The 72089-nt window shown below is 35.9% G+C and overlaps 3 protein-coding genes across 3 annotated transcripts; 2 read left to right on the forward strand and 1 right to left on the reverse strand.

Annotated features, from left to right (window-relative positions):
* Positions 1-2424: 2424 nt before the first annotated feature.
* LOC149077065 (ras-related protein Rap1-like) lies at positions 2425-11394 on the forward strand. Its single transcript, XM_089242648.1, has 2 exons — positions 2425-2565; positions 9970-11394. Exon 2 carries the CDS (start codon positions 10184-10186, stop codon positions 10880-10882), a length of 699 nt encoding a protein of 232 aa, XP_089098774.1. The 5' UTR covers positions 2425-2565; positions 9970-10183; the 3' UTR covers positions 10883-11394.
* Positions 11395-35528: 24134 nt separating this feature from the next.
* On the forward strand, positions 35529-36311 carry LOC149077066 (ras-related protein Rap1-like). Its single transcript, XM_089242649.1, has one exon. The coding sequence runs from the start codon at positions 35529-35531 to the stop codon at positions 36225-36227; it is 699 nt and encodes a 232-aa protein (XP_089098775.1). The 3' UTR covers positions 36228-36311.
* Positions 36312-48890: 12579 nt separating this feature from the next.
* LOC149077067 (transmembrane protein 184B-like) lies at positions 48891-64577 on the reverse strand. The gene is made up of 10 exons (XM_089244800.1): positions 64286-64577; positions 61901-62098; positions 58789-58951; positions 56843-56933; positions 55673-55748; positions 55166-55257; positions 54660-54829; positions 53943-54187; positions 51921-52237; positions 48891-49015 (listed from the first exon to the last, which is right to left on the reverse strand). The coding sequence occupies exons 2-9, from the start codon at positions 62093-62095 to the stop codon at positions 51971-51973; spliced, it is 1299 nt and encodes a 432-aa protein (XP_089100926.1). The 5' UTR covers positions 62096-62098; positions 64286-64577; the 3' UTR covers positions 48891-49015; positions 51921-51970.
* Between the last annotated feature and the right edge of the window lie 7512 nt (positions 64578-72089).

A 72089-nucleotide genomic window follows, 5' to 3' on the forward strand; every position in this document is an offset into this window, starting at 1 on the left:
GCTTGTTTTAAGCTTTCACCAACGCGCATAGAATTTCTTTATGTTGGTATTACAGTAGAACTTGGATAGTTCGAATTTTGGATAATTCAAACTTTTACGAACTCTCCTTGGATTTTCTATTTAGTTTAACGATACAATTTCTTGTTCAATTTGAATTTCTTACTAGTATTTTTGATAATTCGAAATTGGAGAGGAAAAACAATCACGATTTTCGTATGAGCAAATAGATGAGATATATTCACAAGTAATCACTTTTCTCGACCAATTCGCTCAACCTTCATTATCTAGGGCAGTGTTTGCCAAAGCGGGCAATATCACCCCCTAATGGGCGATGGAATGGGGCCAGGGGGACGATAGAAGCTACATAAGTATAACATAGGATCCTGTGGGTACGTTTGTGTCGGGGGCGATGAGACAAAAAAATTTCTAAAGAAGAGGGCGATGGAACAAAAAGTTTCGGAAACAATGATCTAGGGAGTATTGGCTGGCTGCCTGACCCCAACTCAATAAATAGTAAATCTTTAGAAATAAAAGTTAAAAAAAATTGCTGGCGTTTCCGAAGTTAAGCGTGCAATTCGGTCTGTTTTTTTCCGAACTCAGTTTCTCTGGCTCGAACAGCCCTGCTAAACATTCTGTCCACTGAGTAACGTATGAGGAATTGTCGGGTTATTTATGACAACTTGTAATAAAAAACGGAAATTTTTTCTTTTAGAAACGGCACCCTTTGCATGTCAAAATGTACGTCAGAATTTAATTATTTCCATTTTGATTTAATTATTTTAATTTTTACTTTTTAATTTACATTATTATTTAACGACTCAATCCGGAAAAAAATTGCCGGTTTTCATGATCGGAAACCGGCAAAACCACATAAACTAAATTAGCGTCTTTTACGCATTAAGGATTATCCGTGCTGAATTAGTCCGCCAAAAGTGTTTTGATGACCCGTGGGCAGTTTCAGAAACAACTGTCCGTATAGAAAGAATTCAAAATGCTAATTTCTAAATTTTTAATTTTTTATGATAATTTAATGCTTATTGAATTGCTCATCCCAAATGAAACGAAACAGAGCACCACTTTACATGAATTGTATTGCTCAACTTCTGGAAATTTTGTGCACGCGATCAAGGAATTGTACAATGATACCGATTCCATAAATGGAATTATGTAGCAGCTAAGACCAACTATACATACGCATATTATTCTTATGTAATGATTGACTTGCGATTTGTAGCCATTCAACGGATCCAGTATACAGGGTATTCTATAATTCCCCTCTCGCCGCATTCTACTGGTGAGCCGTTGATACAAAAGGCATATTTCCAACTGGAAAAAAATTTCAAATAATAATAGTATAATAGTATAAATATAATAATATTAAAATGCATTAACTTTTTATGCGGTCATCATGTCCTCAAAAACGCAATTACAAAGTTGTTGCCTCGTCTCTCCTGAGGCCAATAAAAAAACACTTCACGTTTATAAGTGCAATATTCACTGAGAAATTCGAAATCAAAAATTGGGAGATAACAAAAACGGACAGCACTTCTTTCTCTTATTCATACTATTCTTTCCCGATTTAATCCATTTTTCGAAATCGAATATCTCAGTGAATATTGGACTTAGAAACGTGCAATTTTTTTTTGTTGGCCTCAGAAACGGGGCAACCATGTAATTTGTTTTTGAGGACATGGTAACCTTACCTTCTAAATTTTTTTTTTGGGGCGCGGTAGCCCAGGTCGATAAAATACTCGCTTAAAGTACCAAAGGATGTTTAGAGGAGTCGCGAGTTCGATACCCGGTTCATCCTTGTCAGAAAACTTTCCTGACACAAGGTACAACAGAAACGGCGACGTGATCGCAGGAAAAATTGCTACCGCAATGAGTCAACCTGAAACCAAGCCTGACGTTCCTAATCGGCAATAAATTGTAGGTCCCGGTCTGATTAGCCCTCGCATGCAGAAAATGACAGTGGTGCGGTTCAAATGACCTGAATTTCTTTTAATAACTGCACAACCCCTTGCAACATGAATCATGCATCTGAGTTCTCAACGCGGTATTTCGGTACCTTTTTCTAATTGCAACTAGCTCTAGGATCAACGATTCGCCAGTAAAATGCGGAGAGGGTAATTATGGAATCACCCTATAGATAAATTGGACAATTCGGAATTTTTCAGTTCTCTCGAGCTTCAAATTAACCAAGTTCAACTGTTTTTAATTTGCATTGAAAAATAACGGTGGAGTATTTTCTTTTCCAAGAAAATGTTCTACTCGACTCGCGAGCTTATCTTCGGGCAAAAAGTGTCGATAAAATAAATCTCTCGAGTCCGCTTGGCGGTCGCCAAGATGATGCCAATCAGGTTATCCATTATAGGCTCCGTCACTTTACTTTATTGCTCATAAGTTAGTGTCAAGTGCGTTCGAACAACAATAAGTACGGCAGACGTGTTGCTTTGTTTTATGCTGGTGCCCCGAGATACGTGTTGAACTCTCTCGATACTCTTTCTATTACATCGCATAATTTCTATATTACATCGCATAACCCCTAAATAAGATTTAAGGAAGGTGAGATATTTGTTTTTGTTTAGCATGAAAAATTTATTTTGAAGAATCAGTTTTTGATTTTATCAATTGGACTTATGCATTGAATTCAGAAATGATCTATTGTATTCTTTAGAATAATTGATAAAAGGTTTTCGTTAGCTGTCAGTAAATGACACCCACAGGAAACCGTTATAAATTAAATCTTTTGTTCGCTCATTTTTTGAATCTTGATATTGCATCAACATGTCGAACATAGTCTTTGTTGATTAGTTATTTTTTCTTCTGTTCATACTACCACTGGAAATATTTTTAAATATTTTATATATATATAATGATACTCTGAAAATAATATTCTACATGTAAGCATAATGTGCAAACTCAATATTTTTTCATTAATGGACTGAATGGTAATAAAAATATCATATCTCTATGAATAAATATTTGTTGTTTAGTGCTTACATATGGATGTCGCTCACGCCGAACAGCAAATTTTGACAAAATTTCTGCGTCCGTAACAAATAGTCAAAAAAAATAGTCATTTCTTATGTAGTTCGGTGTACTGAACACGAATTTGACACAAAAAGCGTGATTACCTACGGTTTTCTGTGAAATTGCTAACATTTAATACACAAATAATAGCACAATATGTTACATTGAAACACAGCATATAGGAAAATAAATGAATGCACGGAAATATATAAAAACCCAGATATACAGAAACTTCACCAATATATAGGGACACAACATTAATATACATAAAAAAAAACACAAATACATAGAAAGGCAAAAAAAACACATACAAATTTATTATCACACAATACTTCATTTATCGGCGCCTGGCACGTATTTCGTTTTGCATTGCGTTTGTATTGCACATAGGAAGAATCTTTAAAATTCGAAGTACTAAAGCATGGATAACCAAGCGGAGATCGAGATGTAGTTCGGAAAGAAAATTCACATTCTTCCGTGTGGGAATCGAACCACCAATCCCTCACTGTCCGTGCGAGTGTTCTAACCATTGAACTACAGAGGGCAGACGTTTTTATTCCATATGTATGAATGCTGAACGGGACAGTGAGATTGGTGGTTCGATTCCTCACAGAGGAATGTGAATTTTCTTTCAGAACTACATCTCGATCTCCGCTTGGTTATCCAGGCTTTGTATGAACAGCGGAGAGTGACATCATTTCTCTCTATCTTTACAATTGTCCAACAGTAGTCGAGATTAACCATTTTGGTACCCCACCTGGTAATGTTGTATTATGTCCTTATACCACTTTTTACCAATACAATAACCATGGGAGGAGATGCAGGGGGAGGGGGTGTATTCCCCTCGTCAAAGGTTGGAGTCAACCGATCTAATGTTTGTGTATATATGCATTGACATCATCATCGAGGGCCCCCCCCCCCAGACTTCCAAGTCTATCTCCGCCTATGACAATAACGCTCGTGTGAAACACCTTTTAACTGTTAACAGGGTAATATCTCAAAAACAAGAAGCCAATAAAACTTTTCTTCTTAGTAATATTCGTGTTCAGTTGATCAAAATCATTCAGAATTGTATATTTTTATGTCGGACACAGTTTTGTTGTTCGGTGGCACTGCTTGTGTGAAGCACTTTTTTTAATACTTTACATGATACTGTAATATCTCCAAAACGAGAACCGATAAAAGTTTTTCATGGGAAATATTCGTGTGCAGCAAGACAAAACCATTCGGAGCGGTATATTTTCATGTATACTTTCATTGTTGTTCAGTGTTATCAGGTAATTTGATTTAGAATTTAAAATTTTCCCCAGTAGCGAAACTTAATTTGAGGCGAGGTTTTTGTCCAGATTTATCAAATGACCTCGAATGGAAAATGTATGATCTCCCCAATGAAAATAACTATCTGAATTTCTCTTTTTGAAAATTTTCCATTGTAATTAGTCGGGGAACAAAGTTCTTGACAGAAATAAATGATAGATGGCGCCAGACGAGCTGCTGTAGTCGTTTTTACAGGCTAATTTGCATAATCGCGGTAGTTTTGTTTTGATTTATATTAGAGTGTGTTCTGGGGTAGTACACAAAATTTCGTTAGTTGTTTGCAATAACTCGATAAATGGGTTCAACATCAATTAACTGACTCGATGATAGAGAAGCGTGTTTAGATTTGCCTATTACAGCAAAAAGGGAGGATAACGATCCGTTTCTCGATCGCATAATCACCTGAGATGAGAAGTGGATGATATGGACATTCCCCTCGACAATCTAACTGGAGCGAGGGCACCTCACCCAGCGTACCCTGTGCGAGGTCAAAAAAAAGGTCGCCAGGACGATAAAAGTGATAAATGCAGGAAAATTTTCTTAGATGACTGGTGATTATTCATAAAATAATTAAGGGATATTCACCGATTTACCCTTTTACCCAGGGGCGGATTAAACGAGGGTGCAAAGGGTGCGGTGCACCCTGGCGGCAGCTTAGGCTTTCGTTGGACACAAAATGAAAAAAAAAATTTCCATCATTAAAAATTTACATGATATATCACGCTTTTGAACCATACGTTGACAACGGAGGTGCTGAGCAAACTTGAGGGGAAAAGATAGGGCCTGGGACCGTAATACCAGGAGCAAAAAACAAAAATGTACTTTATCACAAGGGGCAAGTGTGCCTTTTGGTGCTATCAAACAGTAATTTTTCCTGAACAGTCAAATAAACGCAAAGGACATAATTCGGCCCCGGCATAATCGACATAATTCACTTGCCCCGGGAGAAGTTATTTTCTGAGGGGCCCGGGCCGTGTCCGGGTGGGCCAGTGCGTTAAGACGCCACACGGAAATTTTTGAACGCCTCTTGAGAGCATTTTTTTAAATTAAAACTACAAAAGGTACCTCTACTACAAATAGTTTGAGATAAAGGCCGCAATAACTCTATACTTCGTACGTATGTAGCAATAGATTATGTATAATCCCCATAAGTCAATTTTATTGTATTCACTGCAATATGATAATTACTGTGAAAAAGCCAACATTAAGGTACATCTCGATCATAGTATCTCGATCTTTTTTTTTCGTAAACACATTTCATAACAATTTAATTAAAAACTAAGAGCATTGCAGAATAAATGTTTCTAAATAAATTATTTTGATGACTTTTTTGACAAGAAGTTAAGCAAATTATAAGCATTATTTGATGAATGCTATTTTGACTTATCCACTTCGATGGATTGCGCTTTTATAAGTCGATTCCCGTTTTAACGAATACCGTTATAGCGAAAATCTCGTTTTAACGAAAACTTTCCTAATCCCCCAGATATGTTCACATAGGAACAATGTAAAAATCTGGAATTCCTTTGTAACGAAATATCTTCTCTGGTATCTTCGAATTCGTTATAACGACACAACTCTATATGTACTATATTACATTCACTGCAGCATGATATATATTGCGATAAAAGGGGCAGTTTTCACCATTTTTTGTTTAAATTTCGTTTTTGTGAAATTCTTGAAATAATTTTTTTGAAAAGTTTCATACAAAAATAAAAATAAATTCAAATTTGATAAATTTTGATAAATTTCAAATAATTTTGCATGGAAAGTTATAAGGATTGATGAGGTTTAGGCTATATAAGGTGAAATGGTTTGATTTATCGATCATTGATTGATTGCTTGCGAACTCAAATTTAGTTGAAAATTGACGAGTATGTGAGTTGATGATCATTCAAACGGGTATGTAGATTGACAGGCATCTAAATGAGAATCCGAACTCACAAGTATCTTAATGAGTATAAGAATAAGTGACTGTTATTAAAAGGATTAAACTCCCCTAGAGGGATGTTCACGAGGTGTAAGATCAGAGATACTGTTTATAGGCAATGGAAATGGAATTAACCAATTTTCTATTTTAAGAGACGTTCGGGAAAATTGAATGAGGAATCTTTGTTTTTAAAATACGAGTTTTCGTTAGGAAAGAATTTATATTTATAATTCTCTTTTATCATTTCTTATTATTTAATTTCTTCGGTGAAAGTTTCCACGAGTAACAAGTTAAATAATATTTGTAACGAGAATCTCTCTGGTCGAAGCACTCTTTGGAACGACGACGTGGGTGGCACATGTTCTTCTAACTCAACACCATTTTTCCATCAGTACCGATTTTGGTACTTTAATGGACCGCATGCACTCCCGCTTCTTTCATTGATAATGCTATTATAGGGGATTTTCTTCAAAGTAGATGAGATAAAATACTTGAACACGTAAAATCATTTTTTAATAATATTCACCGAGTGTGTCACATTAAGTAAGCATTTAGTATTCGTTGGCAGTATATTTGTTACGCGGTAAATGTGATAATCCGGTTATTGTGCATAAATTTATCCTACCGGCGATTACGCGTGATAGGGCGCATTAGTGTGACGTCATGACCGGCAGCGCTGATTCCAAACAAACATGAGCTGAGCGAGATTATAAAGGGAAACGCCGTAGGACATAGATGAGAATCTGTATAAATTATTTTTCTAAAAAAAAAATATGATTAAATAAGACTTGCGAGAGCTTCTGAAATGAAAACTTCAAACTCTCGTGAAGTGAACATGCAATGTTAAAAATATAATAATAATAGTTCGTCTATAATTAGCTAAGAGTTTTTTTATTTCTCGCATGCTATCCTTTCACGTGCGTTTAGCTTAGTAGCCATGCTTTTGATTCCTGCATTAAGTCATGGATTCAATCATGGAATTATTGATTGAATCGAATTGAAGAAATAATTGAATATTGAATTATTGAAAAAAATAATTTTAAGAATTATTGAAAAAAAATAATTTTAAGAATTATTGAAAAAAATAATTTTAAGAATTATTGAAAAAAATAATTTTAGGATAAATGAAAATTTACAATTAATGAAAAAATAGTCACAGAATTACTGAAAGCAATAATTGCAGAACTACTGATAGAAATCAGAATTATTGAGAATAACTTAGGAATTGTCAAGAGTAATTTCAGAATTGTTAAAAGTAATAATTTATAAAAAATTAAGTTTTTGAAGGAAGTAATTTCATAATTGATGAAAATTTTGAAATTAATGGTTCCGAATAATCGGGACAAATTTCTGATTTGATAAAAGAAATAAATGATCAAAAATTATTTGAAAATAAACAAAAATTCAAATTTAATGAAAGATATACAGTGGAACCTCCTCTAACGGACACTCCCCGTTATCGGGCACTTTTCTGATTCCCGGTTCCATAGAATAGCGATTTAATAGGTATTTCACTCCTCGTTAGGGGACACTCTCGATAATCGACAGTAAAAACAGGAAAACTCCAATTTATCAACTTTGGGTGATAAATCGTGAATTTATCACACTCAAAAAGATGTCCCAAGCTCGTGTTGGTGAATATGATAAATCATCAATTAATTACTTAATTAACTGAATGCTCCGGGATAGTGAATTCGAATGGTGATGTGTTGATTGTGTTTGTTGATACCTTTGTAACATTATAAGACTGATAATGTTATGAGAATGTTTTTATCTTCTTCACACTTATTTTAATTTAATTTGATTTTCATTGCAAAATATATGTTTAGTACACGTATCATGTACGGGTTAAAATAATTAATTGGTTTAATGAAGCGATGAAAGTTTATAATATACCATACAAAGGTCATAAATTTTTCTTATTTATCAGACTTTCTAACTTCATCTGGGAATTACACATAATCGCCGGTAAAAGTGATAAAAATGCAGTGAAATTTAATCAAACTTTCTTTGTCGAGACGATTTTTGATTATGCATAACCACCGGTGTAATCACTTTTGCAGTAATGAAAATGCATAGAAACCAATAGCACAGAAGCCAAAACGGCGTGTAAATGAAGAAGACGCATAAATCATGTTAAATGGTATATCGTTGCTGCCCGTAAGCGGACAAAATTTTTGGTTCCATGGGTGTCCATTATCGAGAGGTTCTACTTCATATTCAGAGCAATTAGGCCAAACACACGTGAACAGATAGCATGCGAGAAATAAAAAAACTCTCGTATCTAATTAGAGACGAAATATTATTATTATATTTCTAACACTTCATGTTCACGAGAGTTTGAAATTTCGATTTCAAGAGCTCGCAAGTCTTATTTAATCTTATTTTTTTTAGAAAAATAATTTATACACAGGCTCATCTTTATGTCCTATATTGCGTTTTTCTTTATAATCTCCTCAGCTTATGTTTGGAATCAGCACTGTCGGTCGTAACGTCACCACTAATGCGCCCTATAGGCTACCCAAGCGTTATCGTTGATGAATTTGATTAATTCTAGAAAAAAAATATCACTTTTAACTGGCAATTACGCGTAATACCGGCAGTTATGTGTAAGGTTTCACTGTACACAGAATGTGATATTCCGTGACATCCGAAACATTAAAAATTGAGATCGAAATAATACTGTGAAACTCCCTGCAGGCAGTGCCGTCTTAACGCATGGGCCCACCCGGGCACCTCAAGAGAAAAGAGGGCCTCACAAAAATGAGATTTGAAATTTTTTTGAATTTACCTTGTAGGGCCTCAAAAAAACCACTTGGCCTGGGGGCCCATGATGCTCTTAAAACGGCCCTGCCTGCAGGACCACCTCTATTTAGAACCGCTTTTATTTGGGTCCTTTCGGAATTTCCTTCTATAAGTTATAGCAAATCCGATAACTATGCGTAATAAACCAATTATTGTGTTATAATCGTCAACTACATGGTACGTTTAATAAATTTTCTTAAATTTATCACTTTTATCAGCGATTATGCAACATTCCCAATCGTTGTTGGTAAATATGATAAATCGTACCAAATTCATCACATTTGCTGGTTATTACGCATATTCGTCATTTCGTAGTGGTAAATATGATATATTAGTCCCATTGACGTAAGATTTATTATTTAGATAACCGTACTCGTGAGCCAGAATTTGAACCGAACATCATGAACTCTGATTCAACGAATTTTTCGGAAGATCCCCAAAATAGCTCCTATAATTAACTCTTATTTGACGAATTTTGATATCAAACCTCAATATAACAAAATCGAATTTAACAAATTTTACGATCGTACATCGATACAATGAATTCTCATGTTAATTTAAATGCTTTTTGAAGGGTAATAACTAAAACTTTCTCGGAAAGAAAGTTTTTGTGCCCCTCCAAATACCAAACCAGCATACGCCCCGTTGGGTATTATGTCTAATCACACCGGTAGACGTGATAAATTTATCAAACTTACCCCCAGAAGATTGTTTCAATTATGCATAATAAACGATTTATCACATTTACCATAACATATTTTTCACTTCAGAGTCTAGACTAAACTTTTTCATGTCATTAATTTTGAAAAAGTGTTTAAATCTACAGGAAAAATATGCACGGAAGTACTTTTTAACGTAATTTGATTTTTTTTTTATATTTATAGGTTATATTCGTGTTGAAGAAACCAAAGATGTGAAATACTGTTTTCTCAGAAACAGTTCTGATAGGAGGATATCCAGTTCTGGAAAGACATTTGAAGATTGCAATAGTTGCAGCTTCGTAACGATATTGAAATAGTGTTTTTTACCTCTCATCTCAAGATTGACGTCTACGTTTCGCATTTCTCCATTTCCGAAGCGTTAGGGGAGCCGTCCAAAATGCCCGGTTGTGTGGCACGCTTAAGTTTGCCTATAGGCGATTGCAAGAGCGGCATCAAAGTCAGCCGGCATCCACGGCTCGTGCTGCTCGGAAGTGCAGGCGTCGGCAAGACGTCGATAGTACAGCAGTTCTTGTACGACCGTTTCCCGAACAGACACGTACCGACCGTCGAAGAGATGCACTGCGGCGAGTACGAAGTCGAAGGAGATCGATTGGTCTTGGACATATTGGACACGACCGGTTATTACGAGTTCCCGGCCATGAGGCGATTGGCCATCAGCACTGCGAAAGCGATCCTGCTGGTGTACGCGATCGACGACAAGCAGTCTTTCGAAGAAGTCCGTTCATTACGGGAGCAGATCTTGGAGATACGGCAAGATCCCGTGCCCATAGTTGTGGTCGGAAACAAATGTGATCTGGGCGAAGATGATGGTGAAGAAGGCAGCCGCAGGGCCGTCAGCAAAGAAATGGCCGAGATAGTGGTCACTATTGACTGGGAGTGCGGGTTCGTAGAAGCGTCGGCAAAAACCGGTGAGAACATCATCGAGATCTTTAAGGCTGTTCTCAATCAGGCCCACATAAAATACGCTCTTGGAAGGGCCGTCGAGAAACGACGCAAATCGCTCCCGGCCCATCCTACTTGTGAAAAGATCAAAGACTCTCTCGAATACAAGAGAAACAGCTGCGTCATACAGTGAAGTCACCGGTGACAGTTCAGTGACATTCGTTTATCACTAACTTATATAATTCTCCGTTATTTTACGAGAATCAAATTGATTCAGTGATTTCTGTGGCACTTTACGTAAAATAGTGTCAAACTTGGTTATATAATGACATCGAAGATTTCGTGAAATTTTGTCTCTGTAAGGGGCCATACAAGTATTATGCCAGCACAATTTAGGCTAATTTTAATACCCTCCTCCCCTTTGTCAGCAAAAGTAAGCTAGCTGGCTTCCTAGACTACTACTTCTTAACCGTACATGCACTTCGTACACCAAAGGTGCTCAACTTTTTTGAGGAGGGCGGGGCACTTGAGTTTCTGTGCCTTGAGCCACCCAGGTGATCTAAAAATGCGCTGTGGGCCACTTGAGTCATCTGGAAATGTCACCGAGCATATGAGTGATGTCGAAGTAGAATTTTCACACCAAAATGAAAGATGAGCACCCACAGGCATAAACCACTTCAAATGCCTCCCACTTTGAAATCTGAAAAAAAAACTCTGTACCATTTTTACTTGTTTTTATTATATTTACCTGTGTAGTTCGTATTTTATATATATATATATGTATTCTTTCTGTATTATACTTATAGTGGCGCCTGTGTCTTAAAATTTTTTTTCGCAAGAAGCGAAATAATTCATTTGGAGAGATATGAACATGTAAATTTACAAAGTAATTTATGAAAAACGAATATGCACGAGTGTGTACTTAAATAATTATTTACTTTGGTCTGACTTTACTGTAACACATATATTGTTAACTATATAAACCACCACTATTATTCTTCTACAGCTAAAAAATGCAGCATGAAATACAAGGAAACATAGGTACAAAAACTAGTTCAGTCATTTGATATTCCTATAAATACAAAATATTAGTTATGGTGAAAGTGATAATGCTGTAATTATTTCTAATTGCCAGTAATTATTAAAAATGAATAATAACTGGCAATTGCAAATAATTAACGAAATTCATAAAACTTATCAAGATCCTTTTCTTTAAGAGACACCCCCTCCCAACATATATTTTGTTTATAATATTGAGTTATCGCATTTACTGGTTTGCCCCACATATATTTATGAGCCCTTCCTAAAACATACCAGGATAATAACCACGCGAGTGCAAAATGATAAGCATATAGAGTTGGTACATTAATTTAACGTGTGTATATTGTATTCATATTATTTACATATAACACGCACTTACATGGAGCAGTGATTTCAAGCAAAAATGCTGGAATGCGTGTTGTGAGTGTATGTGACCCTAACATATTTATGTTGTCAGAATTGTGTTTTGTTTTGATGGTGCTGTTATCTGTTTTACATATTTTAAAATAAAGGTAGTAAATGCTCTCAAATTTTCATCATGTCTGCTCTCTGAAGAGAGACTTTTTCAAATGGGAAACCAAGTCGCATTCACATCTTGAAGTTGGAAACTGCAGGAATCCAACTTCAGCCGACCACCACTGCCATTACAGAGGTTCAAAACTATCCTCTGCATGAATCTGTAGAATACCTTCTGTTTAAAAAAAACATTCCGAACCTTGGTGTCAGAGAGAACAACAATTTTCAATTTCAGCAGGGACTTCGATGGAGCACAAGAAGTGAGAAAAAAAATGAATGCACATTTATTTTCTAGCAGTAACATCAAATTGCACGGAAGTCACAGATGAAAACTCAGAAAAGAGCACAATGACACAATTCAGAACTCTTTTATTATCCTTCTTTCATTACAAATGATTACATGCACACACACACACAAATATATATAAATATATTCAGATTTTTTATGAAATAATAAAGTCACAATTCATTTCAGTAAAAATGTGAAGCATATATAACACTTCTATATGTATGGTCTTAATACATATGGAACTGTGTGTATACCTTCTTTCGTTACAAATGCTTTTACACACACACTCAAATATATATGGACAAATGCAATATAAGTAAAAATGCTACAACTCATTTCAGTAAGTATGTGAATCGTGTATAACAATTCTATGTATTACTTATACAGGGGTCTGTCCAGCCAAAATTTGGGTCTGTTTTCCTCACCCTTCATAAAATTCCTGATCTGAAAAACGGACCCTTCACAAAATATGAAATTAAAGGAACCATAAATTTGGCATTTCATTTCTTTTGTGATAGATTCGCTTCCCACAAAATTGCTTATTTTTCACAAAATTAATGACCCTTCTTACAAAAAAAATAAGGAAAATTTTTCATAAAAACAATACCTTATGAGAAAGGTCCGGATAGACCCCGTAATATAAGTCATAGGATAATTATTCAAACCCTTGACCATTACTACGAGCTGTGTAAATATGCTTGTGCAACAGCTTTTTTTTCAGATCATGATCCCAGATGCAAAAAATGTAATGCGCATACACACACACGTAGCACAAAACAAAAAATTCAACATTGAACTTGGTAATTATAATTAATATACACAGGAAAAAAAAGAATACTTCAATTTGAAAATTAAAAACCGTTAGATTGAAAAGGAAACATCATTATGAAATGTCAGAGTGCCAATCACTGTACATAGGATCAGCATTTGGAGGGGGCACAAACATTTTCTTCTCGAGAAATTTTGAATTATCACCTTTTAAAAAGCATTTAAATCAACAAGAATTGGCTAAAATAGTAAGGAAAGTTATTTTCTTTCAATATACAGTTGAATCCTGTTATAGCAAACTCCAAGTGACCGGAGAAATCACTTCGTCATAACGATATTTCGTTATAAAGGAATTCCAGGTTTTTGCATTGCTCCCACGTACACTTAACTGGGGGATTAGAGAAGTGTTTATTAAAACAAGATTTTTCCGCTATAACGGTATTTGTTAAAACAGGATTTGACTGTATTAATTTCTTTAAACCAAAATATAAATTTTTGGACACGGACAGTAATTGGTTAGAAAACCTGAACTTCAGGTTTTTAAACAGTCAGTGTCAAGGCTGCATTGCTTGTTGTATGGAACCAGCGTGCACCCCTGCACAACTGTCGTTCCCATCGCTTTTTTTTTTCCGATTTCTGATTCCCTTTCTATGTTACACCTATTTTATTATTCATATATCTTTTAGCAAAGGTTCAACTACTATGGTTCCACATAAATCCATCAACAGCATTTCTTCTAGTCACAAGACATTATGACCTCCCCCCCCCCCCACTTTTGGGGTGTCATATTACGTTTCGACACATTCGAGCTATAAAAAAAATATTTTAATGTTTCAAACTTTCAAGAAAAGGGAAAAGTGCGTGCATCTTCAAAAAAAAGTGGGCACTGCGGGTAACGCTCGGACAAATTAATTGGACAGTTGACTGGTTAACACAGTGCCCTCTGCACCATAGAGTCCAGAAATAAAAATCAAGTGTTACAGTTAATGAAATAGAATCATTTACAAATAAAATTCAAAAGCTATGACCACCATCCCACGAAAAATTACACATGCATTTCTTGGCACATAAAATGGTCAAAAAGATTTTGACAATAACTAATAAGAGAGCCGATTTTGAAACCATAAAACATCTAAATGTTCTTTGGTGCATCAGTGTGCATGCAGGAGACATGCCACCATTTATGTTGCAATTCAGAAAAATTAAAAACATGATAGATGGATGAATATTTGCTGTTAGTTGCTTCCTCAATTTTGAGTTTGATTCCTACTGGATTCTTGTTTGTGTTTTACAATTTAGCTACTTAGAAGAAATTGTTACCAAATCGGAGAAAAATTTGTGAAAATTGATGAAATGTTTGTGATTTAATACTTGTTATTTGGCAAAATTTTAGATTTAATACGTGTATTTTGGTAACATTTGCAAATTGCTCTTAGCCAACAACCACTGCATGGTTGCATGAATCTATCTGGCTTTTGCAATGTGTAGCCCAATATAAGTTCATGGTTTTCGGGATAAAATCGATCTCAGGAACTTGCCAGTAAAATCAGGAAATTGATTCAAAAAAAAATCTTTGACCTTCTTTACTTGGTGACTTTTCCAAAACTTCATCACTTTTCCTGGACTTTGTGACTTTTCCGTGCCAGTAGACACCCTGAGGAACAAAAATTATTTAGGAAACAGTTATTTTCCGGATATTACGCTGAGGTGAGCTCGGAAAGAAAAGTCATCACGTCTCCGCCGGGACTCGAACCCAGGCCCTCTTGCATACCGGGCAAGCATGCTACCATCTACACCACTGGATGCATGATGGTAGCATGCTTGCCCGGTATGCAAGAGGGCCTGGGTTCGAGTCCCGGCGGAGACGTGATGACTTTTCTTTCCGAGCTCACCTCAGCGTAATATCCGGAAAATAACTGTTTCCTTGATATCTCTGGCTGAGAAAAAAGCCATCTATATCTCTCTAAAAATTATTTAGCTAGATACCTCCACGTTTCTACTGAATTTGGCATCACAAAACACATTCACTTAAATTTATTGATATGTATAACATAAGGAAAGGAAATTTAATTTTAATTTATAAATATTTTAAAAATAACTGCAGTAAAACCTTGATTATCCACAATAATTGTAACTGAGCCTACGTCTGAAAAATATTTTCAGATAATTCAATATGAATAAATTCGAAACTAAAGCATCTTTTACACTAATCACAGTAGAACTTCAGTAGCTCAAACACCACAAGGGCATTGAAAAATATGAGTGAATGTCAAGTTAGCAAGGTTTACTTGATTCACACTCAACAATTTTTAAAGATCAGTTATGTGTGCAGGTATATGTACCTATAGATTTAGTTGAACAGTACCTTCCAATGATAAAAAATTTCTGACCCATAATTCACTCTATGACAAATTTCAGTAATAAGACAAAATCCCAAATCAAAAAGGGAAAAAGTAAATTTTGGTTGTTGTAAGACCTGTTATTTGTAAATGAGCAATGTAATCATCCAAAAACAAGGAAAATTTCCTTCATTTTACTTAAAATTTTTTTTATCTAGTTTCCCAAACTATCTCTCAAAAGTACCAGATATTATCCGCACCTAATTGTGACTTTCATAGTCTACATCAGTGGTTCCCAACGTGGGCGCTACCGCCCACCAGTGGGCGCTGAGAAGTCTGAGGGGGGCGTTTTTTGTTCAAGTCATATTGAGGGGGCGTTCAGAAGAATGAGGGGGGCGTTTCATGTTCAAGTTATATTAGCCCGGTTTGCATGTTCAATATTGCGGTATCACTGAGAGTTCAGGCACTGGCTTGATGACTGTTTTCCCTAGTAGAGAAAGAAGAGTAAAGAGAGAGGAGGAAAAATACTGTATTTAGATATCCTCTTGGGGATTTTCGCGGTGTGCATACTATTTCTCATAATCCCTTGCGATTTTGTCGCTATTGCTTAATAAGGAAACAGAGTTGCCAGTTTTCCCTGTTCAGCAAAAAATTTTTGGCTTTGGCGAATAGCGGTTTCCCTTTATTTTTTCATTTCCCATGTAAACAAGGCTATTGAGTTGGCGTTGAAGGTACCGCCCTTTTAAGCATGTGAAGAAAATTCAAGGTCATATAGACCTTAAATTTCCGGGGCAATATTTCCCGGGCGGTACAATAGTGCAGTGGACAGAGGTTAAAGATTATTATAAATACCAACCAATGTATTTCGGAATTTCTTCATATCAAGGGTAAATTGTTACCACCAAAAGTAAGAATGTGTTTATTACTTTTATTGTTTTGATTTTAATAACCCTGGTAAAATCATAAAGGCATTTCATTGTAATAAACACAATATGTTCCGGTGATATTAATCTCCTACCGTGGATTCATTTCAATCCTGAAAAAAAGTCGTACCAAATTTAGTGGCCGTGCATTGTATGATTCACCGACAACATTTGGTCGCTAAAAAATCTTTCATCGCTCGCTACAATATGTAATTAAAGCAGTTAACAAGATCAGAAGCAATGCTATCCATAACAGGATATTTAGAAATCTTTGTGATGAAAACGATGAAGACACTTCAATCGTTTATTATTGCATACAGAAGTTCGTTGGTTGTCAAAAGGTACCTGTCTGAAACGATTTTACGAACTCTTTGAATCAGCCACAAAGTTTTTTGAAAACAAGGATGATTCATTGAGAGAGAATTTATTGAAATTTAAGAGTGATATTGCGCCTTTTTGGCCGATTTATATACTAAATTTAATGAAATTAATGTACAACTTCGAGGTAATGATTTGAATTTTATCAAAGCAAAAGGAATTATTTCAGCGTTCGTGTCAAAACTTGCTTTTTACAAACAAAACTTTGGTAGACGACAATTTTATCAGTTTCCAATGCTTTCTTCAATTGAAACAACTAATGACGACATTTTGGTTTATTGCCAGCATTTGGAGAAGCACTGACAGAAGATTTTACGAATAGATTTCAGGATGTAGTCAACATGACTACTCCAGAATGGGTCCTTGAACCTTCCTCAAATAACAGAATTATCGCTGCAGGAAGAGTTGATAGAATTTTCAACAAATGAAGAGTTGAAATAAAAATTAAGAAAAGGGTATCAGGAATTTTGGCTACAAAGTCAAATTCAAACATTATATCCGGTTTTATGGGCTGCAGCAAAAAAGTTTTTTATTGCATTCCCATCATCATATTCAACCGAGAGAGGATTTAGCATAGTCACCAGTCTATTAACAAAGAAAAGAAACATTGCCAATAGCGGAACGCGGATATTCAAGATTATTGATGACAAAAATGGCACCAAACATCGAGAAATTAGTTTCATCACATCAAGCTCAGATATCTCACTAACGGTATTATATTCATTTTTTCCAAATAGCATATATATTTTCAATCAAATACTGTGAGAAAAATACATATTATTACCTTCTCATAAATTAATAAATTATTAAAAAATTTGTCCTTGTTTTCAATATATATATATGTACAATATAGTTTACCTGGAGAAGGGTGGTTGGCGCTATGGAGTCGTGCACTAAAAAAAGGGGCGCTGGCTCCAAAAAGGTTGGGAACCTATACATGTACAGTTTTCAATTGTCTAGGAAGCATGGGAAGTAACTATACCCCAAGGTGTAAGGGAGAATCCGACAAACATAAATTAGACAAAAACAACAAAAAGAATTGATACAATACAGGATAGCAATACCATAAAATTCTTTAAGTTTGCCAACACACCAGCAATTTCAAAAAATTACCTTTGACAACATCCTCAGCATAGGCGGTGATAGACTTGGAAGTCTGGGGGAGGGGGGCAAGCTCATTATTGCCGGGGGGGGGGGCCACGATGATGTCAATTCATATACACACATATACATTAGATCTGCCCACTCCACTTTGACACTGGGGATCTATGGGCAGAGATCCCCCGTATCTCCGCCCATGCTCCTCAGTCCTAAAAGAAACTTTGAATTTTACGTTTTATATAAAAATATAAAACGAAGATTAACCAATAGATGGCGCTGAACTCGTCATAAGAAGAGCACACCGCACATTGGAATTGGCGGGAACATGTAGTTCCTGTTGTTCTCGGCCCAGTGACCGTGAACAAGTGATACAGAGCGCCAGATCAAATAATATTTAAATTTTAGATCTACATCTCTTTTCTCGGCCCAGTGGTGGTAACTCGTGGGAAATTTCCCATATTCGTGGGAAAAATTGGCCAAAATTGGTCCCCATGGGAAATTTCTTGACGTTTGTGGGAAATTTTGAGAAACAAAAGAATTTTTGTTGAAAAAAATATATAAATGCAAAACAAAATGCTTTTCTAGTGTAAAATAATTGACTATATATTTCCATCGATAGATGGCAGCACAAATTTCTGAATGTACGGGGGGGGGGGGAAAGTAGTCAAAAGTGAAATTTTGCTATACGAGGTTACCATCACTGTTCTCGGCATCCGAGAAGGTCGCCATAACGTTGTTATTGAAGGATCGGGCTCTGCTTTTGAAAATTTTATAAGAACGGTGACTGTGTGGAATCTGCGTTAAAGAATTTCCGGACATTATAAAGGGTATTAGAAGCAGCTCTGGCCTGATGTCTGCAAACGGTCTAAAGATGATGATTTTTTTTTTTCAAGCCGAGCACAACTCAGGTCTACGTCATGGGCAATTTACTACCTAGTGAGGCAAAGAAGATGATTGCTAAATTCGAAGAGACGGGTTCGTTTGACGAGCAATTGTTGGGGAGGGAGGAAACCAATTGCTTCGACTTCAGTGGAGCAAGTGGCTATAGCATTGCAGGAAGCGTCAAGCAGTGCTTTGGGAATGTGCAGTGCTCGGGGAATTGGCCCGACGTGCCTGTCAGCACAGTTCGTAAAATTTTACGAAACATCCTGCAATGCTATCCATACAAAATTACGCATTTCATTTTATTACGCATAACATTCAAGAGTTGTTTCCTGTGGACCTGCCAATACGAGAACATTTCACCCTGCAATTTCTTGCTTCGATGGAAGTGGACCATAGACGAAGATACGGGGGGGGGGGGGAATGCCCCCCCCCTAGCGTCAAAGGTGGAGTCGACTGATCTAATGTATATGCGTGTATATTAATTGACATTATCATCATCGTGCCCCCCAGCAATAATGACCTTGCCCTCCCAGCAATAATGACCTTGCCCCCCCCCCCAGACTTCCAAGTCTATCTCCGCCTATGAAGTGGACCATGCATGGCCATGGAACATTTTGTGGACAGACCATAGACTATACACATTTTCTACATGTGAAGATATACTATATATTATTATTACTCTGTGATTATAACCCTACTGGAACAATCAGAGGGGTACAAAACTTCGAGCTTATATATAATATTAAAAAATATAATACAAGCTCGATGGTACATACAAAAGTATCCTAAAATATTCTAACTTGTGCTGCCATCTTTGAAACAACGTACCAACTACAACTTTGTGGTAATCTAGCCTTCAAAAAAAGCAGCTGTCAGTCAGAATTCCCCCGTTCCGGTAAAAATTTTGTATTATTGGCATAGAGGCGTATGGACATTCACCCGGGGCCTTCACAAAAATGAGAACTGGTGTGAATTTTCGAGAATTTGCCAGGTAAAGCCTCAGAAAAATCAAGGGGCCATGACGAGCTTACTTTCGCCCCCCTCTTTCGAGGAGTCTGTATTGTTGCGACTCTCTCCCGATAATCGATTGTTTATCGGGACGTACAATGCGTCGCGTGTTCATTTAAATTTTAACTTTACAAATCAAACACTTTAAGGGCAAAGTGATCGTTTCGAGAGAGAGACCGAAGGAAAATCACAACACATGGGGGGAATCTATTTATATACAGTAGGTCCCCCCCCCCCCGTATTCGCGGGGGTTACGTTCCAGGGGTGACCGCGAATACGGGAAATCCGCTAATAACCGAAACCGTAGTTTTTTCTTGTATATCTCGTTTATTGAACAACATGAGAAAGAGCAGGATAACGCAGAGGTATAAGGGAATGTAAAAAAGGGTGCAGAAATTGTTGGCGATGTTTCTGAAAGAACATTGTGATTTCTATTTGCCGTTTCTTCATATCATCAAGTGTATTGAAATATAATGACAAGGCTTCCTCTACCAATTTTTCTACATGTGAAGAGCGTACCGTAGAGGGATCTATGATATGAAAACAATCTATTGCTGATTTGAGCGTGCGAAGCCCTTCCGCTATGTTACTCATGGTGAACTTGTCTTCTACTTTTTTAACTTGATCTTCTTCATCTGGTACCGCTTCAGTTTCAGGATCAGTCAACTGCATTAATTGCTCTTCGATCAATACCTCTGAACTGATATTAATTAGCTGTTCGACTTCTATATCTATATCATTGAACCATTCTCCACCCACTTGTTTTGCTAACGTGACAATGTCTCTTCAGTTGGCTCTGTAGAATTGGTTGTGTTCTTTAGCGCACATTGTGGTTAATCCAACCCGAGGTGACCGTTTCTCTCTTGGGAATTGCCACGGCTCTAGTGATGACAGTAATGCCATTAGCGAGCCATTCTAAACAAGAACAACTCAAGTTTTGTAAACAAAACCCATCAATGATGATTTCTGAGAGTTGCAAAAAAAAAAAAGGAAAAAAAAACCCCCGCGAATATGGAAACCGCGAATACGGTGGGGGGGGGGGGCGACTGTATTATAAAATAAACAATAAATTCGACCAACAAAAATAATGATAAGCCCCAACCAGCAAAATAAAAACATAACAATTTATTCAGCACTTTTACAAAGGTATGTGGTACGTACCAAAAAAACCCCGTAAAACTTGAGAAGCATTTGTGGTGAATCGTCGCAGAAGACGCACCACCACGCCAATCCCGACAGAAAGTTGCTTTGTCAACCCTAGCCAAAATCTAATTAATACAGATGAATAAAACGACCGAGAAAACATATTAATGAATATTCCAAGAATTCGTCGAAACAACAGATACTACTATTCTCAGTCGCACATGAGAAATAAGTATAAAACTATTATTAACTTATTTTTTAAAACTGCGCAAATTTTTGTCAGAACAGTTCGTGAAGGAGCATCGTCCTGTTGGTGGACCAACGATCACAAGAACTAAATGTTCCGTGCAGAATAGGAGTGCCCGCTTTTCAAAACACATTGTTGACAGCTAATCACTAAGGATAAAGACAGCACCGGCCATAGCTGGTGTTGACAGAACCCTATGCGAAGGAATGTCTCTCACTGATGACTTATACGTTACGAAGCTCAGAAATAGCCCGGCTTTGTGTTAACACCAGCAAAAGCAGAGCTGGTGTTGGCTTTGTTCAAGCACTAAAAAAAAGGGGGGGGGGAGACTCACGTGATCAACCATTTTGACGAGTGAAGAATCTTTTTCCGAAAAAGCAAAGCAACTTTTTTTTAGTTTTTGAATTTATTTTTAAAAAAAAGCAAAAATTGTGAAGGAATGAACCAAAAAGTTTATAAAAAAATAATATAATTGTGTGATTACAGAAAATATAATTGAAAAGCAGTAGGAAGACATGATGATTTACAATATTTCTTTATATATAACGCTTTTTTCACAGCATTTTCGTGGGGCGGTGGTAGCATATACGGTCCTCGCTACGATATCCAGGAGGGTTAGAACCCCGACAGGTCACGGAAACCTGCGGACTAAAATAATTTAATTTTAGTCCGACAAAAATTCCTCATACGTCATTTTTTGACATATGGGGGAAGGAAACATGAACATTACAAGATTTGAAGCGATTTTAAATTTTTATTTTGGGAGAAATTCGCAATACAGATATTTTTAAGGCAACAATGGATAACATTAAAGTACTGTGTGTGTTCGAAATATTTTTGACTGGCAATTGAAAAACGGTGGCCAAAAGTGACAAAGGACAATTGCTTAAAGATTATTCGTTATGGCTTGATGCAAATATACATTATATTTCACGCTGAGGATTTATTTGAAGCTGCTCTAGGTCCAACAAAAAAATTTTGCCATTAAAAGACCAGGAAGACCAACATGCTCTTCACCGACAGTGTTCTTAAGTGAAGTCGCGAAAAGTGAAACCTCACCTGAACTCCATGAGCCCAGAAGAATTGTGTGTAGCTATTGAAGTTAACACTGAGGCCGGTATTACACTATAAAATTTTTCTAAAAGTTATTTTACAAAATTTGAGAAATTCTATCAATAAGATTATTGGTTGCATTTGCTCGAATGTAACCGGTGAGTTTTATTGGTTGGATTTTTAAAGTTTTGTAAAAGGGATTTTATCAAACTTTTATAGTGTAATACCGGCCTGAGAGAAAAGAGGGTAAAAGTGATTTGGCAACTATATAGTGAAATATACATATAACTCTGAGTCAGATTCAATTCTTCAAAAGTCATATTCATTATCAGCAGATCAAGAGACTGCTTTGATGATTAATCTTTCAACGCATGAGTATAAGGCTCGTGATACACGTGCTACTAAGTAGCAAGAAAATGTGCCACTTTCGTGCTATTTAGTAGCATGTGTATCACGAGTTTAAACTTTTAGACCAACAAGCAAAATATTTTAAGTGTGAACTCTACACTGCTTATTACAGGATTAAGGAATCAAAATTGTTATGTTATGCACCTGGCGTCAAAATAACAGAGATACACAAAAATTCCACTTACACATCCAGATGAATCCCAATCAAATCCAGATTCTTCGAACAGTGATACAGAGCATTAACTATATTGAGCCTGCTATGAGCCGCTATTTTAGAGTGGACATTTACAACACCACCTATAGAAAAAGGCCTCCACACGAAGCTCGTGACGTAATTTTTTTTTTCAAACCGAGCACAACTCAGGTCTATCGCCGTGGGCAATTTACTACCTAGTGCCGGAAATGTAAGTGTGTACCCAACAGTCTAAATGCGTATCTAGTGTTGTATCTGATTTTTAGCACTCGACTCGCGCAAAGCTTCGTGTGCTGCCCCTAAAGATGATTCTGGTGGGAGGTTGACAAGGCTATAGCCCAGGGGCACCTGGGATAAACTTATTATGCAAATGTGTCTTTAGAAGAAAGCGGCACACCATTTTTTACCGAGAAAATATGCGTCACCATACGTCCTGCTTTTGAAGAAAATTTTTCCTTTCAAAAAGCAGGGTTATTATTACTTTTTTTTAACCATTCATGATTACGCCAGATAACTCAATCCAGAAAACAGCATTTATTCATGAAACATCGCCAGGGAAGAGTATCAACAGCGCGGTGGCAGTCCAGAGATATGCGAGCCATATGGGACCTTTCATTATCTTGTTGGAAAATGAACACTGAGTGACGTGCCATGAAGAGTAATGCAACTGGCCGCAGGATGTCATCGACGTATCGTTCAGTTGTTAAAGTTGTACGCAGAACGACTAGAGGCGACCTGCTGTCGTAAGTGATTGCACCCCACACCATCACACCCGGAGTAATGGCTTTATGCCTCTCTAAACGGGTGCGATGGTCATCTGCCCCAAGACTGAAGCGGGATTCATCGTTGAGCACAATGTGATGCCAGTCTGCCTGCTGGCAGCCATGATGATCGGCTGAGACACCACTCTAGACGACTCTGCTGATGCTGTGGGCTTAAAGGCCGCTGTGAACTTAACCCCGCCTCAGCCAAACGCCTTGAGATATTGGAAGGTACGACGGGTGGTATGGAAGAGTCTGTAGCAAGTTGTTACCTGTTTCAAACAATGGGCTAAATGCGTAGTAGAAACGCGCGCTATGACCGAAGTTAACATTCATTGGCCTTTAAAATTTAATCATTTGCATAGTTGGCATGAATAAATTTGCATGCGAAATTTCGAGATGATCGGATTCTTTTTAGGGGTGCTTCTTTTCTTTTTTTGCAGAAGAGTGTGATTATGCTCAAGTACATTTTATATTTGTTGGTTTCTCTTTCTTGGAAATAGCATTTAACACTCTCTCGGCTATGGTAGGGATTGTTTATTTTTTGGTGTATGTTTACATTACAATTTAGTTTTTTTTTGTTTTCATATAATATATATTTCGTTCTTTTGGACATTAAGTTTTAGTTTATGTTTATTAGCCCCTTTCTTCACTTCTCGACTGTTTACGGTTTTTGAACTTGAAGACACTGGTCTTCCTTTCGAGAAGAAAAAAACCTCCCCACAAATATAGCAGCAGATCCACAATATCGGAAATGCAACTAAAAAAATATACAACCAACTTGCTGGTTTCTCATCATCGATTTTAAAGACAGATAGAAGCACCTCCTTAACACATTATATGCACTACACCTGATGAACGAGCTCATACGTTTCACAAAAATAACGTACAATTCTGACAATATTGTGAACATTCTGTGTTATTTAATTATTTTTGAATCCATTCAAAACCGTCTAATATGGTACAGCAAAGTTTTAATATATTAATAAATATGGAGAAAATTTATAGTAGAAAATTATTTGATAATTATAGCACATATAGCTCTTATAGTGACGGACTCGCGATGCGAGGATCCGGGTTCGAACCCCACAGTGGTGGTCGGCTGAAGTTGGTTTTCTGTGGTTCCCAACTTCAAGGCGCAAATGCGAGCCGATCTCCCCGTTAAAAAGTCTCGCCACAGAGAGCAACAGTCCTACAACGATAAATCATTCAATCATAACACTTCACTCATAGTTAGAAAAACTGGTGGCAGATGGCAGCACCACACATAACAAGCATTACAGAGAAACAAAAAACTTCACGTTAGGTTTCACTACACGTACACGCACATTCCCGCATGTACCGATTCGTTGGGGGTTCCGCGGGGGGGGGATGCATGTGTGGTGTAGCAGTAGTAGGTAGGGCCTCCAAAAAATGGCTCGGGGATCCATGATGTTCTTAAGTCAGCCACCTCGTTGGGCAATTTGCCTGTTGTGGCGTGGTATTTGTATTTGTATTGGTATTTGTATATATTAATATATTAGAAATATATTTATATAATAAATAAATATATATATTAATATATTAAATATATATATATATTAAATATATATATATATTAAATATATATATATATTAAATATATATTAAATATATATTAATATATTAAATATATATATATCTTAATATATTAAATATATCTTTAATAACATAAAAACAAAATCTAAGCCACAATATTCAATTCTCCAACAAAGTGATTTATGTTGCTTTACACAAATGCATTCGTATGCGTTAAATAAAATAAAATCACTCCTTTCTATTAGTTTTTTAGCTTCTTATACTGAATTTATCACAAAACAAATTATGTATATTTAATTTTAAGGATTTGTTCCCCTTTTTTGTTATATTTAATAATACGAATTGAATAAAAACATATTTTGTAACTGCTTATTTGAATATTTCACGAGTGATTTCAGCTTCCCGCAACTCGATTACACGTAGAATTGCTTTATATTGGTATTCTAGAACACTAATACCCACTCCGTTGAATGTAATCGCATTTAGACTCGGGGTTTCTGAAAATAATAACTCATTGATAACTGTATCCGAAAAAAATCCCGGTAGTAATTACGATGACCATATGTCCCGTTTGGTCGAATGGGATGTATGAAAATAGGTCAACTAATTTTTTTTTCCACCTAATTGGTTGCAAGCTACTACATGTTCTGTACGTCAGCCCGTTTTCTTTCTCCATATTGTTCTAAAACAAGATATTTTTGATTTAAGATATAAAACAATCCTGTATTTTTCATTAATAATATTCAGCCATTATGAGAAGTTTGATTGGACCGGTCAAATGAGTTTTACTAATTACGAAAATTTTCTAATGTACGCGCGGTATGCGTTCCATAGTTTTCCATTGAGAAAGTATTTTCGCCAAGTAACTGTGAAACTCGTCAACTTAAAGAAACTAGCCAAGAATTGAAGGAAAGAGGTTTTTTTTCTATTATATTTGTCTCGACTAGAGGTATGTTATTGCAAAAGCAGCTGTACACGCTGCATATGTACATGGGTTATAGTAGACGGCAATGTCTAAAAACAAGGGATGGGTGTACTTTCTGATCTACATAGTCTTGCAGGTTAGTAATTATAACTTGAGAGGGAAGGAATAAGTCTGAATCAACTAACAGCTTCAAAATGAGTGGGGAAAAATTTTTTCGACGAAAACAAATTGATAACATATACCGAAGTCCTGTAACAAATTTAACAAACCTATAAACAAATTTTTCCCCAAGTTATGATATTGGTCCGTTCCGTACTTTGCAAAAGTGATAGCAATACCCGAATAATAACATTATCCGTGATTCTATGAGAAGTGGCGTCTACTGTATTTAATTTCCATTGTAAAATAACGCTGAAGTATTTTTCTTTTCCAAGAAAATGCTCCACTTCAGCTTATCTTAGGGAGCAATGTGTCGATAAAATAAGTCTCTGGAGTCAGTTTGGCGATCGCCAAGATGATGCCAATGATGTTATCTATTATAAGAGAGAGAGAGAGAGCTCTCCGTCACTTTACTTCCTTATAATTTAGTGTCAAGTACGTTCGAAAAACAATAAGTATACGGCCGGCTGTTGCTTTGTTAGGGCTGGTGCCCCGAGATTTCACGTATTGAAAGAAAACTTTCTATCACATCGCATAACTTCTAAAGGAGATTCAAACTTAAAGAAAGGTAATATTTTTTTTAGCAGATAATAGATTTTTCTTTTGAGGAATTTTATAATATTGGCTGCAAATGCTTACAATTTGATATCGACTATCATTTGCTGTAGAATTTAAAGTTTCCGAGTAGCAAAATATTTCATTTGAGACGTGGTTTTTTTTGCTCAGATTTAGCAAATGACCTTGCATGGAAAATGTATGGAAATGATGAGTTGTGAATTTCTTTCTAGAAAATTTTCAATTGTATGATTGTTTTTTTTTAAATTTCATTTTAGTAGCATTTCATCCACAAAAATGTCTCAGTAGTTTTACAAACCTATGGAAAATATAATCCGGCCCGTATTCAGTCTCACCCCCCCCCCGGTCCCATATTTTACGCCCGACCTCTAAAAAAAGTATATATGTGTTACGGTCATTGTGGTAATTACGTAGTATGATGTGTTTATTATGCACAATCACCGACTATTTTGACAATTTTCATAAATTTTGAGAATTTATCACATCTACTGGTGATTATGTATAATCCCCGACAAACCAGTCACGGCCCAGGCTCTGTCCCTCCAGGGATATAAGTCTTTTACCCTTGCGGGTTGGGTCGCGCTGGGGAGTATGTATAATCCCCAGCACGTATTGTTAAAATCGTTGACGAATTACTTAAATTTACTGTGCATTTTGCTCATATTCATTCTAGGATGGTGGATTCTATCCGGTGATGGTGATTATGTTTAAAAATGTTAATTAAATAATGTGAATAAACCTGACATTTAATGACTGATAATAATTTATACGTTTTCTTCTCCCTGACATTTATAATTAATATAATTATCCTTATTTTCATTTGATTTAGTTTCTGTGGCAAAATATGAGCAGTGCACCCACCACATGTAGAAGAAGTAGTTGAACTAAAGTGATATATTTCCGAATGGTTTCTTCCATATTTCTCATACAGGGTGGGCAAAAAGTCCGTAGAAATTTTTTAAATTCATAAAAACCGGAAAAATAACAGAAATAAAAACGGTTTATATCATAAAAACGGTTTGCAGGGTTAGCATCGTTAGGTCTAGGGAACTTTTTTGACAGGGAAAAAATAACTCAAAAACAGCCGATAGGAGGCACTGGCGTACACAAGTAAAAAAAAAGAATCGCAAGTAACGAACAGAATGATGATTCCAAATCGTTTATTACAGCAGTATATGTTCCACATGACCACCACCACCACCACCACAGGGATAACACATTTCTTTTTTTTTTAGCCGAGCACGACTCAGATCTATCGCCATGGGCAATTTACTACCCAGTGAGTTGTGCCGGAAGTGTAAGTATGTGTACCTAACAGTCTGAGTGAATGTATCTAGTGTTGTGTATGATTTTTAGTGCTGCCATCTATATCTCAGAAGTGAAGTGAGTGAAGTGCAATGACTGAATATTTGTACTGTTTGTAGGACTGTTGCTCTCTGTGGCGACACTTTTTAACGGGGAGATCAGCTCGCATTTGCGCCTGGATGTGTGTGTAATATAACAATAATCAATGTAATGTGTTATTGCAGGCGAGTCACAAATCTAGCAGCGGTAGTGTGCAACAGGTCCACATACACGGTTTACAACTGTGAACTGGTTGTATATTAGTAGCGCAAGTTCTTATAACCGTCTCCTTTGCATATTCCCACCGAAGTCTCTCGCACCAGCGCCACCTATCGGCTGTTCTTTTGAGTTTTTTTCCTTGTCTTAAGAAAATTCCCGTTAGGGGCCATTCAAGTATTACGTAAGCATATTTTTCGCCATTTTTGACCCCCCCCTTGTCAGCAAAATTTCGTCATCAGCTTAGAATATTTCATATCTTCAAAAAGGGGTGGTTGATGACGTAAGCAACCTTCAAACCCCCCTCCCCCCCCTTGTCATCAAAAGTCAGCAAATCCGAAACTTCCTCCCCCCCCCCGATGCTGACGTAATACTTGAATGGCCCCTTACCTAGCGATACTAACCCTGCAAACCGTTTGTTATTTCGGTTATTTTTACAATTTTTATTCATTTTTAACGTTCTCTGCGGACTTCAGCAAATTTATTCTGGATTTATGCATAATCACCGATAAAAATGTTAAATGTAGGAAAATTTATCAAACTTACTGCGATACAGGGATGGATCGAGAGCTCGCTGTTGGAAGCTGAAAAAAAAAATAGAAATAAAAACTAGTCTCAGTACCGGGATGACCGTATGTCCCGCATTGCATTTTGTCCTGTATTACCTGTTACAGTCCTGACTTTTTAAAAATGTCCGGTTTTTTGTCGACGTTTTCTTGAATTGGCAATATTATCATAAAGAGCTTCCAAAAATCTCACGAGTTATCGCATTTCGCTTAGGGGGGGGGGGTTGATTGTGGTGATCACCCCCCCCCCTTATTGGGGTGATTCGCTCCTGCTGAGACGACTGGTGATTATGCATAATTACCGGGGATTACTGATAATCGCCGACTTGTCACATTTACCGTAACATATACAGGGTGTACTGTAAGTCGTAATTCCTTCATGTCAACAACAGTTCATGTCAGTGTGTAATAAAATAAAACTACATTTTTATACGATCCCTCATCTTCTAACTTCCAATTAGAAAGTTGTTGTCCTGTCTATCCTGAGGCCTAAAAAAAAATTCCCCTTCCTGAATGCAATATTTGCTAAAATATTTGAATTCGAATGCACGAGAAAAGTTGGGAAAGAAAAGATAGGGGGGGGGGGAAAGGAGTGTTGTCCGTTATACTGTTCCTTCCCAATCTTTCTCCGATTTTGGAATTTAAATATCTCATCTATATTTGCCGCTGTGGTTGTCGAGTGGTTATAGTGACGGACTCGCGATGCGAGGATCCGGGTTCGAACTCCACAGTGGTGGTCGGCTGAAGTTGGTTTTCTGTGGTTCCCAACTTCAAGGCGCAAATGCGAGCCGATCTCCTCGTTAAAAAGTCTCGCCACAGAGAGCAACAGTTCTACAACGATAAATCATTCAATCATAACACTTCACTCATAGTTAGAAAAACTGGTGGCAGATGGCAGCACTACACATAACAAGCATTACAGAGAAACAAAAAAACTTCACTTCAGGTTTCACTACACGTACACGCACATTCCCACATGTACCGATTCGTTGGGGGTTCCGCAGGGGTGTGGGGGTGTAGCAGAGGTAGGTAGGGCCTCCAAAAAAAATGGCTCGGGGATCCACGATGTTCTTAAGTCAGCCACCTCGTTGGGCAATTTGCCTGTTGTGGCGTTGTATTTGTATATTGCATTTAAGAAAACATTGAATTTTTTTTGTTTGCCTCAGTAAAGACAGGACAACGGCTTTCTAACTGGAAGTTAGAGGACAGCACCGTATAAAAATTTCGTCTATTTATTTTATGACACACTGTATTTGCATTCTCGAAAGTGGCACAGAGTGGTTTTTGAGCATATTAAAGTATATTGTAAATTATAACCATACCTTTATGACAGTATTTTTTAAACATTTGTAACCCCACGGCTCCCTTGCCTATTTATGGTTTATTTGCGCTCCCTAGAACAGCTTACTAGTTATTTTCATACTTATAAAAGAACCACTTCAAAACATAAATAGGAACACAAATCAAAATATTTTCAGCTCGCCGGGTTGCCCCTGACACAAGCTGGGAACGCCCCTAGGACCCACGATGCACACTTTGAAAAACACTGCTCTACGACGAATGGTTGATGAGATGAAAGCCGAATTAGGATTTACAGGACACCCTGTATACTATCACTCAAATATTTGGTGCTCCTCAAGTTTTTTTATCCTATGCAGTTGCGTATCTTGCTCATGCTTAAAAAACGATGGCCCCGTGTAAGTAAGTATAAGTACCTCATACATACTGTAACTTGTACAGGGAGTTTTTCAGAACTCATGGCAAATACGTTAAGGGATGATAGAACACAACTAGACAGGCCTAAATCCCTACACACCCCATGGTCGAAACTCAAGTGGTTGAGTGCTAGAGAGCGCGGTACGTGCTGTGTCATAAAATGAAGAGGAAACAAGACAGACGGAGATAGAATGAAAGGACATACCGATGAATTTAAGGAAGAACAACTTCCTATATTACACAGTGATATATCCCAGCAACTGCTCAAAATTGCGGCAGCTAACAGCATTTGTACTTGTCTAGCTGTGTTCTGTCACACCATCAACGTATTTGCCATGAGTTTTGAAACGCCCTAGATATACAGTTTTTAGTACTATGCTACAATAGATCGTGCCCCCTTATATCTTTTTCACTGCAAGATGAATATTATTGTAAAAAAGCCAACATCAAGGTGCACATCTCGACCCTTTTTTTTTAAATTCTTTTTTGTAAACATTTCATAACAAAACTTACAGCATAAAATAAAATTTTATAAATAAATAATTCTTATGATTTTGATTAATTGACATGAAGTTAGTCGATATTATGAGCACTGTTTGATGTGTATGCTATTTTACACCTTATTCTTGGTCCGCGGACCAAATGTGGTCCTGGGGGTTATCTGATGTGGCCTGCCCCTCAAACCTAATTTTGTAAAAATTAACAAAGCGGCACATTTACCGATCGCTCAAGTGACCTACGGCACAATTCCAGAGCATTTAAGTGATCCGTGACACATTTCCCTTGAATGACATGTGGCACAGTTTTAGAGCACTTAAGCGATCCCCTGTGCAGTTCTACATCACTCAAGTTACCAGCGGCACATTCAGAGATTACTTCAGTGATCTGCTTACTTCAGAAATTGCGGATTACTTAAGTGATGCGTGGCACAGTTCCAGACCACTCAAGCGGCCCGAACACATTTCCAGATCACCTGGATCCACGAAACATTTAGAGATCACTAAAGTTGCTCTATAGGGGACTTATCAATAGGGATATTGTTATTTCAAGCGCCCACAAAATATCGAAAGGTTTCTCATTTTTGGCACACCGAGTAAGATATCATTAAGAATATTTTATATTTTTATAAAGGCTGGTTGCTGACGTAAGCATCATCCAAACCCCCCTCCCCCCTTGTCGTCAAAAGTTAGCACATTGGAAACCTCCTTCCCCCCGCCCCCCATCAATGCTGACGTAATGCTTAAATGACCCCCTATGACCCCCTAAAGCAACCTCTATCAGAATAGGTGCTACATAAGTCTGAATAGCGTCAGTTTATTTATAACCACCGGTACACACAGCAATTATTACTTTCCTCTTCTTTTCTTTAAATAGAAAGATTTGTAACATGAAAAAGTATCATGGAAATGCTCTCGAATTTCAGCTTATGAAAAGAAATAATGGAATACATTTGTCTCGATGGAAATATTGTGTTCACTTGATAATCTCAGCCATTGACGACGATCAGAGATATTTTTAGGTAGTGGAAATTGAATCAACCAATGTTCTGTTTTAAGAGACGTTCGCGAAAATTGAATTAGGAATCCTTGTTCTCAAAATGCGTGTTCGTTGAAAAGGAATTTTTATTTATAATTCTCTCTTTTATCATTTCTTATTATTTTACTTTTTTTCGGTGAAAGTTTAACACGAGCAACAAGTTGAATATCAGTAACAAGAATCTCTCTCGGGTCGAAGCACTCGTTGGAATAACGACGTGGGCTGTACATGTTCTTCTAACTCGACACCATTTTTCCATCAGCTCCGATTTTGATTATTTAATGGATCGCATGCCTTCCCGCTTCTTTTACTGATTACGCTATTATAGATGATTTTCTTCAAAGAAGATGAGATAAAATACTTGAACACATAAAATCATTTTTTTAATAATATTCACCGAGTGTGTCACATTAAGTAAGCATTTAGTGTTCATTCGCAGTATATTTGTTACGCGGTAAATTCGATAATCCGGTTATGGGGCTTAAATTTATCAATCCGGCGATTATGTATGATGGGCTACCCAAGCGCGTCGTCGTTGGTGAATTTGATTAATTCTAAAAGAGATATTACTTCTAACACTGGCAATTACGCGGCGGTTATGCGTAAGGCTTCGCTGTACACAGAATGTGCAATTCCGTGACATCCGAAACATTAAAAATTGAGATCGAAATAATACTGTGAAAACTCACTGCAGGGCCACCTCTATTAAGAACCGCTTTTATTTACGTCCTTTCAGAATTCCATTCCATACGTTACGGTAAATGTGATAAATCAGTTATTGTGTATAATCACCAATTTGGTAAGTTTGATCAATTTCCCTAAATTTATAATTTTTACCAGCGATTACGCATAATTTCCAAGAGAAGAGTCGTTGGTATAAACATGATAAATGGTACTAAATTCATTATTTTCCGGTTATTATGCACATTCGTCATTTCGTAGTGGTAAATATGATATAATATATTAGTCCCAATACCATGATAAGATTAACTCGACACTCTTATTCCATCAGCGCCAATTTCGATTGTTCAATGGATCGCATGCCTTCTTTTACTGATAATGCAGTTATAGATGATTTTGTTGAAAACAGATGAGTTGATACTTGAACATGAAATCACTTTTTAATGATATTCACCGAGTATGTCACATTAAGTATACATTTAGTATTCTTTCGCAGTGTATTTGTTGCGCGGTAAATGTGATAAATCTGGTTATTATGCATAACAAACGGGTTACTATGCATGCATTCCGTTGTGGTGATCAAGTGGTCATAGCAATGGACTCGCATCGCAAGGATCCGGTTTCCAATCCCACCGGCGTCATGGTCTCGGTTGAAGTTTGTTTTCTCTTGTTTCTCAACTTCGAGGCGCGAATGCGAGACAATCTCCCGCAACAGAGTAACAAGTCTCTCAACAGAGTAACAGGCCTACAAAGGTACATTTATTCAATCAATTCGAAAGCAACAAAATGGTTAAATCATGAAATTCATTAAATGGGAATTCGTTACATCGGGGTTAAATTATATCTGTCAAGCATACTATCGAGACTCATTTGGGAATTTTTTTCATATTTATCAACTTCACCAATTACACTGGGATGTTATGCATAATCACCGGATAAAGCGATAAATTTCAAGTTGTGATCAAATTAACCAGCGGGTACGCTTGTAAATGTATTATGCATATTCACCGGTAAAAGTGAAATTTTTTGCTTGGGTATCAGAGGCGTTTGCGGGGGGGGGGGCACGGGCCTCCTTTGATTCTCTCCCCAAACCGAACAACAATTTGAAAAAATCTAATATTTCAGTAGAAAAATTAATATCTCGAAAGAAAATACAGTCGGCCCCGCTTAAGCGGACAAAATCCTCCGGGGTCAAAATTTCTCCCATAGAGACAATGTTAAAATTCCCCACTTTTTAACGACTGTAGGTCGAATATTACGCTTCACACGTCAACTATTGATACATTTCAACTGTGTTAATACACATTTACTCCCTATACATATAATGTTTTTATTGAATGAACCGTTTTGAATTAATGGAAAATATAATATGTCACTAAGTTAAAATAAATACATTTGAGAATAGGTACTGGCCTCCAAGTATTCAAAAGTTGTCTTCAATATGTGAATTTAATTTTTTTTTTGTTCTCTGGCGAGAAAATAGAGAGCGCTAACTTTTCCTATGAAAATTAAAGACTTCAGGTATTGTGGTTGATCATTGTAATTGAATATAATTTTCATTTCATTTTTGATGTCTGATTTATTCGAGGAGCTGAACTCCCGGTCGAGGGAGGGGGTAATTTGGTAATTTTCTATTCAATTATTCGAGAAGCTGTTACTTCACCAAACACCAACTCTGGCCATATCGCAATTTGCTGCCATTAGGGAGATGGGTTGGAAGTGAAGGCGCTGTCTATCGGTGGTCGCCTCGAGTTCGTTAGGGAAAATATCTTATCTATATCCTCCCTTGGGTTCGAACCCGGGACCCCGACAACAACCTTCACGATGGTAGACGAGCATCTTACCACCATGCCATTCGGGCACTTACTCGAGAAGCTGTACTTATATTGATCCTTCATTAGTTTTCAATATGAAAACTACACAGACGTAAAACGGTAATTTAATTGTTCTCCCCGCATAATCGGTTATCCTTCTTTTCAATTGGTTATTGTGTGCTGGAATCGTTGATATTCAATTAAGCGGGCCGGCTTGTACCTTTTAAATGCTATTTTAACCAATTTCTGTTAATTTAAATAAAATGCTTTTTGAAAGGTAATAATTTAAAATTTCTCCATAAGAAAATTTTTCAGCCCCCTTCCCTACAAAGTATGATCTTGCGTACGCCCCTGTTGGATATTATGCATAATCACTAAACTTTTTCATGCCATTAATTTTAGAAAAAAGTGTTTATATTCTACAGGAAAAAATATTTACGGAGGTACTTTTTAACGTAATATAATTTTTTATTTACAGGTTACATTCGTTTGAAGAAACCAAAAATGTGAAATATTGTTTCCACAAAAACACAGTTCTGATAGAGTAGGATATCCAGTTCTGGAAAGATACACTTGAAGATTGCAATAGTTGCAGCCTCGTAACGATATTGGAATAGTGGCTTTTATCTCTTCTCCAAAATTGAGGTCTACGTTTCGCATTTCTCCATTTCCGAAGCATTAGGGGAGCCGTACAAAATGCCCGGTGGCGTAGCACGCTTAAGTTTGCCTACAGGTGATTGCAAGAGCGGCATCGAGGCCCGTCGGCATCCACGGCTCGTGCTGCTTGGAAGCGCAGGCGTCGGCAAGACGTCGATAGTGCAGCAGTTCTTGTACGACCGTTTCCCGAACAGACACGTACCGACAGTCGAAGAGATGCATTGCGGCGAGTACGAGGTCAAAGGAGATCGATTGGTCTTGGACATATTGGACACGACCGGTTATTACGAGTTCCCGGCCATGAGGCGATTGGCCATCAGCACTGCGAGAGCGATCCTGCTGGTGTACGCGATAGACGACGAGCAGTCTTTCGAAGAGGTCCGTTCTTTACGGGAGCAGATCATGGAGCTACGGCAAGATCCCGTGCCCATAGTCGTGGTCGGAAACAAATGTGACCTGGGCGAAGATGATGGCGAAGAAGGCAGCCGCAGGGCCGTCAGCAAAGAAATGGCCGAGATAGTGGTCACTATTGACTGGGAGTGCGGGTTCGTAGAAGCGTCGGCAAAAACCGGTGAGAACATCATCGAGATCTTCAAGGCTGTTCTCAATCAGGCCCACATAAAATACGCTCTTGGAAGGGCCGTCGAGAAACGACGCAAATCGCTCCCGGCCCATCCTACTTGTGAAAAGATCAAAGACTCTCTCGAATACAAGAGAAACAGCTGCGTCATACAGTGAAGTCACCGGTGACAGTTCAGTGGCATTCGTCCATCACTAAGTTATATAATTCCCCATTATTTTACGAGAATCAAATTGATTCAGTGATTTCTGTAACACTTCATATGAAATACAGTCAAACTCTGTTATATCGACATCGAAGATTTCATGAAATTTCGTCGCTATAACCAAGGTGTAGTTACAATTGAGAATGGGTTTTCAAGAAATTTTTGACTAAAAACGTAATCAGATATGTGCAATTACTGTGCAAGAATTGTTTCAATATGCTTAGGGGTGACCATGTATGATTGATGGAAATGCAGGAAATTTTGATCATAAATACGGGATATCGTCAATTTCCACCAAAAATATTGGGAATTGTTGGCGAAATAACTAAATATTGATTAAAAATATTGTTTGGCGAGCAATACGGAGCTACAACACAAGCCTGTAGTGATTCGAAATGTATTTTACGAAAAAAGAACAATACTGAACATCGGATATACTGTAGGTTAGATGAATTTTGTTTCTTTCTCTCTCTCATTCACTCACACACACACGCGCGCGCGCGCGAACAGCCATATCCCTAAACATACGAATTTAAAGGGAAATTTCAATTTTAAAATGAAAGCAAAAACCGTCGGAAAAACTGTCGTTATATCCGTGGTCGGTACATTTCTATCAACGTTATAAGCAAAGTTCATCAACATTATTCTCTATGGGCATCAGTCCATACAGCTAATTATTTACGTTATAACCATGTGTCGTTACAACAGAGTTTGACATCTCGGAGTAAACTTAACCCTCCCCCCCCCCAAGACTAACCATTTTTCACATAAATTATTTACCTTCAACTATTTTCTACATTTTATTAGCCCTTTGTACTGCATGACTTGCTGAAGTAATTAATATTAATGTGATAATGCCATAATATTGACATATTTGGCCGTTTCTGCATAATCTATGTGAAATAACTTTCTGTCTATAAAGTTTCAAAACTTTTTCAAGAAACAGTAAGTGTATATGTGATTAATGTATATCATGCATACGAATGTGTATCGTTTATTATACGATTCAAGGTTATCAATTTTTTTTCAATTTTTCAGCTAAAAAAATGTATGTGCATTTTTACGTAATAATCAAGTGCAATTGTATCGTAGTATTGCGTGTTATTACGAACGATCTATTGTGATATTCTTGTGATACCGAATTATCACTTAAAATCGAAATTAACGTATTTTAACGGGAATAAGGAACCCCTTTCCGCCAAAAAATTGAGTCCCAAAAATGTGGAAGGTTTCTTTTATACAGGGTGCTCTGTTAATGGACCGACAAACTCATAGGGTTGTTAGTAGGCATCAAGAGGAACAAAAATTACAATGGAACATCGCGTCGCAAACCACGTTAATAGGGTTAAAATCGCGGAAAACGCATGCAGGCTCTGAGTCCAAAGGAGACGAAAGGTGGATGTCAGTTGATCGCTGAATGCGTTCGTGGGTTCGCTCACCATATCTGACGTAAGCAGCGTCGCGAAACGCATGCGCTGGGGTAGGATCACGCGCTGCGGACGACGTAAATTAGCTCTATCGTGGTAGTAAGCTCGTGTAGCAGTTCGTTGTCTGTTTCAATGACTATTGTGATGGCTGACTACACGAACGAGGAATACGCTGATATGCATCTAATTTACGGTCGAGCAGATGGCAATGTGCGTTCATGCATGATGGTGCCCCTGCACATTTTTCCCGCGAGATGCGTAATCACCTCGATGGTTATATGTCCAAGGAAGTGGATTGGACGCACGGGACCCGTTACTTGGCCTCCACGTTCACCGGATCTCAATTCATGTGACTTTTTCCTATGGGGTCGCCTTACACGTCACCATCATTATTTCACCAACGTTATATTATGATATATCAAGATGTTGGTGCCTTAAATCACTCGTTTATGCGACGCCTGTGGACACACCGGAGGATCTCGTAACGCGGAATGTCGTCGCTGCGGCAGACATCCAAAGCATACCTGGTATCTTCGAGCGCGTTTACGTCGTTCTACACTGTGCAATGACGTCAGTGGTCGCCACTTCCAACGACTCTTAAGCAAATAAATAATTTTGTAGTTATTGTTATATACTTTTTGTCGTTGCAGCGTGACGTCAAAACCTGCATACGTTTTTTGGCGATTTTCACCCTCTCGACGTGGTTTGCGAAACTATGTTCCATTGCAATTTTTGTTCCTCTTGATGCCTACTAACAACCCTCTGAGTTTGTCGGTACATTAATAGAACACCCTGTATGTATATGGACAGTACGCAACAACATGAATGGCAATGGGGATGATGCAGTTTACGATGAGGGTGACTCTGATGATGATAATGAACAAGTTGATGTAACTGATTATGATGTATCTGAAAGCCATGAAGAATTTAATGATTTCTATGTTGTGTGTGAATAAAAATCTTTTTTACGTATATGTTGAGAAATAAGAATATCTGATGAAAACTCTTTCCAAACTTTACGCCAAAAAAAAAAAAAAATCAGGGGATTTCTTATACACGTTAGGGGGTCATTCAAGTATTACGTCAAAGTCGAGGGGGGGGGGAAGGGGGTTTCGGATTTGCTGACTTTTGATGACAAGGGGGAAGGGGGTTTTGAAGGTTGCTTACGTTATCAACCACCCTTTTTGAAGATATGAAATATTCTAAGCTGCTGACGAAATGTTGCTGACGGCGGTGGGGGGGGGGGGTCAAAAATGGCTGAAAATCTGCTTACGTAATATTTGAATGGCCCCTTAGAATACGGTATCTCTCATATGATCTGCCTTAACCTGGTGTTTCCTGGGTCATATTGGAATTAAAAGCATTAAAAGGCATTTTAAAAACTGTTTTGGGCCACACAATTGCGGCGATTTCCAGATTACCTAAGTAATCCACGGCACACCCACTTAAATGACCTCCGGCGCTGTTACAGGCCACTCAAGCGACCCTCAGCACATTTCCCCAATCACTTATGTGAACAAACGGAACACTCACGGATTATTTAATTAATACAAATACAGGGTGGGCAAAAAGTCCATAAAAACGTTAAAAATTCATAAAACCCGGAAAAAGAACTGAAATTAAAAACGTTTTGCAGGGTTAGCATCGCTAGGTCACGGGAATTTTTTCAAGACAAGAAAAAAGTAACAAAAACAGCCGATAGGTGGTGCTGACGTACACAAGTCAAAGAAAAGATACGCAAATAATGAACAGAATGCCTCTTAATCGTTTAGTACAGCAGTATGCGTTCCACATGACCACCAGCACAGGGGATATCAACTCTGTCGCAGCTGGATTTGTGACTCGCCTGCAATGTGTTATGTCGTGAGGAGTCCGATACTAGGTCCTTTACTTAAGAATATTTGGTTTCGTATTCTTTTTAAGGTGACAAATAAGGAAGCACACGGATGGATTAATGGTAAAATGTCAACTATCGAGATTTTCCGGAAAAGTAGTAAAAATTCAAATTTTCACATATTTATTCGTCAAAATTAGCAAATTCCGCAATTATTTCTTAAAAACGAAACTTACGTACCCGTAAGTATTGACCACCCGGAATTGATAAACACGTGGTTGTACCAAAATAAAATAGACTACCTGTGGATGTGGAACTATACGCACACTTACCTGGTGCAGCTGTACGTCCATATGATTACACATAACCAAATTTGTGCGATAAGTGTATTCCTATTACTTGAGTTACGTTCTTGGAACATAATATCGATATTCTTGGTTTGAGAAAGTATCACCAACCTGCTATGCTGAAATTTAAAGATGAATGCTTCTTTGCTTTCGACACAAAAAAAAATCTTATCTGGGTGTGGGACTCCCTTATTCAACGGCACAACATCAACCCGACCATCCAACATGACACATTTTTGCTCTTTGGAATTATTAGGGGTCTGAGTAGGATATATATAGTTGAGATAGGCACCTGAACCTAGGGGCTGAGGCCATTTGAGCCACCCCAACCCCCCAAAAAAAATTTTGTAAGGAGGCTCAGCCCGTTAATAATTTCTGAAAAAATAAATGCAATGCACCTTCTCTCTCCTGCGTACGCGCTTTACTCCTGTATATACGGCACAACCAGCAACTTTCTCTCAGAGCCTCCGTCCCTAATGTTTTCTGCGTGTCAGCACCTCTGGGTGCAATTGTGAGTTGGCATCCAATTCGAAAAAGTTTCGTGACTGAGCAGAACACCAAATATTCATTCAGCTACAAACAAGGTGGCGGAATATGTGGTAAAAATTTCCACAACAAACTTTAATAATACGCATGTACAATAAGAGCAGTATGATGAGAACATGGCGAATTAATATCGTCACTAGAAATAATGAATGTAAATAGTTTGTTAATCAGGTCGTCTGTAGAATAAGGGCTTAATAAGAAAATGAATTTAATACACAGCAATTTTACCTAGTCGCAGGCTGCATGTGACTCAGCTGTTAGCTACCCCTAATCTAAGCCATACATGCTTAACAAATGACCCTCAGACCGAATGTAGCCCTCGGAGTCATCTGATGTGGCCCACGACCACAAATCTAATTCTGTAAAAATGAACTAAATGGTACATTCACAGACTTTCCTGACCCGCCATGTTTAAAGATCACTTGTGACCGGCGAAACATTTAAAGATCTACTAGGTGACCCACAGCGCATTTACAGATCGCTCAAGAAACCTGGCGCGCGGTTCTATATCACTTAAGTGGTCCGCGGCACATTCCCAGATCACGTAACTAACCCAAGCAGATTAACCTGTGGCATTTAAAGATCCTTTAAGTGATCCGCGAAAAATTTAAAGATCCCTCCCCTAAGTGACCCACAGCACATTTCAGATCACTCAAGTGACATGGCCCGCACTCTCCAAAAGGTCGAACACTCTCGATCTAAGCGCATTGTCAGTATGAAAATCTGATGTCATATGGATCAGAGTCTGTATGAATAATGAATGTAAAGAAACATACCAAGAAGAAACATGTGAACACAACATTAGCAACTTTATTGGCAACTGTGTAATAATAAAAATAAAATATATATAACATTGCAAATCTCACTTTACAAACTCTTCGGTGTGGTAGAATATTCTCTGTAAGACAAGGGGGGAAAAATAAGATACTCAACGTAAGAAAATATCAAAACAGAAGAATAAGAAGGAAAGGGTCTCGAAATAATACATTCTTCTCATAAATAACCTTCAACTTCTTTTATTACACGATAAATTCTTTTTTAAATATATTCAAACAGTATTTACACACACACGAGTCATATTATTCGAACTTACACACAGTAACACATTTTTTTTGCAGACATTTACACTTGATATTATACATAGTAAAAAAAGTTATAATATATATATAATGAGCACGAACGATTCCGATATCAGACCTTGCTGAATATATATATACTTGTATATGTTTCACTCACAAAAATCTCAAAAGATATTACCATATATTGATATTACATGTAAAATGAAATCCAACATAAGGCGAAAGAAAAAAAGTAGAGTACATTTTTCTAATGTTGAGACCCATCACAAGCTGACATTGCACAGACTATTAAACAAGGCTTGGCAAATACCAGGCACCAGGTCACAATGAAGACTAAAATTTTCAATGCGTGATCATTAAATTGGAATCTAGACAAAACAAAATTTTTGCAATTTATGTCAACATTTGTACCAACATAAAAAGTAGAAATGAAATTTTTGGCTCCAAAATTTTTTTTTTGCGATTTGTCAAACCATGTTATTAACTTGTGAATATGTATTATCTTGGAACAAATTAATGGACAACACGTCAAAAACATTCAGAAAAACAAAATGCTATTTTTTTTGAGGAAAAAAAAAAAAGATATTTTTATTAACAACTTCACGTACACGCTTTTGGCAAGAAATTTGGATTATCTCCATTTAGTGCACTGACGATAAATCTGGTAATCATGTCCTAACCTAACCGCAGGTTAGAAAAAGGAAGAAAAGGGGGAAAGAAAAAATATATAAAAGGAAAAAGGTATAGTAGATACCAAAGATTCACAAACTTGGTTACTTTAGGCTTTTAGGGGGGTCTAGGGGTTATTGGAAGTCATGCGAATCTGGTAATATAAAATATTTTCAGATGTAAAAAAACAGATTTATGTAAGAATACAGTTTTTACTATTATAGGAGGAAGACAGAGCCGAAGTCACGTCTTCAACAAAGTTGTAAAGGAGAAGCATTTGACAAACGGGGGAAAAAAGCAGCTTATACATATAAAGAAGAATCTGCAGTTAAATGAGATTTTCCAATCTAACAAAATTCAAGGCACGAATTGCATTTAAAGAATCATAAAACTGATTTGTTTTCAACAATTTTGATGACCACTTTTCACATCTTTTCAGATTATAGTCATACCATTTCCTTTAATGCTTTAATGGCAGGAACAGATAAATTTATCTGCATCATATGAAAAAAAAACCACCTAAAAATCCCAACAGGTTAGGCTTATTTATCTTAACTTGTATTGTCCTTCAGGGGTAGAAGGATAATCAAAATCCTTTAATAACTCATGCGTGTTGGTTAGAATGTCGCAATTATGAACGTAATAGTTGAATGCGCTGATTAAACAAAAAAGACATAATTTATCCACAAATAACTTTGATTCTATATACTTTATTTTGTTTACCATTCAAAAACTCATTGCTGTAGTGAAGTCAACCGAATAGATATATCAAACTAGTGGACAAACTAATGTCTGATTTGATGTTGAGAGAAAACATTTCACCACAAAAACAAGTATAGTATCTCTTGATCTACCCACTGTCAGAAAAATCATAAAAAGAAAAAAATTTGAGGTAAGCACCCCCATCAGCCTGCCTCATGTATCTTTTCAACATAAAATTCAACTTCAAACAAATATTTATCAGAAAATACTTGTTAATGAACAAACTAATATTGAGTAATTGAAATGTTATTTAATTAGTTGATGTTTGAATGCTGTTCGAGTCATATCATTTCCTTTAACGGCAGAAACAGATAAATTTATCTGCATCATATGGAAAAAAAAATACCTAAAAATTCCAACAGGTTAGCTAATTTATCTTCATATGTAATTCTCATAGAGTCAATTCCTTTAAAATTGTTTTCTAAATAGAAAATGAACACAGCGTCAAACGCTGCCATTCAGAATTGGCAATAAACTGTATAGGTCCAGCTCTAATTAGCCCTTATGTGCAGAAAATTACTGTGTGCAACAGGAATGCACTTAATTGATTCAATGATGAACTTAATTGACTCAATGATGACTCTGTCAATTGATTAAATGATCAATGAACATTGGTGCTGCAAGCCTCCATAAAGATGATTTTAGAAATGTAGATAGGCCAAGAAATATGGTATTAAATGCAAGATAATTAGGAAATATTTCATTCTTTCTAAATCTTGCAATGATTGATATGAAGGCAAAAACTACATAAAAATGCCAAATATATATATATTCCTTAAAAAAAAGGAAAAAAGAACTTGATTCAAAAATGTTCAAGTCTGCCATCAGAAAACCCATGAAAACAGAAGACAATGACTGAAACACGTGAAAAATAATTTTCATAGACCTTTACTTAATGATACTGCGAGGCAAACTAATGCATGAGGAAAGTCACATACTCATATCTAATGGTAAGAAACGGAAATTATGTACCCCCTTTCAATTGAGAAAGAAAATAAAGTCCCTGTTAAGTTTGAGTCTTTCCACACATATTCCGAAATCATGAAAATCTGGAGGAAATGCTTCATTCCTCTTAGGGTGAAAATCTGGATAGAAAGTCAGAAGTCCTTACAATGATTAGAAGAGTTTTGATGATAGAGCTGCACAACAAATTTAAACATATTTAACATGTCAAAGAGATTGTTTTGGTGCTTTTCTTATATACCAATGCCAAAAATAATTAAAAATTTTGTTTCAGATTATAACTGAATTTATAATACACAGCAAAAATCCTGTGCAATAATCGCCTATATAGCAATATTTTTCATGTCCCATAGTGTTATTATATTTCATCTATAATGATAAATCCTGTATATAACAATGCTATTTTCCGGTCTTTTGAGCATCATTATATAAGAGTTATGGGTAACAATGTCAATCTACACTGTACTAGTGTAAAAAAAAAACCAATGCTCAAACTTCATAGGTTAAAGCTCAGAGTATAATTAGCATAAATGCAGATAGTTAACTCTAGTCTAATTCCATCTTTTAAAAAAGTATAGAAAAAAGACAAAATATACAAAAAAATCATATAAAAAGAATCAATTAAGTACATGACATTCATAAAATAAAATGCAATCAATATCACAAACTTATAAGGTAGCACTAAATATAAGAAATCGAGGAACAAAACAGGAACAATCTCATTACACTATGAACTTCACATTGATTAAATAATTAATCATAATATATATTACTCATAATTACATAAATATTTGCAACTGATGAAACAAAAAAAACAGCTGTTAATTCTTTTCTTTCATCTCAATTACAAAGCTGGACATTACATACATAAACAGAAAAAAGCAACTATTTAATGCTCTACCACTGAGTAAATTCTCAAAATTTACCTAAAACTAAACTTACAGATTATAATAAAATAAATGTTTTTTAAATAAAAGATTTGTTTTTCTATAATTCACACGAAAGTTTTATATGATACCTACAGTTATTACTCACAAATAAAAACCTAAAATTTGTATCGTCAATTGTAGTCTCAAAGTCAAAACTTAATGCAGTGATACCTTGGCTAACTAGATAATATAACTAAGATTATTTGATCAAGAGTCACATTTGTCAGCCGAAACGAGATTTCCCAAAGGTTTCAATGGGAAATTGTTTAATTCGTTACTGGAACTGTCCAAAATTTGAAGAAAAGTTTTTTAAAAACACAAATTAGTGATATAAAAAAAGATAAAAAGTTACAGGCTGAAATGAACGGCTTCAAAATTAGGTAAATGAGAATTTACCGGAAGATGAGATACAGAAGATCATTTTATTTTATGTAGGCAACCACAACACCAGCTTCAGTCTACTAAAGCAAGAGTTGACAACCCAATTGAGTTCCTAGGTGTCCCCAACCATTTCTGATTTGGTCAGCTCATTTCTGGGCCCGATACATATGCAGGTGGGAAATGATGCACTCCAAGGATGTCCAGACTGTTAAGTTTGATTACTAAAGACTTAAGAGTCTTGTACTGAAACAACATGCTTTCTGAAAACATGTTATATTTTTTCTTTCAATGCATTTTCTAGCTGAATTTTTCAGCTGAATCTTCATTTTACATGATAAGGTTTAGAAACTTCTGGAAAGTTAAGTGGAGGTATATTTTGAAAAAGATTTTGAATTGGACTTAATTCGTTTGAATTAATTCGTGCTTGAATGACTGCAATTCGGATGGTGATTGCCGCTAAAATTTAGCTCAGAAAGTGACTGTTAAATATTAGTGCATGCATCCATATCAACGAAAATGTTTGTTAGCCAAATCTATATTCGTTAATCGAGACAGAAAGAAAAATTTTGGTTAGCTGAAAAATTTGTAAGTCAAGGTATCACTGTATATTTTGCTTATGTGCGACTGCGAGACATATTTTTCAATTTTCAAAATACATCTGAACACTAGTATTGAGCATATTTAAATAAGTATGCAAAAAAGAGGGATTCATCTTACCCAGTATAGAATCTTGTATACTGACAAATAAGGTACGTAATCTGGGGCTGCTTTGCACCAATGTTAAAAGAAAGGATTAGCATTACCTAGCGACTATTCCAATCAATATATCTAAACAGTTTTGATTCTGCCCGACAGGAAACATTATGGGTAAACTCATATCATATATTTCAGTCACAAAATAACAAATGCATAAGAAACTTAAATGAATGAATTTACTGATAACATCTCCTATTGGGCAGGATCTAAAGGAGCGTATACATTAGCACGTGGATCAGGCAGCGAAAAGCATTCACAATTATTGAAAAATATATAAAAATTATATTGGAAACCTTCTATACCTTGAAAAATCAAAATAATTTTGTTTGGTTGAGCATATTTACAGATACTTGCCATCTGAGGTGGGGATCTTGCATAGTCAAGAAAATGCCTTTTCAGTATGGAAATAAAAATGGTGCATAGATCTCATGTAAAATATTAATAGAATAGTTGCTTCATTAAATGTACCAGCAACAAAACAATAATAGAACATAACTAGAAAGGACAGCCGTATTGTTGATGGATAATGATCCTAAAAACTGGAAGACTGACAATTCTAAAGATTTGTCCTCTAGTCTTACCAGTTTGCTGCAACTATTGAACTAAAGCCTTTAACAGCTGTATAATTCTCTTTTTTTTTAGCATTTTTACAGCTTTGCTGCTACTGAACCATACATGCATCTTGAAAACATTATTCTGGGGAGTTTCTTAATGAATTTGCATATGCCAGAAAGTGATGTGTATGTGTTTTTATGTACGGCTCCAATGTATTCATAATGTATGTTTCATGTTTAAGAAATGCTGCCATCTGTTTTTCGTATTGGAAGTAAAAATTGCAGATGCCTGAAGTTTTGTGTTCATGTAAGCATCACATTGACCATCTGCCTGCTCTCTGTAAAGAGAGAAATTTCTGAAATCCTAAATTTCAGATATGGGAAGTTCTACTGTATATATTTTCTATTATCAAAGCTTTCTAGCAGTTCACAATCAAAGAAAATAAGTACTTCAAACCAATGAACAGAATCATTGTTATCATTAATGAGATCAGTTTTGATATACATAAAACTAGAGTATTATATCAGTTAAGATCCAGTACAATCTGATAATAATTAAATAATAAATATTTAGATTTTTAATAGAAAATCTAAGATTTTCCCTTTTATAATGAAAAATGTAAAATCACAAAAGAACGAGTTCAAAACAATAACATGAATGGAGAAATAGACAACATTTTTTGAGAACCCACTTTTATAAAATTAGAAATCACAGTGATAGGAAATTATTATAGCACATTAACAGCAGCACTGTATCAGCTGCGTGTTCACTATACCATAAATAAAATATATAAAACAATTGGAGTATAAAAATACAAAACCAAAGCGCTATTAAATTAAATTTATGTGCATTGGCAATTTGCTTAATTTCTGATCAGAATTCAAATTACAGTGGCACTTCGAGTAATCCAAATTGCAAGCAAAACATATTTGCCGAAAATGTTCCTACTAGTGAGCAAATATTTGATTTACAAGACTGGAATATTGAAGAAAAAAAGCTCATTCAATAACCAAAGACTTGAGAGCTTTGAATTGATCAGGGAACAACTCAACTTTTGTACTGTACTTGTAATGAAAGATATTAAGATATTTCAATTTTACACAGTACCACACTAATTGCTTTATACAAGGGTATTAATATTGTGAAGATGTGGAATGCATTAAAGAGCTGTACATTATTTGAAATAGGACAATTTATTTTGAGAATAAAAGTTCTTCACGATACTGATATAAGTTTCAGGAACAAATAATTCCAATAACTTGAGATACCACTGTAAACAAAATTATGTACGAGCTTTGATGGGCAAGAGTAAAAATGGTTTTCAACATACCAGAATATAAAATAACACATGCACATACGGTATATTCAAGATGGACAGAATGTTTATTATGCAAATGCACAGATACACAGGCTCTAAAATCATTTCCTGACCCAGTTTTTAATAAATATCAGTCTTTTTTCACTTAGAAAGTTGAGTGGTGTTAATGGTTTATATTTTTTAGAAGTTTTAGGATATCAGTCAAGGTTCAATGTTGAATGTCACTTCAGTCAATAGAAAATTAATCAGGAAATGGTTGGACTGTTTTGGCTTGTGTGTTGAGTCATTCCAAGGATTCATTTCAGTGATTTTTACATTTATTTTACAGCTAAATTCAACTGAAATCACTCCATTTCCAATAAAGAAAAATGGATAATATACATAAAAAAATTCAATTAAGTAAATTAAACATAAATTAAGTTTGTCAACTCATTTTTTATTAATGAGTGAAAAAGAATTGAAATTAAAAACCACATATTTTACAAATTAATATGAATTTTTATCACATTTTCATACAAAAAAAATCAACAATAATTCAACTAATAAACCGAACAATAAGGAATACAGATAAATCTTACAACCTATTTGCTCACAATCAACAACTGTATTGTCATCGAATCAATGAGAGAAAAAATATTCCATTCCGATTCTGACAATCTTTTTTCAAATCCAATAATTTTCAATGAGAAAATCACTTGCAATAAATAGAAACAGTTTCCATATCGGTCGAACACAAACAAATTTCAAATACAGATTATTATCAGAATAGAACACGAGTTGCTGTTATCATTTCTTTTTTTCCACTTTTTACAGATATAGTGAGAACAGCTCAGTGTTGAAATAAAATAGCTAACTAGAACATAAAAAAAAAACATAATAATAAACCTTATCATATATATATATATATATATATATATGTATATATCACTTTTGCACTAAAATGTGCAATTCACAGAATGCTTGCTACATGGTAGGATTGTACAGCAGAGGTTTCATGTGGAAATTAGCCATTAATCATCTTGAATCCTATATACACACATAAGCAGTTCTAAGTGGTGGATTGTACACATTAGTATCGCCAGTGAGGAAATTCAACAGGGTGTAACATAGTTGTGATTTTATCACTGTTATCATGAAGAGGTGATTCCACGCTGAACGGTTTGATTCCATAAGTGCTATAAGAAAACATAAACATGGCAGAAAATATTAATTCTTTGCCTGATACTAACACCATAAATAAGAAACAAACTATAAAGGAAAATTGAAAAAAATAATCTGAATGTAATACTATAAGGGCTAAAAAACATAGGGAAATTCGTGGTTTTTCTTGTTATTTGCCTTTATCCTTGGGTTCTTCTCTATTTTGTTATGACAGAAAATGTTTAATAAAACGGGGGAAAAATTCCTTACTACACAGAAAACTGAAAGTTGATAATCTCATACTAGTATAGGTACTTCACCCTTTAAGCGGCTTTGTTAAGATATCTCACCTCCTTAAAAACCTCTTATTTTACCATTCACAAGCCCAGATATTTTGTAAAGTTGATTTTTCAATGGAATACTTTTCCCTAAACCCTTTAGTTTGTACCTGCTGAAAATCAGAAGAAATCATAACTAATTAAAAAAGTTATGGCTTAGTGATGGGGTTTAGTGATTTCTGCTGTGACGCTCAAAGGGTAAAAAAAAAGTTATATCTTTATATACCCTTTATCTTTTGAACCGTTGGTGACAGAGACATACTTTTTTTTCATTGTGAAAAGAATCAAATAACATGTCTATTTTAGGATGTTGTTTCATCTATGGAAATGTATTAACAGACAAATTTTAAATTTTTATACACCCCATCCCCTCTCTGACCTCCAATTAGAAAGTTGTTGCATTGCCTTTCCAGACCCTCCCAAATGAATGTTTCCAATTGTAATATCAGCTGAGATATTCGAGTTCAAAAATTGCTAAAAATTAAAAAGAACAGTATATATATAAAGTCAACACTCAATAATGAACCCCCTTTATTCCACAGAAAATAGATGTTGTATTAAGAGGTAGTTGTATCAAAGGTTTAAAAAAAAGTTTAGCTTCTCAAGAAATGATTCGGTTATTTTGCCATTCAACATCGATTTCCAGTAAATTACCACCACAACTTTCAATTTGAAATCTTAAGATACAATGCTTCTGCTCTGTTTATTTAAGTCATCCATTTTAAATGAATAATTCTCAGCATGAAAATGCAAGTTCACTTGAATGCAACGGAGCAATTAAATTTAGAATAAGATGGGGGAAAATCAACCACATGGGAAGTGGGAGGTGAACACAAAAAAAAAAAAAAAGAAAAAAAAAAGAAAAAAAAAAAGAAAAAAAAAAAAAAAAAGAGAGAGAGAGAGAGGGTGAAGCTAAGTTTTGTTGCTAAAATGGATTGAATGATATTTATCAGTTGTTGCATTGGATAAAAACTAACAAGGCAGAAATAGGAAAATATTTGGGACCACCTGTCGTACTAGCCGTTATAATGTGGTAATGCCCAGAGTGGTGGTAAGATGCTTATCTACCACCATGAAGGCTGTGGTCACAGTAAGATATTTTCCCTAATGAGCTTGAAGCGACCACAGATAGATGGCACATTCACTTCCAACCCAACTCATTAATGGCAGTAAATTAAAGTGTGAACAGTCAAGTACAATTTTACAACCTGTATATACAAATATCTATTGTAGAGTATCTGCTATCCATGAAAACCATAAAAAAATAATAATTTAATCATGCATATACAGTCAAACTTTGTTATAACGACATAAAAAATTGAACTAATATAATAACAATTGAACTAATATAACTAATATAACTGAGGTGTTGTTACTATGGAGGTTGACATTTTCAAGACTTTTTTTGATGAAAAATATAATCAGAATGTAATGAAATACATTGCATGAAATTTGTCTTTTTATGGTTAAGGTAATCAATTTCACCGAGGAAAAATATGGGAAATTGGGATAATTAATACAGAATTTTACAGATTCCCACATGATGCCAAGTGTCAACAAAATTACCAAATATTGTTTATACATAACCCTTAGACAGGAAAAACAATGCTACAGCAAGTCTACTAAAATGAATTTCATGGAAACAAAATTAAATTGGAAATATATGAGCTAAATATTTATAGTCATATTCCTTATATAATACAATTTATAAATCATGCAAACTATACCTTTATTCCTGATTCCAGTAAAGATTGGGGAATTAAAACAAGCTTCGTTGAAAAAAATAGGACATTTTTATGAAAAATAGTCGGGAAGAGTAAAATATGTTAATTTTAGTATATAGTGGTCATGAGCAAGTTGGAATGTTAAACATGCAATGGATCTTTTTTTCAATGTTAGAAATGAATAAAGCAACAGACAAACATTTCCTAGATGCGATCAGCTCTAATTTTAAGAAATTCCAGGGAAAAACATCATTGAAGTGGAAGCAAAAGTGACAAAAAATTTGTCATTATATCCAAGGTGGTTGCTTTTCATCTATGTTATAAGCAAGGTTCATTAACATTATTCTCTATGAGACTAAATCGAGACAACCAATTATTGCTATATCTTAGATGCTGTAACAATTAAGATTTTTATAACAGAGTTTGACTGTACTGTGATTTGCTATTCCATCTTTTTTTTAGAATGCACTGTGTGTGTGTGTGTGCAACATGTAATTTCTTTGTTCAGTGTAACAATACAGTGAGATTCTATGGTACACGAAAATGGGGAAATAGGAAAATTTTCTGTGCATGGGAGTATTTTCAGTGTGCAAGAACAGCTTACAGGGAACACTTCCATCATGTCAATATTAATTTGTTATTTGGCAATTTAAAAAAAAAAAAATCCTTAATATGGATGAATTTGAGAAATCCAGAGTGTGCTCGTGCTCTTTTATTTAAAATTTGAGATTTTCGGTAAAGCTTGGAGAATCCAGGCTAATGTCTAACTCAAATAAAATCAAGCAAAAAAAAAAGTACAGATTATAAAGCATATGCAATTACTCATACTTGTTTCTTTTAAATGCTGAGAATGCTAATCACACGAATGTATCACTTACTTGGTGCTTCTTTTTTTAGTTTTTTTTTTCTTTTCAATGTGTCATCTTCTCTATTGGAATTCGTCATCCGAACTAAGCAGCAAAATCTTTTCCCCATACCCTTTAGGGGGAGCAGGAGGCGCAGCCGGTTGACCATTGGGTGTACTGCTGGCACCTGCTTTCGCCTCTGAAGAATTACTGTCAGTGATCCTACTATCTTGCCTGCTGTGTCCACCTGGAGTTGGCTGCTGAGGACCAGCATACTGTGTATATTGCTGGTACTGCGGATGAAAGTTGTGGATGGCATCGTTCATGATATCTTTTGGATTCATAGTTTCCTGAAAGTTATAAATGAAAAGATCTAGAAACTGAACAAATTTTCCACTAACATGAGGAATGTCTCTTTTACTACAAACCATTATTTTCCCCCTCAATATTTTTTTACATCATAGTATTAACATAATAATCCATCTGCAAACTGATAAAAGCCAAAATATATAAAAAATTTGAAGAAAAAGCTGTATAATTTTTTTATCAGCAGAACTAGCCATAAGTATTTTTGTGAATTGACAAAACACTTTATGGATCAAACAACTGAGATTATTCTTTTCCAAAGTGAGATTGAAGAGACATTATTTCTCTTTAGATAGTACATGGGTCATCCTCTCGAAATTAGCCTAAATTGTGTCTCAGAAGTTTACATTAAATATATTTGACATAGATCTTTTTATTTTAATCACTTTCTATTTATATCTCAGTTTCTGACATGTTACAACTCTATTTATAATTTTTTTTCTATATAGATTTTTAAGGTTTCCTTGAATAATTTTCCGTTTTTTAAGAAAATTTACTTCTCCTGGCTATCCCCAGCCTATTTTTCAAATTTTAAAATAACTTTCCGTCTTAAAATAAAAATATATATATTCTTATTTTCAATAACATATATTTTTGGGAACAGTGTACTTTTTCATATTTTGTGTGTGTGTGTTCTCCACAAATCTACAATTTTAAATTGATCATCGCCAAATTTTACATACATACTAGGGTGGATCGAAAAGTATAAGAAAATTTTTTTCCTATACTTTTTATTTATTTATTCCTGAGGATTATATTAGGATTATATTATAATAAAGAATTATATTATCCTTTCATTTATTCCTGCAATAAATAATGACATAATTTTCAGTGTTTTTCAATTCCCACTAAGATGCATAATTAAACAAACCAATAACCTACAACAACATTCATATAATCTTTGAGCACAAAAGATTAGTTCTATACAAACAAAAGTTTCTTTATAATGAACACTTATATCTCTTGCAGAGTTTTGACCAGGATACAAAGAAACATGGTTTCGTGTGGAAGCTAAAAAAATTTGCAATCTTACCTTTGGAGTTTCGAGAGAAAAGTATGATCATTACTGGTTATGAAAATGACAATATTAATGTAAATAACTTTAAAAGATGTGATATATGTACAAAGCAATAAGAATTGAAAATCCAGTTATTAAGCAATAGCTGTACAGTAGAACCTTGATTATCCAAACACATCGGGACCGAACGGTGTTCGGAAAAGCGAAAAGTTCGGAAAATCAATTTTGAAACAGAGCTCTAAATCTGCTTCTATTCACACGTTTGTTTGCTTGTCAATCGTTTATAACCACATACACTGTACCCGGATCTGCCCCTATATGCATTTATATCTCACAGGTACGGTATGCACAATTGTTTGGAAGTGAATTATTTTACAATATTGAACAAAGCTATCGAGTTGGGAGATAAGAGAATTCAAGTTCCAAGAAAATATCAACTATTGAGCATCATAGACTATAGAAAACTGAAAATGAGTTGGGCTGAAAAGGTGTTGGGTTGTCCAAGTTGTTCGAAAAATTGATGTTTGGATAAACGAGATTCTACTGTACATAAAAATGTACAGGAAAATGTTTCTTGATAATTTACATGTTTTCACAAGAAACATTTTGACAAAAAACTTTGATGTAATAAAAAAAAGTATACAGGCAACAATAAAAGTGAATGTCAATACCTTCAAACTGCTTGATATACTCTGCATAGTGACAGATCGACCAAAGTCACCAGTTTGAAAGCTGGTCATATATACATGGTATGGGAAAGCATACCGCAGGGCCAATGCAGCAAAGAACATCTCTATACAGATTAGGAAGTTTTGGTAACCAGCAGAAACTGTACCGGCACTGGTTTGCAGGTAACCACGGTTTGAATAAATAGGGGATATGACCCCACCTTTCTCGAGAATCGCCAGTATTACACCTGATAATGCGATAATGATAATTAATGCACATTAATTAACTGAAAAACAATACATATCAATGCAAGGTTTGAAAAAATTCTTACATACACAAGTTATCAATTCTTCTTTTTTTTTTTTTTTGCTGTATTAAATTGCAATTCTCTTATTTGAAAATTTTTTTTATTGAACTGAAATTATTCTAAAGTTATTGTTGAAAAACTGATGAATGGTTTTTTTTCTACCTTCACAGAAAAGGTATAGAATATGCCGCATCACACCTACCAAACTTTTAAAATTCTTTTCATTTATTTAATTAACACAATCATTCACATGGTTACCATTGTGAAAAAAAGAATTAGAATTTGGAATTTGCAAAAATTCAATTTTACTTTACTTTTATATGAGGTAGGAGAAGTTTAACGTAGAAAAGTTCTATGTGGATCAAAATATTTTAAACAATATTACTTTCAGAGTGAAAAGTAAAAATACTACCTTGCCAAAATGAAAGAAATATAACTGATTTCACAGTGAAAAACTTCCACACAGGTTCATATGGGGAGAGAAGATCTTTTGTGGCAAAATAGAAGAGAACCAGCCCATACAGAGCCAGAGTAATGCTCATGTTATATATAATGGTAATGTACAGGTACCCGCTGTCAGGCCTATTCACAAAAAATAAATAAAAAGTCAGTGCATCATATTCCAAATTTATCCCCCACTTATCAAGCAGACCATACACACAAAAATATAACACAGAAGTACCAAATTTACTTAAATCTAACATGTTCATTTACAACTACATTTCTCAGCTCTGAAAATGCATTTCATTTCTCAATATTGCCACCAGTTCTGAAAACCAGATAAACAGTTGAGATTATCATATACATATATGCAGTATTTTTAAGTTGTATTATATTAAAATCTGTGCAAAATATAAGAATAATGAAAAAAAAACAATTATGTTATGACTGTCAGCTAAATTAGAGGAAACAACTTACCGCCAATCTCCATCTGAGTATTTGCCAAAAGGTTGTAGAATTAGAGTTATAACAGACATTAAAGGTTTTACTGCACAAAACTGTAGCGTAGCCTGAAAAAAAAACCAAAATTTATAATCAAGCTGAAATTACACAAAACAGATGATATTTTTAAATGCCTTGGATGCGAGTTCTATTAGTTCCTCACAAATTTCTTAAAAAAAATTAATTTAGATTGCTTTGGATTTTTTGGTTTTTTTTTGCTGCTTGGAATGTGTAACTCGTGGTCTGCAACTTCTATTTGCCAGGTGCACATTCATAATTTTTCATGAGGGCAGCTGGCTGCAAAAATGCCCTACATCAAAAACAATTACTTCATCAATGGTAACACAATTTTTTAAAACTTTTATATTTCAACTTGTTTGTCATTCCTGGATGCCAATTAAAAGCATGACAGGTATCATCTTGGGCAGAGTTTGAGACCAGTAGAATAATTTAAGATACTTGATAATCAAAAAGATATATCACCTGTTTGCAAAACCTCAAAATTCCAATAGTGTAAGTCTTTCCTGCTAAACAGCATGTACCATACATAAAACTAGATCTATGCAAAGAAAATGAAAAAAAAAAACCATATTTCCATTAATTTTGAAAGAAATTGAAAAATTGAAGTGATACAAATGTTTTTACATGAATTCCCAACAGAAATTTGCGAACGCAATCCTGTTATACAAATTATGTCTCAATTTCACGCATGTGATTTACGCAAACGAATATGCTTTGCGTGTGTGCCTGACATTTTAAATAAAAATCAAGATTTGTATCAGCAAATGTCAAGTATATTTCACCATTGTTCATAGAACAGAATGAATCATAAAATGCAGAGAAAAGGCAACTTTCACAAATCCACGAATTCAATCAATTCTTAGAGGGCAGATATTTAGAATTAACCGGAATCTGTGACTCAAGTTCCCTGGCATGCCAAGAAAATATAGGTATTTCTGGCATACTGGTCTTCCTCTTTGTTCCCCGGCATGCAGGCTAATGCAGGGGAATATAGTAATTTTTTGCATATGTAAGTTCAAAAATATGTATAGGTGTGCTGAGAAAGTGTAAACAAGGTCAGTGACCAATGTAACAGTTCAAATAATCTGCAAGCTGATTTGATTCGAATCAACAATGATAAAGTCTATATTGCATAGATTAGGTGTTTTTAACCTTTTGTAGGAGAGATCCCTCTCTTGTGACAATAAAATAAGTCACAGATCCCTTTATAACATGGTTTGACAAATAAAAAAATCTAGGGGCCAGAATAACTATTCAGGAGCCAAAAAATTGTATTCCCAAGCAAAACAGGCCAAAAATTAAACTTAATAGATAGATAGACTGATGTATACTAAGAATTCTGTGCTGTCCTCCCACTCTAATTAAGCAACAACACATAGAAAATTTTAGGCGCCAATATCAACTTTTATGGCAACCTTATTAAGGAATTTTTTTCAGTATGTAATAATGAAAAACAGTAAAGTGATAGTGTTTTCATTCAGGCTCACAAACCTAGCTGAAATCTCAAGTCATGTGGTCCATGGAGCCCTAGTACAGATTGGTATCTAGGACCCTGTTAATACTTTAAAAATGTTTAAAAACAAAATAATGAATTTTTACACAGAGTGAAACTAGAAGTAAATGAAAGCTCACTTAATAGGTTTCCCTCGAATCTCAGCCATTATATTGCTCTCTCCACCAAGATATTCATAGCATAAACTCAGGAAATTATATATGACAAAAGCTGTAAAAATATATATATTTTGATGAATGAGAAAAAATAATTATCATTGTATAAGGGACTATATGAAAACAAAAAAAAAAACTTTAGAATTTTTTTTCAAAAAATTTTCTCAATCATTATTAATGAGTAGGGCTCAGATTTTTATGTTAAAGATGAAACACTGTTGCTGATCGGTAAATTCAAGTTTTTTAACCTATCAGCAACAACGTTTCATCTTTAGGGCATAAAAATCCAAGCCTTACTAATGAGCATGCAAGAATGCAAAAGTTGATTCACATCTTAAACAGATAAATAAATGATTTGTCAAAAGAAATTTTAGCACATAAATACTTAATACTTTTTTTTAATACCACCAGTCACTTTATACGACAGGTTTACATAAAAGATCAGGATTTAGAGTTAAAACCTTATGCCAACAGGAAATTAATCCAGAGCAGTTGCTCAAAGACATCAATGCTTAAAACTGAATTTAAGAAATAGCACACAGCTGGAGGTTTATAAAATAAACTACCAGACTGCAAGGTAATCATGTACCCAGATGTAGAAGCTCAGGTAGTTTCACCAAAATCATTAAGCATGTAGAATATTTATTTCTGCGATGACAATATCATCCCAGAGTATGTAAACAAGAACAAAAAGAAAGCCTGGAATGCTTCAATGTAGTTTCTCTACGAAAATCAAGACATTTGAGTAGAAATTGCAAAAAAATAGAATGCCTCTGTACTAGCAAATTAATTTTGTATTCGTACAAATTTTTGAATATTTCCATACAGAGTATATTTTAGTAATTGAATCAGAAGTGACAGAAAATTAAAACATTACTTCTCCTAGTCCCACTCACATATATAGCAACATGTTAAATTTTAAACAATTATTAAAGTAAAATTCGTCCTGTGGCTATTAGTTTTGTCTAATTTCAAGATGCAATAGTATGCAGCGGCACTTTGATTGTAATCAGATAATTATCTGATCCTTGATTATCCAAAACTCCTTTTCATATATAGACATTCAATTGATTAGTGGTAATTTTCTCTTTGTGGTGAGGAAATTACCGCTGAAGTCAATAATCTCTTGCTAATGGTAATGAAAGCAAAGAGAGACACTTGCAAGTGCAAAGAAGCAGCAACATTTTGCCACTCAACAGATATTGTTTCTGAAAAATTCCTAATACAGTTACAAAGCAACAGAAAATTATCTAGTCTATATGTTTGCAGAATGTATAATGTAAAATTATATAATTAGCAGAGTTATACTGCGCCTTTAGTTTTATGCACATTCGATTATTAAGAAACTTTTATCTGCCAACTTGTGCTCATATCCATTATGTCAGATATAATCAAGGTTTACGGTTGTAGGCAAAGATAGACTTGGAAGTCTGGGGGGGCATGGTCATTATTGCTGGGGGCATGATGATTATGTTAATTCATACATACATATATACATCAGATCAGTCGACTCCACCTTTGACGCTGGCCCCCCATATCTCTGCCCATGTTTGCGGTGTACCTTATAAAATTTGAATCATATTTAAAAAACAATTAAATACAGTATTTTCTTGCTCAAAACCATGGCAATTTTCTTCCGCTTCACATCTGGGACTGACAATAATTAATAAAATGAAGGTTTAACAGTAACTACTTCCCTGATAACAAAGCATATGAGCATAATTGCTGTATGTACCTGCAGATGTGACAACTCTTACAACTGGTACAGGGTAATTTTTGGATGCATTTTGAGAATTTTTAAAATTAGAATTACACCTTTTATGATGAACCTTTCATGAGATAAAAGTCGCTGCATTAGGACTTACAGGACACCCTGCAAATGTGGTTTTTGAAATGATGCTAATGCTCACCTTCATACCAGTTCCTAACACTATCGAAATAAACATAATAACTGTCGTGGAAAAACAGCAAACTCAACCACGAATCGAAAGCATATATAGGCACAATGAAGAGGATCCGTACAATCCAGCGTTGCTCAGCAGGACTCGTATAATAGGACAGATGATGATATATCTATGGAATATTAAGAAATATTATGAATTGTCTATGGAATTTAAGAACAGAATAAATGAAGCTCACACTGAAATAAACTACATGATAAAATCTTTATACATCACCATATGAACCTTACAAGAATCATGATTAAAAATACCTGTTTCTTTTTTGTAATTTTTCATACTCAAATACAGATTACATTCAGTTAATGCACACAAACACAAATTTTCTGGAAAGTTCTTTGAAATTAATGTCATTCATGACACATGAATTTATGCGAAACTAGAGAACCTATATTTTCCTTTCAGAAAGCTTCTGAGCCATTTCATGTGAAATGAATAAGTACACCAAAGAAAAAATTCTTATTTTAAAAGGCCCAGACTTGAGTTTTCATTGCAGTGACAAGGCTTTTATCAAAGTGATCGGTCTGACTATTCTAGGAGATAATCTTTTCCATCTGTAACAAGAAGGTGGTTCATAAATTGGGTCTTTGAACCCATGACCCTCACAAGGGTGGTGCTGACAGTAAGGGTGAAAATTAAGGATTGCTGCATGGGGACCATACATTTGAGTGGAGATTGCGATTTTTTGCACCAATGGCCACCAGTTTTCTTTCTTCACTTCTAGCAATAGTCCTTTCCTTAGCCTCTTTAATGAAAAAAAAACATATACAGTCGAATCCCATTACAATGGACTCCAAGAGACCAGAAAAATCACTTCGTAATAACAAAATTTCCTTATAAAGGAATTCTAGATTTTCACATTGTTCCTATGCACACTTCCAAAAGCATAGTGCAAAATGTGTAGATTACAAGGTCCAATGTAAATAAGCCAAGGTGAACCGGGTGGTTTTACTACACTGTCCATCCTTTTTTAAAAGGAGCTTTCTTAATATTTTACCGTTTTAGCACCAGAATAATCATTTTTGACAAATGAAGCACTTTCATATCTGGCTCTTTGCTGAGAATTGTAAATATTGTTTATGCCTCTCTTGCGCATGCCTTAAAAATACAGAAGATACCAAATGGTCCACATACACCCCCAAATAACCTTGGAAACAAAGAATCAATTGCAATCTACAACATTTGTATTATTTGGCAACATATCGATGATTCCCTTCTCAATAAAATCAATTATACAAATTTTGTTGATGGGATTTGGTAAACAAAGGAGGAAAAGTAGAGAAAGTAGGACATTTTACTGGAGTAAAAAAAAAAAAAAATTGGAAAAGTAGGCGCAATGAAGGTTTTAACCAGTGGGTAAATATAGAATCATGGGCGTACCAAGCTAGGGGCAGAGGAGGCAACTCCCCCCCCCCCCCCCCGAAGAGAAATTAAAGTGCAGTAATTGACACACAGCATAGATGTATCAATTTAGTACCAGTGCGTTTACCCCTCTAGTTCAGATCCTGGGTACGCCCTTGTAGAGAGTCCTTATGGCACCCCCACTCTATAAAGCTACCACCATACCCAAAAGAAAAAGAGCCAACATTAAAATGATTGACTTTTTTTTACTTTTGCTCACATTCGTAAGTGGCCACTGGATTTATCAGGTCTGGTCACCACTGGCCACTATGAAAATTTCTCAACTTTCACCTCTAGCTGACAGAGCTACAGCCCAGAACAATTATAATTTTTCCCTTTTTGTTTTGCACATTACAAATTCACTATATACAGTTGAATCTCGTTATATCGAAAATCTTGTTTTAACAAACACTTTTCTAATCCTCCCAGATAAGTTTACATAGAGGCAATGCAAAAAACCGGAATTCCATTATGACGAAATTTTGTTATAACGAAGTGATTTCTTCAGTCTCTTGGAGTTCGGTATAACAGGATTCTACTGTAGTAGGGGTGATCACGGTCTCACTAAAGATCCTACCTTAGACACCCTGCTGCAGTATATGGGCTGTGTTTAGACTCACAGTGAGATCATATTTTAGAGAGAGAGAGAAAAAAATACACGAAAACGCTGTACTTCTGCTCAATGAAATAAGAAGACTGTGTCCTGATTAGAGACAAGTGCATAACTCCAAAACATTTTAAGAAAATAGAGAAGTTCAATTGAGAAATTTTAAATTCTCCACCAGGAAAGAGACAGAGGCCAGCTTCTGACGAGCTCACCTTGAATATACTTTGAGGGGTCTGGAAGAGAACTGCGCTGCATAAGTTACAAGAAAGAACATTGTGTGAATAGTTGTGAAGTAAAAAAAAAAATCTCCAGTTTTATATCCTTATTTAAGTTCTTCATTCATTATGAAGCTGTTCATCCCTGCCTTTAGTTAGTTTGAGTTTTTTAAGTTTTATATAACTTCAAATTTTAAGTGACATCCGGAACAAATTTGGCAATTTTACATTGAAACTATGGGAAATCTCATTTCAGCTAATAAACACAATTTCGGAAGAAATCATCTTTGTTAGCTGAGGTACCACTGTATAGCAATAGTGCACATGAACATTTTGTGTTCATGAACATGTGTTTTTCTATGCGTGCAGCTCAGAGGGAACACTAGTAAGGACCTTACCTTTACATGCTAGAAAATATACTTCAACAAATTATCTAAAAATTTGTTAAATATTGCCTAACATGAAAAGCTCTTCAGTATTTCTGTCCCCGACACTCTCTTACCAAGGCATTTTGTGAAATCAATACATCTTGACACTTCTCAAAACATTATAAATATTTGCCTCGAAAAAAAAAATGAAATAGGCTACTAAATGTGAAAGCTTCGAGACCAAATGATTTTTATGATCTTGAAACATGCAACTGAAATAAAACTGTTTAAATCCACTTTTGCTGTTTCACATTTTTGCAAAAATTACAAAAAATAATACATATTATTAGTGTTTAATGCAATAGAAATAATGTAGTATAACATTACAACTGTTGTGGGGCAACAAACAATGTGATGTTATAAATAATTACATTCAGTTTTGCCATAAATAAAATAGACACACTGTGCCTTACTTGATAGCATGTAATAATCAGAGCCGACCACACGAATACCCCTGAAATGGTTTGAGCAGCAACCGTCTGCAGGAAAATTGGCGGAATCACAGTGTCATTACTATGGTTTCTTTCAAGAGGAAAATGTGTGATACCAGAAGCTTCATATCCCAGATGTGTCGTAGTCAATGCCTCGCTTATGTTCACAGCAGCCATTTACTGCCAATAAAAAAGGATATTTTTAAAAACTTCAGATAATCTGTAAGAAATGAATAAGAGAAAAAATATTTTATTTCTTTATATGCGTCCTATGTATATCTTATAAATACACATTTTTTTCCCTCTAAAATGCATCTACATTTTAGGATCAGCTTATAGGCGAGGGCTGGACAAATTACAAAAAAAAAAAAAAAAAAAATCTAAGCGCCACAAAAAATTTTTTTTACCCAAAGAAAAAGATCTGAAATGTGATGTTTCTTTTGATTTTTCAGCGCATATTGACCCTTTTCGACGTTGGTAGGAGTGCTGCTATAAACTACGAACATTTTGTGCTGCTCCCAGTTTGCAATTTATAGTAACTAAACAAAGAAAATTTTAATTGTCGATACCAATTTTTTAGGGCAAAGTGATGTCCTGGTAACTTCTACCTTACTGAAAGTGCACACTCACTGATGCACATGCGCATTCTCTAAAACAGAGTGTCTGAAGTGTTTGGAACTTGTGGGTGCTCATATTGATCTTTATGCAAGAAATTTTGATTTCTTGATCAATACTACGGGTGCACTCAGACCCATGCCATAAATTACAGTTTGTAAGCACCCACAGCTCCAACGCCAATGCTGTAAAATCGTAATATCAAATCTCAAAATCTCATGATCACAAGAACCTCTCTTTTCTCATAATGCACTTGAGGTAACTAAAAACAGTCTCAGAGACAGGTTTACGCTTTTGCCGGCTGAGGCTGTAAATATATTTGTAAACATAGCCCTACATGCATATTTGTGAACAAATTTTGTCACCCTTTTCTTTGTCTAATCTTTTTCACAAATTTGATGCCCTGGGCACACTAGTGTCCCCACCCCTGTAGATACATCTCTTTTTTTGAATCGTTCTTTTGTCACTCACATGCTTTGACAGCTTTTCTCGGTTACTCTTTCATCATTCGCTGACTCATCGTTCAGTGACCCTTGCTCTCTAGAACATGCTTTAGGTCACACTCATTAACCTTGTCATTTGTTCTCTAGATAGCTTTTGGTCACTCTCATGCTCACAAACACACTAGGTCACTCTTTTGATTGCTCACTAACTTGGTCTAATGCTCTCTAGAGCACTCTTTTGGTCACTCCCATGCTTGCAAACTCTTTAGGCCAGTGTTTCTCAACTGCCGAGCCCTAACATTAGTCACACCGGGCGCGAGTGATTCAGTTTCATTTTCCCCATTAATTTCTCATTAGTTGTGTGTATGACCAGGCCTTTCACTTAAGCAAAAGAGATCTACCATGCCGCAGGTTTCGAAAGGTTGAGAACCACTGCTCTAAGCCACTCTCATGCTTGCATACTGTTGCATTAACTCACATGCTTGACCTGGTCCTTCACTCTCTACGTCACGCATACATCACACATGCTTGCAAACTCTCTGGGTCACTAACATGCTTGCAAACTCTCTGGGTCACTAACATGCTTGCAAACTCTCTGGGTCACTAACATGCTTGCAAACTCTCTGGGTCACTAACATGCTTGCCCTGGTTCTTCACTCTATAGATCACTCACATACTTACAAACTCTCTTTGGCCACTCATTCGGTCATTTACTGACCCAGTGCCCTGCTCTGTCAACAGAGGTTTATACCCCAGTAGACTATACAAATTTTGCTGTCCTCCAATTCTACAAATTTTCTTGACCACTCATTCCTTAAATTTGCCGCTCCCCCTTGAACTTGCTTCATTGGGCTTTATAGCCTGTTAAGTCCTCCCGTCAATACTGTGAATTACTATGCATAAAATACCTCAGCGTCAATTAAACACGTTAGAATTTATTTTAACAGTGCCTTGACCCACAAAAAGATTTAGCTCTTATACTGCCCACAAGAGTAATCCCGGGTGAAATATGGTCAACAAACTAAACAATTCGTGTACCCATGATTTGTTATCTCACCGCCCCCCTCCCCTTTTTTCATACGCTAATTACCAATAGTCCATATGGAAAATTTTAACTTCAATTTAACATTTGAATGGACGACTACAAAAATATGAAACATCAAAAACAGGAAACTGAATGAAAACAAAGGGGGGAAAAGTAGGCCATTGGTGGGCTGGTCCAGTGTTTTTCCTGTCGGCGAAAGATCAAGATCGCGACGATCATGAACATGGACACCAACATTAATGCTGAGCAAATATAATAATTCACCTGAATATGTTTCCCTTTCGTTTCAGCCACTGCGAATTACAAATATATGTTTACAAACAATTCTTTTGTTTTGATGAAACGATCAATCAAGACGACGATAAATCACACACGAAGACGACCATGAAAGGAAATTGGTAGCTCGTCGCTCTCATTATATCTCTCGGCGATAACGAAACCATTGCACACGAATCAAAGATGACAACTGATTACTGTACCGCGATAACGCTACTCATCGCTAATTAAATATACATCTACGACACCCTCATTACGAAAACACAAACACATCAAATCTGCATATGCACTTACGAATGTCTTAGTTTGTATAACTTCTTTACGTCTGGATGTTAAAAATATCATGTGGTTTCGGATATATATGGTCAAAGTAATAATTTTCATCAGAAATTACCCAGTTATGTCAAAAGATGAATTTTTGTAAACGTAAAAGACTTTTATCATGTCTGAAAAAATTTTAGTGACGGATCGTTAAGTGATATTCAATAAGGATTAGGCTGACCATATTTTCTCGAGAGAAATATGGGATATTGGGATTCCAAATACGGGAAAATACGGGACATCGCCAATTATCGCAAACACGACGCCAAAATCAAACAGTTGCCAAATATTACGAAAATTACGGGAAATTACAATGGCGGGAAATGATGCATTACTGCAAATTGCAGTGGATCAAAATGTATTCCACGAAAAAAAAAACTTTCACCAAGGCAAATGTGGGAGATTAATATTCACATATATAGTTGTAATTATCATAAAATAATTTATGAGTTGAAAAATAATGTCAATCTTTGACTTCAATAAAGAATAAAAATTCAAGTAGGCTTCGTGTAAAATACGGGAAAAACCGGGACACTTTTGCCAAAAAGTCAGGACGGCCAAAAAAACAGGAAATACCGGGACTGCCCCGGGAAATACGGGACGTATGGTCACTCTAATTAGGATAGAATTTACGCCATTGAAGGGGGAGAAAAATGCGAATTGTAACCACGTGACCATACATCCCGTATTTTGTGAGACAGTGACGAGTTTTTTTTTTCTTTTCCTGGCCGCTTCGACTTTTTGAAAAACTGTCCCGCTTTTTTCTTTATTGAAGTCAAAGATTGAAATTATTTTACAACTCCTAAATTATATTATGGTTATTACAACTACAACTAAGAACATATTTCATACAACTCACACATTTGTCTTGGTGAACGTTTTATTTCAATCCGCTGCAATTTGCTGTAATCCTTCATTTCCCGCCAATGTATTTTCCATAATTTTAGTAATATTTGGCAACTTTGTTCACTTTTGGTGTCATTGTTGGTGATAATTGGCGATGTTCCGTATTTGGAATCCCGATTTCCCGTATTTCTCTGGAAGAAATATGGTCAACTTAGTTATGAGAATTGTGAATCATATGCTGATTTGTATTGTTTGAGGGACAATTAATTATCCGTAATATTTTTCTTTAAAGATTTTGCACAAAATGTCTCTTTCTAAAGATTTTCTACTTTTCTTTTTTAAACGGTGATAGTAATTTTCATTAAGTAACAGAGCTTGAATTATATGCAAACAAAAGTGGTTAAAAAAAGCCTATTTGACTTATGCTTTAAAATTGCTACACGAGTACTAAAGATGCGGGCGAAACGCCCGAATCTTTAGTGCGCTAGTGTGAAAAGAGCCTAAGAGTTCAAATCTCTGAATTCGACGTCCTCACTTTTGGCCTCTCTCACTTTGAGCTCTCATATATTTTTATAATATTTCTCCCCTTTTGTCTTTATATTTATTTAGGTATAAGACAATATATTTTTAAATCTCTTTCTAGGAGAAAAAATCGCACTGCGGAACATTACCTCTTCATCAATGCGATTATGGCCCCCTCCCCCCATACGCTTTGACAAATCACCGTCGAAATTATCAGAAAACGAGAACCCAAAAGTTGTCTCTAAGCCTGACAAATAGCTGCTGGAAGAAAGGAACCGCAGCGTCCTGTCTTGAGATTGCTACAGTTCCAGGGGCGACTTAAGTGAGAGAGCAAAGGGCTGTGTCGTACCTGAGAAGCAGGTTGTTAGGGGTGGAAGGTTAGGCTTTAGTTAAAGATTTTTAAAAATATCCGAAGCTTAAAACTCAAATGAAATCACGATTTTGAGTAATACTTTGACAACGAAGATGTTGAGAAAACTTGAGGAAACGGACAAGGTGTGGGACAGTATTACCAGAAACAAGAAAGTGTTCTAAAGGGACGAGTGTGCATTTTGGTGCACACTCATCCACTCAGTAATCTTTCTTTAACGTCAAATAAAGGCGAAGAAAATATTCGGCTTCATACTTATCTGGCTCTGGAGCGCTAGAAAGGAATTTGAAATTAATTTTTCTTAATAAAAGTCGCCTCATTGAACTTTCTCTTTGCAGGATACGTAAGTAAGTAACGATGGCTCATCAGTTGGAGCTGTAATGTGAACTAAGTTATCTGGCGTAATTTAGAACAATATAAAAATCTTGGACAAAAATATCGGCAATATAATCGGCAATATAATCGGCAGTTTCCTCAAAAGCGGGACATATGGTCACAACAATTTTGCGCGGTGAATAATGACGAACGGTTTTATACAAAAAACAAAAAACAAAAAAAACACACACACACACACGAGGTTTATACCAGCGTCAAAACCTGGGCTAAAGCTCTATGAACCCCCGACCTGTGTCAGCTTTAATCCGCTGAAGTGGTCATAGTGACGAACTCGCATCGCGAGAATCCGAGTTCAAACCCCACCTGCGCCCCAGTGGTGATGGACTGAAGTTGGTTTTCTGTGGTTTCTAATTTCAAGACGTGAATGTGAGACTATCTCCTCGTTAAAAAGTTTTGCCACAGAGACCAACAGGCCTACAACGGAACAAATATTCAATCACTACACTTCACTTATAATTTGAAATATAGATGGTAGCACTGAAAATTCACACGCAACACTATGTACTCACTCAGACTGTGTGTTAGGTTCAAACACTTACAACTCAGTTGGTAGTAAATTGTCCATAGCCATAGGCGAGAGTTGTGCATGCTCGGTTTGTAAGAAAGAAATTGTCTGCCGTCCTTAATTGTCTGAAAATTAAGGACGGCACACGAGGCTCTACACCCGCAGGCGACAGGTCAGCTTGAGAAGCCCCTGCATAATTCGCTCAACTCTGCTCGGTGTACCGCTTTCAGATGGTGTGAAATGTTGCTTATCAACTAACAGTTTGAATGTTGTCTTATTTTCATGGCTTATATCATCTCAACAGTTGCTTAAACTCAAATGTGGGGAACATGAAAATTCATTCAGAATTTTCAGGTATGAGAGATTAATACATATGCCATTAATGAAGTTATATCATAGGTCTGATGGTCAAAGGTTGGAAAAAAAAATTTGCAGTTATCTGTATTGGTTAGTAAATTATTGTTCTTATTATGTATAGTTGCGCCATCTGTTATAAGCAGACGTGACAGAGAGAGACAGACAGAGAGAGAGAAAAGGGAGTCGTCATTAAGAGAGCATGAGCGTGCGTCTTCACTTCGGAGTTTCCGAATCTGGTAACACTATCAGAAAAAAAATTGACAATGGCGTGTAACACATACACGACACATTCCGACATGCACCATTTCGTTAGAAGTTTCATAGAGGAATGTTTACGAGGTGCATGCGTGGTTTAGCAGTAGCATGTGGATGGCACAACATAAAGTTCGGTGCACGCTTATGCTAGCTAAATTTAAATGGATGACACGTATTAAGCACTGTGTGTGTGTGTGCGTACGAACTCAACTAAGCAGTACACGCACCTCGTGCACATTCCTTTGCGGAATTTCTAACGAACTGGTACATGCAGAAACGTGTTGTGCGTTTATGCATACCCCTAACGTGTTCATGAATTACGCTTGTTTCATGTTATGCTGGTACTGCTGTCTTCCGTAGCTGTGTGTAAATTGAGTAATATGATTGGTAATAGCTCTACAATTAGTGTATGAACCCCTCGCATGCTACTAAACACTTGGCATACGATCGAGAACCGTTTGGACATCTACAGAGCCACTAAGGGTGCTGATATTGAAGTTTATAAATTCGATTTTCAAATATTCAAATTATTTTGAAGACTTGAATTATCCAATATACAACATAATACACATATATACATAAATTTATATGTAATCATGTGGGGTTCCCTCACAATAAGCTGCTACTTTTGGAAGCTCGGACACCCTGCGTTACTAACCTACTGACCCAGAGTCAGCTCGTTAATGAGTTAACCAATTAACAAGTTAACCAGTTAACTCATTAACGTCCATAAAGAAAACGGTCATTCATATACTTTTCTCGTATCCACTGGAATACGATTTTTTTGTGTGTGGATATTGTGAATGATGATTAACTGGGTGTCACTGATTGAGAGAAGCCATGGGATTCAGTTCATTAAAATGCTATCGGGATACGTACTTCATGAGTTTCAGTACATTCGCTGCAGACCTATACTGTTTCACCTATAGTACATTTTCTCCCGTAAGTAACATCCCAAAAAAGGCCGATGATTTACCGGGTAATATTCAATTTCAATTCAGTTCATTTTATGAATACAACTCGTATGATCATCAACGATAAACATAAAAATCAAGAAATCAAAATCTAGTTTTATTTCACTCGACAAATCATCTGGAAATCAACTTCGGTACTAATCGATATATTTGGTAATACAATAATGGCGGAGAGGACTATTAGTTATTACTACTAGATTAGTCTCAACGGGAATCAATTTTGGTCGATGTCTGTCCGATCGAAGTAGATGTAGGTAGGAGATCCAATCACATAGCCGGTACGGCGGGCTTCTTTTTCTTGGCGGCCGTCTTCTTCTTCTTGCTGCTGGCTTTCTTCTTGGCCTTGGTCTTCTTCTTGGACGACTTCTTAGCGGAAGCCTTCTTCTTTTTCTTGGCGGCAGAAGCCTTCGCCTTGGCCTGGGCCTTCTGGACTTTCGCAGCAACAGGTTTAGCGACTGGTTTCACGATCTTCTTCGGGACAGGAGTGACGGCGACGTTGCCTTGCGGTTGTTGCTGCTGCTGCTGGGCTTCTCCGGACGTCGAGGGCTTTTTGATGATCTTCGGATCCATGATATTATGTACCACTGCTTGGCGCTCGATTCTTGATGGCGGATGACTGATTGAGAGAGTTTTCTTCTCAAGTTTCCGATGAAGAGCTCTGAGACTATTGAGTGAATGAGTTGGTGTTAGAATGTCTGTTCATCTAGAATAATTTTCTTACAGATCGAGATCACGTTTTCACGTTAGAACGTAATTTAAGGTCTTCAGCCTTTTCAATGGACGCTGTTACTTCTGTGATCATTTTAAATGAAAATTCGACTATGGTTTCTATTCGGTCCTCCGAATAATTAGTTTCAGGAGCCTAGATCATGTTATTTTTCGATATTGATTTAAGTGTAATTATTATGCGGTACGAAATTACTACTACTTGACCGTACATGAATCTCGTAAACATTCCTCTAAGAAATTTCTAACGAATTGGTCACATGCAGGAATGTGCTGTGTGTGTATATACAGGGTGGGCAAAAAGTCCGTAGAAACTTTAAAAATGAATAAAAATCGGAAAAAAATAACCGAAATAAAAAACGGTTTGCAGGGTTAGTTAACATCGCTAGGTCACGGGAATTTTTTTTAACAGGAAAAAAAAAATTAACTTATAAATTCAACTTATAACGCAGCCGATAGGGGGCGCTGGTACGAGCGACTTCGGTGTAAAAATACAAATGAGACGGTTATAAGAACTTGCGCTCCTAATCAAAACCAGTTCACCGTTGTAAACCGTGTATGTGGACTTACTTCACTCTGCCGTTACTGGATTTGTGAGTCGATTGCAATGTTTTATACCCTGTGGTGGTGGACACGTGGAACACATACTGCTGTAAGAAACGATTTGGAAGCATTATGTTCGTTATTTGCGTATCTTTTCTTCGACTTGTTTACGTCAGAGCCACCTATAGGCTGTTTTTGAGTTTTTTTCATGTCTTAAAAAAATTCCCGTGACCTAGCGATGCTAACCCTGCAAAATGTTTTTTATTCCGGTTTTTTTCCGGTTTTTAAGAATTTTTAAAGTTTCTACGGACTTTCTGCCCACCCTGTATATACGTGGCCCTAACGTATTTAAGTTGTTAGAGGTGTTTCGTCTAGGGCTGTCACCTGTCTTCCATATTTTGAAGTGAAATGCATGGTTTAGCAACCCTTGACCTAGCTTTTAGGGCTATATCGGAATGGGGAGTATACTGGACGCTGCGAATCCTGTCAGTACAAACTGATCGGCGTAGGAAGATATAGACTTCTTAGTGCGGAATGTATATCTCTCTGCATATTATCTGCAGCTTTTTCTTTTGAGTAGTTAATAGGAAAAAAAAAATTGAAATATTAATTTGCAGAAAATAGTTTTTCAAATATTTAACAGATGGCGTATAGTGGCTACCCCTCTTAAGAATCCATGATTCCCGTCATTGTCCAAAAAAAAAAAAAAATGTTCCGGTACACTTCCAAATTTCCTTTATTGGAAATTTCTTGCCTGGAATTCGACTGCAAAGAGATAGAATATATTCAGTTGTCTGCGGTAGTTTATAATTAAAATACTATATAGAGATCAGTATAAACACCTATGAATCGAAGAAAAATAAAATCCAATCTTGGAGCAAAAGAAAAGAAATTTTTACTCCCTTTTATATGACATCCTTTATTATATTCGTTTACCAGATTCTCTTTTCAAAAATATATTGGTCATTCATAATATTGAATATTGCGATACATACCATTATAAAAAAGTTGCTAAAGCAGTGTATATATTAATATCTCCCTGACTACGCAAACAAGATAAGATATTCATTTAGAAGTTGAGAAAACTTTTTTTGTGTGTGTTGGAAGACTCTCCATATTTTTGAAACATCTATAACTTATGGGAATCATGTCAAAGTATGAGCGTTATGGTTTCTAGAGACTGAATGCGCGAAGTTCGGTGATGGAATTGAAGCAGAGAAATGCTAATAATGTCTTGTTCTGAGAGTTAATTGCCACAATAATCGGATATTGTGGTGGGAACTCCCAGCTGTTATTAAAAAAAGGCAGGTATAAGCGTGTAATTCAGAGTTGTGTTGCATTTAAATTGTCTAACATCATGTCTTTTCATCATTCGTGTTGGAAATCAAGCCACCGGGTTCGTGAGATGCACCCAAAAAAAAGTGGACCGATGATTCACAGGAACGCAATGACTGCAAACTATGTATATAAGTTTCAGATTAATGATATCGGTGTTTCGAATCCCTTTACGCGTCTTTTCTGGGCGTTTAAGTTATGCGGTGTCTACCAATCCAAACCTTGTGATTATTCAAGACGGATGAGGACCTTTAGCTTTCTTTCTATTACTGCGGTTATGAGTTACCTGTACGTTTGGTGCTTGTTCATTAAATGTTCAGTGTGTGGCAGGAAGTCGGCTTTAACTACTGGATCCGGTACGGCTATAAGCTTCATCCTCTGGTGTTTAATGCATTTCAAGATAACTGAGTTGAAGAGTATTGCCGATGATTTGAACAGCCTTTCTTGTGATTTGAACGTCAAATTTCGTAACCTCTCAGTAGCAATAGCGACCTCGTTCGCAGTGCTGATAGTTGTCGCCGGATATATCGCAGATGCCGTAACCCTCAGCGTATATGACGATATAACTGCACTTACATTTTGGATTTTCGGTGCAGATTCTAGTGGCATGTCAGTGACTAGTTCCCATTTAGCTATGATAAC

Source organism: Pholcus phalangioides, unplaced genomic scaffold (assembly GCF_987345545.1).
Source record: "Pholcus phalangioides strain wild (caught in Gottingen) unplaced genomic scaffold, Ppha-v1.0 ptg000015l_1, whole genome shotgun sequence".
Taxonomy (NCBI): Eukaryota; Metazoa; Arthropoda; class Arachnida; order Araneae; family Pholcidae; genus Pholcus; species Pholcus phalangioides.

What these genes read in the sequence shown, in the direction of transcription:
- LOC149077065 (XM_089242648.1), top strand. Translation starts at nt 10,184, where the DNA reads ATGCCCGGTTGTGTGGCACGCTTAAGTTTGCCTATAGGCGATTGCAAG.
- LOC149077066 (XM_089242649.1), top strand. Translation starts at nt 35,529, where the DNA reads ATGCCCGGTGGCGTAGCACGCTTAAGTTTGCCTACAGGTGATTGCAAG.
- LOC149077067 (XM_089244800.1), bottom strand. Translation starts at nt 62,095, where the DNA reads ATGGCTGCTGTGAACATAAGCGAGGCATTGACTACGACACATCTGGGA. An exon ending in TGATTATTACATGCTATCAA is followed by an intron (nt 58,952 to 61,900) that starts GTAAGGCACAGT and finishes AATATTCCATAG; the next exon opens with ATATATCATCATCTGTCCTA. An exon ending in ATTTCTTTCATTTTGGCAAG is followed by an intron (nt 54,188 to 54,659) that starts GTAGTATTTTTA and finishes TCGCATTATCAG; the next exon opens with GTGTAATACTGGCGATTCTC.